Source organism: Salvelinus fontinalis, chromosome 1 (assembly GCF_029448725.1).
Source record: "Salvelinus fontinalis isolate EN_2023a chromosome 1, ASM2944872v1, whole genome shotgun sequence".
Lineage (NCBI taxonomy): Eukaryota > Metazoa > Chordata > Actinopteri > Salmoniformes > Salmonidae > Salvelinus > Salvelinus fontinalis.
The window spans coordinates 66214789-66275936 of NC_074665.1; the positions used below are offsets into that span (position 1 = coordinate 66214789).

Here is a 61148-nt window from a genome sequence, read left to right on the forward strand (position 1 = left end):
GGCCTATTGCCGGCACCAACCATGGTTATTCCTTTCGGGAAAAATAAAGTACGTGCTTTTTCCACTTGGAACAGACATTTTACTGGACCTTATTCGTGGTTTCTTTGAACATAAAGGTAGTGGAATTATTAGGGAATTAAGTCAAGGACAGAATACTGAAAATCTGTAGACACACCTCCAAAACACCTTAATTTAATCGATCTCCACCCCAAACGAATAGCGGGTAATTAGAATGCCATTATCATGCTTAACTTCAAGGTCAGAAAACACAGAGAGAAGAGCATAAAAAGGGAATATTGTTCCAGTTACACGCACTTAACCCCCTTTCTTCAAGTGCAGTCGCAAAAACCATCAAGCGCTATGATGAAACTGGCTCTCATGAGGACCGCCACAGGAAAGGAAGACCAAGAGTTACCTCTGCTGCAGAGGAAAAGTTCATTGGAGTTAACTGCACCTCAGATTGCAGCCCAAATAAATGCTTCACAGAGTTCAAGTAACAGACACATCTCATCATCAACTGTTGAGAGGAGGCTGAATGAATCAGGCCTTCATGGTTGAATTGCTGCAAAGAAACCATTACTAAAGGACACCAATAAGAAGAAGAGACTTGCTTAGGCCAAGAAACATGAAGCAATGGAAAATAGACCGATGGAAATCTGTCCTTTGATCTGATGAGTCCAAATTACAGATTTTTGGTTCCAACCACTGTGTCTTTGTGAGATGCAGAGTAGGTGAATGGATTATCGCCGTATGTGTGGTTCCCACCGTGAAGAATTGCGGAGGAGGTATGATGGTATGGGGGTGCTTTGCTTGTGACACTGTCTGATTTATTTAGAATCCAAGGCACATTTAACCAGCATGGCTACCACAGCATTCTACAGCGATACGCCATCCCATCTGGTTTGCGCTTAGTGGGACTATCATTTGTTTTTCAACAGGACAATGACCCAACACTCCTCCAGGCTGTGTAAGGGCTATTTGACCAAGAAGGAGAGTGATGGAGTGCTGCATCAGATGACCTGGCCTCCACAATCACCCGACCTCAACCGAACTGAGATGGTTTGGGATGAGTTTGACCGCAGAGTGAAGGAAAAACAACCAATAAGTGCTCAGCATATGCGTGAGCTCCTTCAAGACTGTTGGAAAAGCCTTCCAGGTGAAGCTGGTTGAGAGATTGTGCAAAGCTGTCATCAAGACAAAGGGTGGCTACTTTGAAGAATCTCAAATATAAAATATATTTTGATTTGTTTAACACTTTTTTGGTTACTACATGTTATTTCATAGTTGTGATGTATTCACTATTACTCTACAATGTAGAAAATAGTCAAAAGAAAAGAAAAACCCTTGAATTAGTAGGTGTGTCCAAACTATTGACTAGTACTGTACATACACTCAGTTTTGGCCTACAGTTTCTACAAGTAATAAAATGAAAATGGAAAGTGGACTACCAGTGGTTTCTGCTGTTGTGCAGGCGCATGATGTTAGGCCTATAATTTTTTTTCATGTTGCTTAGGCCTACTTACTGTATCTTTCGCTGAACCTGCAAATTAATCAGGGGAAAGTGGACAGCGTGGAGCCGTACCCAGTTGATACAATGTTGCAAGTTTGATATAGTGCTCAAGGCAGATAGAAAGGGAGAAAAAAGTTTTCAACAGAATCGGCTCAATGAATACACACACAAACATAGTTCACGTTGATAGCAATGACATACAAACATCTCCTTGTATATATAATTCCTTCTCGCATCTATCTACGCGCTCTCCTCCTCTCACATTTTCTCTTCCCTTGTGGACTTCAGTGCACAACACATCAGCTGCCTGTGACCAGGCATAAAACATTTCCAAGCCAAACCTTCATATCATGACTGCTAACAGCCACACACAGCCTACATCGTTGTCACGTCATAGTCAACATAGCTACTAGAACTAACACTTTAGTATACCTGCTACAATCATGCAGTACAGTGTAAGGTCAGCAGCAAGCAGTTTAGCAGTTACACCGGTAGGCCCCGGTGGCAATAAATGTATAAAACCAAAAGCTTACTTTGACTTTGAAGAGTTCCAGTGTTGGATAGCCATAGCGAACTAGCTAACGTAGCATCCGTCTCTGTTTTAGCCAGGTGTTTGAGTAGGCTAAACTAGCTAGCTAAGTAAGTGAAATTGAAGAAATATATGGTACAAAATATAGCTAGCTCTCTCTCTTTCTCTCTGGAAGAAATAGATTTTTTCAAAACTGTCTTTCTCTCTATGAGTCAACTACTCACTCGATTTTATGCACTGCAGTTCTAGCTAGCAGTAGATTATGTTTCAGGACTAGATTACTTCTCTGATAAGGGTGGACAACATGCGAGTTCTTGCTGCAAGAACTCTGATAGATTGGAGGACGTCCTCCGGAAGTTGTCATAATTACTGTGTAAGTCTATGGAAGGGGGTGAGAACCATGAGCCTCCTAGATTTTGTATTGACATCAATTTACCCAGAGGAGGACAGAAGCCAGCTGTTTGTTTTAATCAATTATTTGGTGACATGTGAATATGTTTACTATAGTCTTATCTAAAAAGGCAAACTTTTTGAATGTCTCACAATTTAAATCTTTCTGAAATTCTCTTAGGAGGATGGTCCTCCTCTTTCTCCTCTGGAGAGCCGACACTGGTTCTCAGGTACCTCATGCAAGATTCTCCCTAATGAGTCTAAAAAAAACAATATGAGGCCATCTTCACAGATTTCCACCGACATCTCTATGTACCATAACAAGTCATACTACATATTACTGGTAAAATATATATATGTGTGTTACTTTCTCTTGCAAGCCCCATTTAATATAATTTAATAAACGTTGCAGGCCATTTCAAAACTACTCGTGGGCCGCAATTGGCCCACAAACCGTATGAACATCCCTGGCTTAACTGATCCTAGTCCAGTCAGACGTTATACTCTATGGTTGCACATATAGCCATCTAAGAGCCTCAACTACCATACAGTTGCACCAGAAACAGTTACACCAAACATAATTTTATTTTGAAGTTCCTCTGTGGGCTATTTATTGATGAATCTGTCAACATAAGAATGTCTCCCCCTATTCCTACCACCATTACTCCAAAAATACCCACACACAAATAGGTAATTTTCCATCGAACCTGGCAACCCTGATTGACATCGCTTGTAAGGGGTAATGAACGCATTACCCATAATGCTGTGCCGCTGAGCACTACAATTTCAATACCGCTTGAATGTCAAAGACCGTACAGTATGAAGATAGGCAGAAACTGCTTCTCCAATAGAAGTGCCCAGTGTTGCGAACTCCTCAGTAAGGAAAGTAGCTATTGGCTGTCCTAAAAGTTGCTAGAAGTCGCTAAATGATGTCATCGCCTAATTTGCACAATTGGCCATGTGCATGTAATTGTGATGGACGCTGTAGGAGAGAGGAATAACGTCGTGGGGGAGACCAAAAGTGAGTAAAAAACTCCCTAAATATGTTTAGAACTACAAATGAACTTTCTTCTGTCGATTCTTGTTTTTTTTTATGTCACAATTCCAACCCTCCTTCTTTATCCGGGCTTGGGACTGGCAAAAGTGACTCAAAAGAGACACTCTGGCAGAGTTACTTCGTTTTTTCATTTTTTTGTTGTTCTTTTTTTGTTCTTTTTTAGTTTAGTTTTATTAATTTGGTTTGGTTTTTAACCTTATGGTCACAGTAGAACATGAACATTTTAACCATAATTTTTTTTTGTATACAATCTACATTAACAATCTAAATGGACCAAAAACATTTAGATGGCAATATGAGAAAATTATGGTAACTAGTCTGGCCCTAATTCAGGTTAATTGTTTGTTTTTTCCAGACCCCCCTCCACACACACACAGGCTGTGCTGGCTCACAGAAAGAGTGGGTCATCGTCATTTTGGTCAAGGCTCTGTATGGCAGGTTCAGCAACTGAGGGAGCTGACTTAAATGAGTAAGCAGCTTATGTGCCAAAAAGCTGCAAAACGTTATCAGGCAGCTGGTGCTCATAGCAAGCCTCCCCAGACAGCTTCAGTCCATATAGAATGCACAGAATGTACATCCGATTTCTAAGTTTGCTTTTTACCACACTCATCTGGCTGAATACTCTCTCGACTTCAGCATTCGAGTGTGGCAAGGACAACACAGACACAGCAGCCATGGCAAGTTCTTGAAACGGGTTGATATCAGCTGCATCCCTGAAATCTCACTCCAGAAGCCCAGTGTGTTTTTTGTCTCATTCCATTTACTAAGATGGATGACGCCATTGCTGGACAAGCTTGTCTATCTCTGCAGGGGAGTTGCCAAGGAGCTTGACTATTTTTTCTATTTCTCCATGGCTCTTTTTGTGCCTTAGAGTTTCCTCCACATTGAAAACTGACATGTACTGCAATGCTTTGATGTTGTCTGGCAGTCTCACCCTCAACTCATTAGTGAGGGAGATGGTGAAGGCTACACACTGCTTTCAGACATTGTTTTCATCCTCAGGCGCAAGGTGGAGCTCAGCTGCCTTTGACTCAAAAAGGTAACCAAGGTACGGTTTGGGACTGATGTATCCGTCTATTGGCCCTTTGAGTACATCAACATTTGCCAGTGGATTCAGCACCCTGCTACTCACAGACTTGATCAGGCTAACCAAGCTGTCAAGTAGCTTAAGAGGATCTACTTGCTCTCCCTCAAAAGTATTGATGGCCAACTGTACCTCACCCAGCACTGACTTCAAAAAAGTCAGATACAATATGTTTTGAGGATCACTGTACATGGAGTATAAAACCTCAGCCGTGTAGCAGTGTTCACTGGACTTGGTGACTGCAAAATGCAGCCTAAGCTCCTACCACTGGTTCAAAATGCGTGAAACCGCGGGTTCAATGGAGAGCCAACCTGTAGCACACACCTTGAATATCTGTAAAGGTTTCTCCCCACAGTTGATGGTCTCATATATGGCCTTGTAGGCCTCCCTGCGCTTTGGAGACACTGAAAACCATTTATAAGTCTCTCGTACCAAGTACTCCACACTACGGGGGATGATGTCATTGGAAGCATAACTTACAGCAAGCTGCAGAGAGTGGCACACACAGCAAATAAGAACCAGATATTTTAGGCCATACTCCTCCTTCAGCACTTTATGGACCCCATTGTTAATCGCCATCATAACAGAGGTATTGTCAGTCCCTATCCCCAGGAGTTTCTCTTTTTTAAGACAACCCTTCTCGAGGAAAGCCACAACAGCACGGGCTATAGATTTGGCATCTCCTCCCTCCAACTCAACAAGCCTCAGAAATGTTGATACAATTGTCTGCTTGGTGTCACTAAAGTACCTTATCACAACCCCCAGGTACTTAGAAACACTTACATCCGTGGACTCATCGAGGAGGAGGCTGAAATGCTGGTCACCCACATCTGCGACCAACTTTCTCAGAAAGTATGGTGCTAGAACACCATTAATAATTTCTGTGCACTTTGTCCTGTGCATTTTGAAGTGGGTAGCAGCAGTGGAGTCTGAGAAAGCAGCTCTACATGCTTCTCCAATGTGATCACATGCCAGCATGGAACAGTGTTCAGCGACAGCTAATGCCATGGTGGCCTCAGCCTTTTTTGCAGAGTCAAATTTTTTAACCATAAATGGCAGCTTGTTTTGGGTGGAACTGTTATAAGGCTTTGCCTTTTGAGTATGTTTTTGAGTTGTCATGTGTTTTTTTACATCACTAAGTTTGGTGTAGCCTTACAATACAGGCAGTATGCCAGTGTATCATCTCCAATAAACGGCTTCAACCAGCCTTTGAATTCAGGGTTTGATTCCCACTCCTTTCTGTATTTTTGAGTGTACAGTTTAGACTGAGACATGATGAGCTAGCCAGCTAGATGTTTAGCTTATGTCACAGAGAGGCACAAACACGGTGGACAAGGTGAGTAAGTGACTGAGGCTGTGTGAGTCTAATGCAGTGATTTATTTTTGTGCAGTGATTTATTTTAGACAAAGAACATTTTACATTTACATCCCGCCCTGAATGTAAGCCAGGGCGGGATCAGCCAGCGGCAGCTGCCCGCATGCGCGATTCATTTGCAGTCTGGACTCGGAGGGGTGAACATCTCCTGCTCTGACTGCAGCTGGGAGGGACTGCTGTGCGAGGACTGGGCCACCTGTGGGTGCTTTGGTACAGGGGTGGGGCCAATGGCAGCACCCGCTGCTCATTGAGAAGAGTAAGAACTATACATGCTTTCACGTCAGAGTCTCGAAAAGTCTCCAATAACACCAGAAAAAGTGGCTAGATTTGTCGCTAGTTGATTTTTTCGACAAATACACCATGCCAGCGCAATACACAAGGGGTGGAACAGTGGCAAAGGTACCCACAGGACAAACAGAATAATATTTGTCTGATGAGAGATTAAATAGCATTAATACAACAAAAATAATTCTAAACACACCTTTAGTTTACAAAGTTAAACAGATGTATTTTTTCTTCATAATAAGCAGGAGTAATATTCTTAGATCAGAATGACAGCAGACTGTACTTCTATCCATGTCACTAAAGACTAACAGAAACAAAAGACAAATTTAACTAGAATGACTTATCTTTTCACCAACTTACCATCCTGAGACAAGAGCGAGTATAGCCCACAAAGATCTCCGCCACGGCACAACCCAAGGGGGGCTGCCAAACCAGACAAGAAGACCACGTCAGCGACTCAACCCACTCAAGTGACGCACCCCTCCTAGGGACGGCATGGAAGAGCACCAGTATGCCAGTGACTCAGCCCCTGTAATAGGGGGCTTTGAAGGCTTTGAAGGCGTGGAGACATTGGCTTGAGGAGGCTAAACACCCTTTCATCATCTGGACTGACCACCGCAACCTGGAGTACATCCGGGCAGCAAGGAGACTGAATCCTCGTCAGGCAAGGTGGGCCATGTTCTTTACCAGTTTTGTGTTTACCCTGTCCTACAGACCAGGTTTCCAGAATGTGAAGGCAGACGCACTCTCCCGGCTGTATGACACAGAGGAGCGGCCCATGGATCAGACTCCCATTCTCCCGGACTCCTGCCTGGTAGCGCCGGTCGTGTGGGAGCTGGACGCTGACATTGAGCAGGCATTGCGTACAGTGCCCGCTCCACTCCAGTGTCCCATCGGGCGTCAGTACGTTCCGTCTGCTGTCCGTGACCAGTTGATCTATTGGGCCCACACATCACCCTCTTCTGGTCATCCGGGGATCGGTCGGACGGTGCGCTGTCTGACTGGGAAGTATTGGTGGCCCACCTTGGCTCGGCATATGAGGGTTTATGTTTCCTCCTGCTCGGTGTGCACCCAGTGTAAGGCTCCTAGACACCTGCCCAGAGGTAAGCTACATCCCTTACCCGTTCCACAACGGCCTTGGTCACACCTGTCGGTGGATTTTCTAACAGATCTTACTCCCTCACAGGGAAACACCACGATCCTGATCATTGTGGATCATTTCTCTAAGTCCTGTCGTCTCCCTCTGTCCGGTCTCCCTTCGGCCCTACAAACTGCGGAGGCCCTGTTTACACACGTCTTCCGGCACTACGGGGTGCCTGAGGATATAGTGTCTGATCGAGGTCCCCATTTCACCTCGAGAGTCTGGAGGACGTTCATGGAACGTCTGGGGATCTTGATCAGCCTCACCTCAGGTTTCCACCCCGAGAGTAATGGGCAGGTGGAAAGAGTGAACCAGGATGTGTGCAGGTTTCTGCGGTCCTATTGCCAGGATCGGCCGGGGGAGTGGGCGGCGTTCGTGCCCTGGGCAGAGATGGCGCAGAACTCGCTCCGCCACTCCTCCACTAACCTCTCCCCTTTTCAGTGTGTCTTGGGGTACCAGCCGGTTCTGGCACCGTGGCATCAGAGTCAGACCAAGGCTCCTGCGGTGGATGATTGGTTCAGCGCCCATGGTCACCTCCAGCAGGCCACGCTTTGCCAAAAGACCAGCGCGGACCGTCACCACAGTGAGGCCCGGTGTTCGCACCAGGGGACAGGGTCTGGCTCTCGACCCGAAACCTGCCCTTCCGCCTGCCCTGCCGGAAGCTGGGCTCGCAGTTTGTGGGGCCATTTAAAGTCCTGAGGAGAGTGAACGAGGTATGTTACAGGTTACAGCTTCCCCCCGATTACCATATTAACTCCTCATTCCATGTGTCTCTCCTCAGTCAGGTGGTGGCTGGTCCGCTCCAGGAGTCTGAGGTGCGGGAGGTTCCTCCGCCCCCTCTGGACATCGAGGGGGCCCCGGCGTACTCCGTCCGTTCCATCCTGGATTCGAGGCGTCGGGCGAGGGGCCTTCAGTATCTCGTGGAGTGGGAGGGGTACGGTCCGGAGGAGAGGTGCTGGGTTCTGGTAGCGGATGTGTTGGACCCTGAACTGCTGTGGGAAATCCACCGTCGCTGGCCGGATCGCCCTGCGCCTCGCCCTCCGGGTCGTCCCAGAGGCCGGTGTCGGCGCCCTGCTGACGCCGCGCGTCAAGGAGGGGTACTGTCACGACTTCCGCCGAAGTCGGCTCCTCTCCTTGTTCGGGCGGCGTTCGGCGGTCGACGTCACCGGCTTTCTAGCCATCGCCGCTCCATTAATCATTTATCCATTCTTTTTGTCTTGTTCCCTGCACACCTGGTTTTCAGATTGCCACCGACTTCCAGCCATTGTGGATCATGGAGGACAGAGGTTTTAGAAATGATAGCAATTGTCTAAATATAATGTACACAATTCCAAGCAGGAAAACCCTTTCAAATCACCTATTCCACAACTGTACGAGAGCACACAGGCTTCAGTGTGGGAAAGAGTCCAAAAAGCTACTGCAGTTTGCCTTACCACTGACTGCTGGACATCAAGTGTAACCACTTCTTACATGTCGGTTACATGTCACTTAATTGAAGATTTTTCAATGTCTAGCTCTCTTCTGGACTACTTTGAGTTCAGACAGACACACCTCAGTGAACTTGGCAGAGGAACTGTTGAGAGGGGCCAGAGAATGGCAAGTAGATGGAAAAGTAGTCTGTTGTGTTAGCGACAATTGAGCTAACATAACCAAAGCCATGGAAATGTTAAAATGTACCCATCATCCTTGTCTTGCCCACACAATCAACCTGATTGTAAGAGATGCTCTGAAGGTGATGAAGCCCACTGTGGACAAAGTGAAAGCAGCTGTGGAAGTATTAGGTGTTGAAAAACTAAAGTCTACACAATGCCAGATGGGGATGCCTGAGCTGAGGCCTAAACAAGACTGCACTACAAGGTGGAATTCAACATTTTATATGTTAAAGCGGTTTCTTGAGTCAAATGATGCCATCATCTCTACCCTGGCCATTGTCAATGCACCTGTTGATGCTTTGACTCAAGAGGAATGGGAGGTGGTGGAGGAGGTGTTCATAGTCCTGGAACCCTTTGAGCAGGTCACTGTGGAGATCAGTGGAGAGAGGTACAATAAACAGTTATTACTACATCATTATTTAATCCAGTATTATATATGTATATGAGCAGTAGATGAGAATCTAGTATCAGTAGACAAAACATGAACCTGAACTAATAAGTTACTGTTCTCTCTTTTCAGCTATGTGACAGCCTCAAAAATGATACTCCTGTATAAGGGTCTGCAGCAAATCACAGCCAGCCGCCAGAGAGAAGCAAATGTAACCACAGGACATGTGACAGAGTTGATGGAGACCCTATGTTCATCAATGGACAGAAAGTTCCACGGAATGGAATATAATCACGTGCTATCAGAAACCGCTGCACTTGACCCCAGGTTTAAGAAGTTAGCCTTCAGTGATGCCATGGCGATTGATGAGGTTCTTCAAAGAATAACCTCAGCAGCAGGGAGGGACAGCCCCAGCAGTCAGTTGGCTCAGGCACCAGGGCAACAGGAAGAAGAGGGATCAGATGGAGCAGAAGCACCAGCAGTAGTGCCACAAACGTCTGCTGTTTGGATGCTGTTTGACGCGAGACCGACTGGGGATGCAGTACGAAGGAATCACACAGCAGATGCCATAATGGAGGTCCGAACCTATTTGGAGGAGCCCCTCCTCCAAAGATCTGCAGATCCTCTGAGCTGGTGGAAGAACAAGGCCTCGGTTTACCCATGGCTTACTAAAGTCATGACAGGGAGACTCTGCATAGTGGCCACATCCATTCCCTATGAGAGGGTCTTCTCAAAAACGGGACAAAAAATTACTGAGAGAAGAAACCGCATCAGCCCCTCGAAACTGAGACAGCTTGCATTTCTGAATGCAAATCTCTCATAAAAGCAAAATATGGTCAGCATTGCTGTGTGCTGCTGGTTATAATATGGCAATAAAGAAGAGAGAGAAAATAGGGACCAGTTTAATGTTTTAAGTGGGATGCTGCAGTTTTGCACATTGTTATTTATTTTTCTTTGATTAGGTGCAATATTATTTTATTATGTTGTTCAGATTGAATACATTTTGAATTGTTACATTCATATGCACTTTGTTTATATACATTAAAAAAGTTATACTTTAAATGCACATGTGTAATAGCATCTTTCTTTTTTACCTTTATTTCAATTTGTGAGATGCTGCAGTTTTGCAAATTGTTATTCATTTTTCTTTGATATGGTGCAATATTATTTTATGGTGTTCAGTGAGTATTCGTTTTGAATGGTTAGATTTATATGTACTTTGTTTATATACATTAAAAAGTTATACTTTAAATGCAAATGTTTAATAGCATTCTTTTTCATAACAAACCAATGCATTTTTAAATACATTGTGGTTATGATTTAATTTAATAATTTAATAAAAATTGTTTTACCACCAATCATAGTGAAACTATCACAAACTGACTTGAAAAAAAATATATAATAATTTTAAAAAACTGTTTGGCAGTCAAAATAGACGGCTCTTTTTGGTGAGCTGAGCCGAACGAAGAGCCGGAATGGCCTAAATTGTCAATGGGTGCTTGTGCAAGAATCTCTCACCATTGAACGGGTGATACAAGATAGATCAGGCTATACAGATCTCTGCTGGAGCCAGACCCATAGAGATAGATAGAGGACTCATCTTTGTATTTGTGCAATTATAGAGATCAATGGCAATGGCATATTTTTGTAGGCACTAACTCCTGAGTTCTCTGTAGTTTTTTTTTGCATAAACACCCCAAATAAGGTCTGTGGTAAACACAGGTTTAGGAGATCTGATATGTTTTGTTATATGAGATAATCTTCATCAGCTAACATCACTTTATTTTTTATTAAGCATTTACGTAATCAAAAAGCACATAAAGGCTTCATAATTCATCAAGGCCATTTTATCTGACTGATATTATCTCATAGAACAAAACGTATATGATCTCCTAAGCCTGTGTTAAACTCAGACCTTATTTTTTTGCATTTATCCCAAAACCCTATTCTTTCAATATAGGAATAGCTGAACAAACCAGGAGTGACTAATTTCTGGGGTTTAGGACTACAAACTGGTGAGCACTAAGCAGCTGTGACAACATAAAACATTTTTTAACTAGGAAGTCGGTTAAGAACAAATCATTATTTACAATGGCGGCCTACCGGGGAACAGTGGGTTAACTGCCTTGTTCAGTGGAAGAACAACATATTTTTACCATGTCAGCTCAGGGATGTGATCGGGTAACCTTTAGGTCACTGGTCCAATGCTCTAACCACTAGGCTACCTGCCGAGCCATTGAGGCTATCTCCATAAAGTAGTCAATTTTCTTATTCACGATTGGCTGATCCCGCCTGATGACCCGGTTGGACATGACTCCAACGGGGTCAGCCAATGAAGTTGGAAGTCCCACACAGTTGACTACATTAAAATGGTGGAAGCACTCAATCGCGAAAAGGCCTCTATCGTTCTCTATGGGCAGACTCTGCATAGCCTTGTGAGTGATGCAGTGATTTGATTGGTTTCCACTGCCGAGATGTGAATGGGGTGATATCTCGGCACATGATCGGCCAATACCTTGGGGCAGAGGCTATTCGTTTCCGTGTCTTGTTACTTTTTATAAATCCAGGGTTCTATAAAGCCCCCAAGAGTAACATTGTCCTTACTCCTGACATAGGACAATTCCCTGGATTCTGCATTTAAAAAAATGTCGCGCAAATGTCATTGGCAAATAAAGTTACACGTAAAATAGTACGCAAATATTATTAAATAAACACATTGTCTACAAGAGAATAGGTCTTTGGCATGTGTAAATGTGCATTTGAGCATTATATTGGACACGTTTATCTGTGGCACGCCAACATCAGCAGATGGTCAAATCACTTTCTGGCTAATCTCTCGTGGTCAGATTCTCGTCGACAGGTGAAACGGTGAGAATCTGTCGTTGGTAATGTAGAATTATGTGTGATTTTCGTCATTGATTATTTGGAAGAATCAGGATTAGGCGGTGTTTAAACTGGTGCGGTGATTTTCAAAACCATGTGCAGATGATACATGGTTTCAATTAGATTCAACAGCCACAAAATCAAAATTGGCTATATTGTAAAATTCATGAAAACAAAAAATTGCCTTTTGGCCATTATAAACACGGGTGAAATTCGCGGAAGGGAGGGAGGAGTTTGGCGGAGAGTTTCCGTTTGTGAGGGAAGTCTTGACTTCCTTGCATTGCATAGGTAATGGACTCGTTTGAGTAAGGCGAAAGCAACAGACTGCAGACGAAAATCGAGGAGTGAAATCATAGCAGGTGCATCTGCCACAGTCGAAAGTAGGTTTTCCCAAAGCAAGGCGCAGTGCAACATGGCAGCAATGTTCCCTCTAAACTGGCACTGTTCCCCCTGGACTGCGTGCAGAATACATATCAGCCCGTTCAGAGAAGCATAGCTTGAAGTTCACTCAACTTTCTAGTTTTCTCTCTTAGTAAACCCTATCAACGTTTCCCTTTACGGTGGGAATTGTGATCGAATCAACGCAATATTAGCCAATGTTAATGCAACATACCTACACAAAATTAACTATGCAAAACTAACTATGCAAGAGATGTTGTAGGCAGAATGCATCGGAGTAGGATTCTACTGGATTGATACACACGACTCAGCCCATACTCTACACACAGACCGGTGCGGCATAACCAATCAGAGGTGTAGTAGGCCTATATGCAAAAAGGCCATAGGTCGATCTGTGCCATTCAATTTGAACTGTACTGCCTTTACCGCATGTGCGGTAGTGAGTAGATAGCTTGTTTTGAGATCAAAGTGAGAGCTGCATGTAGCCATGTGGGCACATTTGTTCATGTCCTTTGATAGTGAGTTATTAGTCCAGTTATAGATCATTTGTAGTGAGCAATGGGGCAGATATAGCTTCCTACAAGAGCACAAAACATGTACATTTCTAGACATCTTTGAAAGAGTGAAATAGCTTTTTATGTCTTCAAGTGGCAGTGTTGTATTTTGAGACAGGCTTGAATACATTAAGTAGCCAATATGCAGAAGGTAGCATAATTAGACTGATAATGCTCTGGGAATAATAATACATTTTATTTTGTAAAGTTATTTCTTGTATCAAACAACACAACAACATTTTCAGTCACCTCCTTGTCTGGAGGACAAGTGGATAAACAGGTTAATGTCAAGCTCTGCATGTTTTTTTTCAAAGTCTCATGGAATGTAGGCCTACATTGAACACGACACATTGGCTGCTACTGTAGGCTGAATGATAGAACAGCTATTTCCTTGTTAAAATGTTATGGGATGCATTTTCTCCGTAGTTTTTGATGGTAGGCCACTCTGGTAGGCCTACATTATGATCAAATAGCAACAGTAGACTACTAGACCACTGTCTAAAACTAACTGTGCAGGCCACTCAAATTAACTGAACTCGCTGCCGTGTTCCAGGCAATGTTTTTCCGCTCCTCAGTTGTCCAGTGTTGGTGATCATGTGCCCACCGTATCCGCTTCTTCTTGTTTTTAGCTGATAGGAGTGGAACCCGGTGTGGTCGTCTGCTGCAACAGCCCATCCGTGACAAGGATCAACGAGTTGTGCGTTCTGAGATGCCGTTCTGCACACCACTGTTTTACTGCGCCGTTAATCGTCTGTTTATGGCCCGCCTGTTAGCTTCCACGATTCTTGCCATTCTTCTTCGACCTTTCTCATCAACGAGCTGTTTTCGCTTACAGGATTGCCACTGACTGGATGTTTTTTGTTTGTCGCTCCATTCTCGGTAAAGTGAAAATCCCAGAAGGGCGGCCGTTTCTGAGATACTGGATCCGGCGTGCCTATCACCAACAATCATACCACGCTCAAAGTTGTTTAGGTCACTCGTTTTGCCCATTTTAATGTTCAATCGAACAGTAACTGAATGCCTTGATGCTTGTCTGCCCGCTTTATATAGCAAGCCATGGCCATGTCTGTAGGAGCCATACATTTTTGTGAAATTGGTGGTGTAGCTAATAAACTGGCTGGCGAGTGTATGCGTGTACATTGTACTATTAATTTGGTGTGAGAGAGACTGAGAGTCTATCTATTTGTTTTCCCTTTCTTACTTCAATTATTTGCCAGTAATATAACATTTGACATGTCTCTATTCTTTTAACACTTTTGTGAGTGTAATGTTTACTGTTTATTTCAGATTGTTTATTTCCCTTTTGTTTATTATCTATTCCACTTGCTTTGGCATTGTAAACATGTTTCCCATGCCAATAAATCCCTTGGAATTGAATTGAGCGTCAAATGTCACATTCAATTGTACATATCCACTCTATGCATGAATTGCGGCAAAGTTAGTTCCTGTTTCAGTCAAGTCTTTGGTCATGTTTGCATGGGTCAAAAAAGAACACCCTAATGATTGGTTGACAATAGAGCCTCCCACAATGCAGGTGATGACTGCATGATAAAGTGGTGAAGAGCAACTGAGGAAAGGTGCAGTCGACTGAAGTCATAACTTCATGACCTTTGATCACATGGTTTTTGTAAAGTTCATGCAGTCGTCATCTGTAGTCTGAAATCGGAAATTTTTTATTCCCACAATGCAACACAATTCGCAAGGCGTTGACCTGACAAACGTGATCTGCTCGACGCGCCCTGTGTTTCTCCGGCTGTTTCCACTGACTGACGAGGCTACACATTTGTGCTTAGGGACCCGACAGCCAAGGCTACGCATCTTCCAGGGGTACGTTTTATGAGCTGGAATCTGGTTTGAAATAAGATGGTCTTCGTTTTCATTGAGTTGTGGATATGCTAACAACATTTACATAATTTAAACACTTGATAATATAATTTAAGAAGCGGTTTCATAGTTCATGTTTCGCCAACTTGGTCCTCTAGCTAGGCTATGTAAAACAATTGATGATTAGTCGGTGGCCTCCGATGCGAACGATTGCTATTGTTATTTGCGATATGTTTCCGAATTTGGGCAGCTGATTTAGACATAAAATGTTACTTTTTGTTAATGACAACATTTTAATAGTAATATAGGCTTTGGCTACGCGACTACATTTAGACAGTAGTGAGGTTATGGTAAACTACATCCTGATCCAGCACAGCAGACAGGCTAAACAACTTTCCTGCTATAATAAGTTGATGCGCTTTTAGGCTATGATGCTCTCTGTTTTATTTACTTTTTGCTTTGTTTTTATTAGCGAACTTTAAACAAGATGTTTAGGTGCTGTTTAGATAAAATGACAACATTTGGAGACAAGTCAGTAATAACTAAAAGTATCACTTACAATGAAGAGAGCTCATTAACCTCTATTGACCCCTAAATTATCTTACAAGAGTAATTTAAATGTTTGTATCCGTTTGGGACTGCTTGAACAGCTACTTCGGCACCATAATAATTATAAAGGAAATATCCGAATGATGAAAAATATCTAAGAGTGGTCAAGAAGTAACCAGATTCTATAGCCTTTGATGAATTTGACGTTATCTTCTTATGAATGGCAATGCATTACACTTTTGTCACAGTGACTGCCAATTGCATTGGGCCCGTAGTCGGACTATCGCTTAAGTCTTAACCTTATGAAATGGACTTTATAGCTTGCCTAAGCAGAAAGCAGACTGGCATCTTTGCGTGTTCTTTCAGTCCAAAGTGGCTTGTGCCAAATGATCGTACCTCTGGTGCAATGAACCAAGCTTTGATTTCCCTTAAGCTGCTGTGTGTAATTTAAGAGACAAACATATTTTGTCAACACAGTTAAGCTGATTTACTCAGTCACATTCCAGCAGTGCTGCTTGAATATGGTATTTTATTTATACCAAAGTGGTAGTTTACCATACATTTCAGGTCTTTCAGAATGTATAACTATGGATCTGGTGATGAGCTGCAATGTGTGACTTGGTACTCTCTTCTCTTTCATCTGTCTATTTAGGTCAGAAATGGAGACTTTTAATTATAAACTAAACATGTACATAGACTCATGGATGGGTCCCAGAGGTAAGTGTTATTACTGTTTCATTATGTGATTTTAAATTACAGTTTAGGAATTATCATATGAATGCTTAATTATTAACATACAATTAATTATGACACTGTATCTCCTCACGAAATGTTTGCATTGTGTGTTAATACATGCAGTGGAATACACCATGTCTTTTTGCACCTTCATGATTCTAGCACAACCTTTCCTGGAGTTAAACAAACATGCTTTGTAGTCACAGCCAATTCTCACTCAAACTGTATTGTGTCCGTTTACCCTCTTCAACCAATATGCCTGTCCTGCAATGTAACTACCCCTCTCTATGCTCTCTATCTCACTGGATAGGAAATACAGTAAATATGCGAATAACGTGCAGAAAAGAAGGAGCTTCTCACTGTATCAGGTTGTTCTGTAAATGTATTTCAGATGAGCGGGTACAGGGATGGCTGCTTCTGGACAACTACCCTCCAACCTTTGCACTAACAGTAATGTACCTGCTGATCGTATGGATGGGGCCCAAGTACATGAGACACAGACAGCCGGTGTCTTGCCGGGGTCTCCTGTTGGTCTACAATCTGGGCCTCACGATCTTGTCCTTCTATATGTTCTATGAGGTAGGCAGGCTACTCCTGATCTGAACTGATACAGACATCCGAAAGAGGTGTTTGTATCATCGCAATGCAACACTGCAGGCGGATAAGGGGAAGTGAGAGGATCGGGTGACTGGTAGTCGTGGCTAAAGGATTGTTTTATTTGGCTAATTTTGTTGAAGGATTCTGTGAGGATTAGGGAAATTATGATTCTGATTAGACAAAAATGGTGTCTTGCACTGAAACCACCCCAGAAGACAATGCTGTGGGGGAGCGAGTGGGACACAGCTGGTCTCTGACAGGATCATTGTTAACACAAACAAATCTCTCACCCAACATCAACAAAGCCCTCAATTGTTTCTGAAAACCTGCTGCTATTATTAGAAAGTCCTACCATACCCTTGTCTGTACATTATGCCTTGAATCTATTCTACCACGCCCAGAAATATGGTCCTTTTATTCCCTGTCCCCAACGACCAGTTCTTATAGCCTTTAGCCTTATCCTACTCCTCCTCTGTTCCTCAGGTGATGTAGAGGTTAACCCAGGCCCTGTAGCCCCCAGTTCCACTCCTATCCCCCAGGCGCTATCATTTGTTGACATCTGTAACCGTTAAAGCCTTGGTTTCATGCATGTTAACATCAGAAGCCTCCTCCCTAAGTTTGTTTTATTCACTGCTTTAGCACACTCCGCCAACCCTGATGTCCTAGCCGTGTCTGAATCCTGGCTTAGGAAGGCCACCAAAAATTCAGAAATTTCCATCCCCAACTACAACATTTTCCGCCAAGATAGAACTACCAAAGGGGGTGAAGTTAGCCTGCAGAGTTCTGTCATGCTATCCAGGTCTGTGCCCCAAAAAGTTTGAGCTACTACTTTTAAAAATCCACCTTTCCAGAAATAAGTCTCTCACTGTTGCCGCTTGTTATAGACCCCACTCAGCCCCGAGCTGTGCCCTGCACACCATATATGAATTAATTGTCCCCCATTTATCTTCAGAGTTTGTACTGTTAGGTGACCTAAACTGGGATGTGCTTAACACCCTGGCCGCCCTACAATCTAAGCTAGATGCCCTCAATCTCACACAAATTATCATGGAACCTACCAGGTACAACCCTAAATTCGTAAACACGGGCACCCTCATAGATATCATCCTGACCAACCTGCCCTCTAAATACACCTCTGCTGTCTTCAACCAGGATATCAGTGATCACTGCCTCATTGCCTGCGTCTGTAATGGGTCCGCGGTCAAACGACCACCCCTCATCACTGTCAAATGCTCCCTAAAGTACTACAGCGAACAGGCCTTTCTAATTGACCTGGCCCGGGTATCCTGGAAGGATATTGACCTCATTCCGTCAGAGGATGCCTGGTTGCTCTTTAAAAGTGCTTTCCTCACCATCTGTAGAACTAAGAACAGATATAGCCCTTGGTTCACTCCAGACCTGACTGCCCTTGACAGCACAAAAACATCCTGTGGCGTATTGCATTAGAATCGAATAGCCCCAGCGATATGCAACTTTTCAGGGAAGTTAGGAACAAATATACACAGGCAGTTAGGAAAGCAAAGGCTAGCTTTTTCAAGCAGAAATTTGCATCCTGTAGTACAAACTCCAAAAAGTTATGGGACACTGTAATGTCCATGGAGAGCACCTCCTCCCAGCTGCCCACTGCACTGAGGCTAGGAAACACTGTCACCACCGATAAATCTACGATAATCGAATTTCAATAAGCATTTTTCTACGGCTGGCCATGCTTTCCACCTGGCTACCCCTACACTGGTCAACAGCTCTACACCCCCAACAGCAACTTGCCCAAGCCTCCCCCATTTCTCCTTCCTCCCAATCCATCAGATAGCTGATGTTCTGAAAAAGCTGTAAAATCTGGACCCCTATAAATCAGCTGGGCTAGACAATCTGGACCCTCTCTTTATCAAATTATCTGCCGCAATTGTTGCAACCCCTATTACAAGCCTGTTCAACCTCTCTTTCGTATTGTCTGAGATCCCTAAAGATTGGAACGCCTACGCGGTCATACCCCTCTTCAAAGGGGGTGACACTCGAGACCCAAACTGCTACAGAACTATATCTATCCTACCCTGCTTTTCTAAGGTCTTCGAAAGCCAAGTTAACAAATCACCGACCATTTCGAATCCCAATGTACCTTCTCCGCAATGCAAATCTGGTTTCCGAGCTGGTCATGAGTGCACCTCAGCCACGCTCATGGTCCTGAACGATATCATAACCGCCATCGATAAAAGACAGTACTGTGCAGCCGTCTTCATCGACCTGGTCAAGGCTTTCGACTCGGTCAATCACTGCATTCTTATCGGCAGACTCAATAGCCTTGGTTTCTCAAATGACTGCCTCGCCTGGTTCACCAACTACTTCTCAGATAGAGTTCAGTGTGTCAAATCGGAGGGCCTGTTGTCCGGACATTTAGCAGTCTCTATGGGGGTGCCACAGGGTTCAATTCTCGGGCCGACTCTTTTCTTGTATATATCGATGATGTCGCTCTTGCTGCTAGTGATTCTCTGATCCACCTCTACACAGACGACACCATTCTGTATACTTCTGGCCCTTCTTTGGACACTGTGTTAACAAACCTCCAGACGAGCTTCAATGCCATACAACACTCCTTCCGTGGCCTCCAACTGCTCCACCTTAAACGAATAGTGGGTAGAATGCCATCATCATGCTTAACTTCAAGGTCTGAATACACATAAAGAGAGAATAATAGTGAAGACATCAAAACTATGAAATAACACATGGAATCATGTAGTAACCAAAAAAGTGTTAAACAAATCAAAATATATTTGAGATTCTTCAAAGTAGTCACCCTTTGCCTTTATGACAGCTTTGCACACTCTTGGAATTTTCTCAACCAGCTTCATGAGGCAGTTACCTAGACTGTGTTTCAATTAACTGGTGTGCCTTAATAAAAGTTAATTTGTGGAATTCCTTTACTTCCTAATGCGTTTGAGCCAATCAGTTGTGTTGTGACAAGGTAGGAGGCTATACAGAAGATAGCCCTATCTGGTAAAAGGCCAAATCCATATTATGGCAAGAACTGCTCAAATAAGCAAAGAGCAACAACATTACTTTAAGTTTCTTCAAGTGCAGTCGCAAAAACCATCAAGCGCTATGATGAAACTGGCTCTCATGAGGACCGCTATAGGAAAGGATGACGCAGTTACATCTGCTGCAGAGGATAAGTTCATTAGAGTTACCAGCCTCAGAAATTGCAACCCAAATAAATGCTTCCCAGAGTTCAAGTAACAGACACATTTCAACACCAACTGTTCAGAGACTGTGTGAATCAGGCCTTCATGGTAGAATTGCTGCAAAGAAACCATTACTAAAGGACACCAATACTAAGGAGACTTGCTTGGGACAAGAAACACAAGCAATGGACATTAGACCGGTGGAAATCTGTCCTTTTTGTCTGAGTCCAAATTTGAGATTTTTGGTTCCAACCGACTTGTCTTTGTGAGACGCAGAGTAACTGAATGGATGATCTCCGCGTGTGTGGTTCCCACCGTGAAGCATGGAGGAGGTGTGATGGTGTGGGGTGATTTGCTGGTGACACTCTCAGTGATTTATTTAGAATCCAAAGCACACTTATCCAGCATGGCTACCACAGCATTCTGCAGCGATACGCCATACCATCTGGTTTGCACTTAGTCCCACTATCATTTGTTTTTCAACAGGACAATGACCCAACACACCTCCAGTCTGTGTAGGGGCTATTTGACCAAGACTGAGAGTGATGCAGTGCTCCATCAGAGGACCTGGCCTCCACAATCACCTGACCTCAACCGAATTGAGATGGTTTGGGATGAGTTTGACCGCAGAGTGAAGGAAAAGCAGCAAACAAGTGCTCAGCATATGTGGGAACTCCCTCGAGACTGTTAGAAAAGCCTTCCAGGTGAAGCTGGTTGAGAGAATGCCAAGAGTGTGCAAAGCTGTCATCAAGGCAAAGGGTGGCTACTTTGAAGAATTTAACCTTTTATTTAACTAGGCAAGTCAGTTAAGAACAAATTCTTATTTACAATGACGGCCGTCCCCAGCCAAACCCGGATGACACTGGGCCAATTGTGCGCCGCCCTGTGAATCTAAAGTATAAAAATAACATTTTGACACTTTTTTTTGATTACTACATTATTCTATTTGTGTTAGTTCATATTTGTGATGTGTTCACTATTATTCTACAATGTAGAAAATAGTAAAAACAATGAAAAATGCTTGAATGAGCAGGAGTCCAAACTTTTGACTGGTACTGTATATGGACATTTACCCCATATATCCTTCGTTTTGAATAAGAATAAAGAAGATTTAGTATTAGTTTAGTACTGATAAATGTTGTATTATAAGTCAAGGAAAATAGCCTAGTCTGCAGTATATTGTTGTGAATAATTGTTTTGCTAACATAGTAAAAGTGGGCATGCAGCATTACATTTAAAACAACAACAGGCATAACAATGTCATTGTTGACGTGATTAGTGTCTGTGTTGAGACTTTTGTGTATTTGATGTGTCCTCTGCATGTACGAGATTACCCAGTTGAGTAGTGGAGCACAACATTTGCCAATCACCCTGCTTTTTTACCGTTCTGTACTGGGTCCTGTCTCGATTCAAATGCACTAAAATCCTGTGGGAAAGATAAATTTTCTTCAGAAAATGTTCTATTCAGTACAACATAAAAAGGGGGGGTAATTCTGTCCCTGAGTAGTGCTCTGAGTTTGAGCACATAACACAGCTAAAATAATACACTTTAAGCTGAACCTGTATCTGGACATTTACACTCGTTACATTTAACCCTTTGTTTTTGTCAGTTATTCAAGGCAGTGGTGGATAAAGGCAGAGCCATTTCCATCCATCCCAAATGAGATGAAATGTGTGAACAAGGCCTCCATTTAGTAACTGTGGCATCACTGGTCTGCTCAACAACAATAAACAATGCAGTCACAATGTTGCAGTGGCAACAAAAAGGGTACTGATATTCTCTCTGGTAAATGAGACTAAAATGGAGAGGAGGAGACACAAAATTACTCAAGGATATAATATTGCCCACTGTCCACGCCTGCAGCAAGTATGTGAAGCTAGCATCCTAAATTCCAATTTAAATTCTAACAGGTTTACAATCAGATTTTGTATGGGAGAAAGCAAAATTATACATTTTTGGGATCTTATGACACTTGCAATACAAGAATTAAATAAATGTGATATTACAATACAAGGGCAGTGAGGTATTAATGTGATTCAAGCTGTGTGAAGATGCCAAAGACATGACAATCTAGGTTTTTCTAAATCACCTTGTTCTCCGTCCCCAGATTGTGTCTGCTGTGTGGCACGGGGATTATAACTTCTATTGCCAAGACACACACAGTGCAGGAGAAACCGATACCAAGGTAAAGCAGTCTCATTCTATATAACCCCTCTGTTCACGTTATATAGAATTTAATATAAAACAATCTGTTAGATTCAAAATGTGTATAGTATGTGGGGTGAGAAATGCATTGTCACCAGACACCAGCTTGACTTCACCCTTTCGTTCATTCTTTTTGTGATATTTCCATACCCTTTAGCTCACTACCAGAGATGCAAATAATAGCTTGACGACAAACTTCAAAGACAAACTAATTACCAGATCAATATGTACTGAGCTACTTTTATTGATATGTTCTTGTCCTGGTGGCTTCCAATTCTACTGGTACAGTTTACCTCAGCCAGTACCTGCAAATTCTAACAGATAACCAACTGGGCTCAGACATCAGTTCGTCTAGTTTTGATTTACTTTTGGTTCTCAACTAACGTGAATTCAGTGTGAAATCACCAACAAATGTCACCATGTCATTGGATTTAGGTCAGAAGTTGGGTGAAAAAAATATGTAAAGCCCTTAAGTTGATGACTTTTTGCAAATCCAATCAGTTTTCCACATCGATTCAACATCACATCGATTTTTTTGGTTGAAATGACATGGAAACAAAGTTGATTCAACCAGTAGTTTTTGCCCAGTGGGAAGCCAAAGGGTCAGACAGCCAGTCTATTTAATCTGTGCTGCTGTCATCAGTAGTGAAATGTGTGATTGGATTGCAGATCTACAGCAGGGTTTCTTAAACTATGGGTTGGGACCCAAAGTGGGCCCTGAGTTTGTGGGAGGTGGGTCACGATTTATGAGAATACATACACTGCTCAAAAAAATAAAGGGAACACTTAAACAACACAATGTAACTCCAGGTCAATCACACTTCTGTGAAATCAAACTGTCCACTTAGGAAGCAACACTGATTGACAATAAATTTCGCGTGCTGTTGTGCAAATGGAATAGACAAAAGGTGGAAATTATAGGCAATTAGCAAGACACCCCCAATAAATGAGTGATTCTGCAGGTGGTGACCACAGACCACTTCTCAGATCCTATGCTTCCTGGCTGATGTTTTGGTCACTTTTGAATGCTGGCGGTGCTCTCACTCTAGTGGTAGCATGAGACGGAGTCTACAACCCACACAAGTGGCTCAGGTAGTGCAGCTCATCCAGGATGGCACATCAATGCAGCAGGACCGCTACCTCCGCCTTTGTGCAAGGAGGAGCACTACCAGAGCCCTGCAAAATGACCTCCAGCAGGCCACAAATGTGCATGTGTCAGCATATGGTCTCACAAGGGCTCTGAGGATCTCATCTCGGTACCTAATGGCAGTCAGGCTACCTCTGGCGAGCACATGGAGGGCTGTGAGGCCCCACAAAGAAATGCCACCCCACACCATGACTGACCCACCGCCAAACCGGTCATGCGTGCTTACAGCCCAACACCGTGCAGCACGTTTGGCATTTGCCAGAGAACACCAATATTGGCAAATTCGCCTTTGGCGCCCTGTGCTCTTCACAGATGAGAGCAGGTTCACACTGAGCACATGAGCACATGTGACAGAGTCTGGAGACGCCGTGGAGAACGTTCTGCTGCCTGCACCATCCTCCAGCATGACCGGTTTGGCGGTGGGTCAGTCATGGTGTGGGGTGGCATTTCTTTGTGGGGCCTCACAGCCCTCCATGTGCTCGCCAGAGGTAGCCTGACTGCCATTAGGTACCGAGATGAGATCCTCAGAGCCCTTGTGAGACCATATGCTGACACATGCACATTTGTGGCCTGCTGGAGGTCATTTTGCAGGGCTCTGGTAGTGCTCCTCCTTGCACAAAGGCGGAGGTAGCGGTCCTGCTGCATTGATGTGCCATCCTGGATGAGCTGCACTACCTGAGCCACTTGTGTGGGTTGTAGACTCCGTCTCATGCTACCAGTAGAGTGAAAACACCGCCAGCATTCAAAAGTGACCAAAACATCAGCCAGGAAGCATAGGAACTGAGAAGTGGTCTGTGGTCACCACCTGCAGAACCACTCCTTTATTGGGGGGTGTCTTGCTAATTGCCTATAATTTCCACCTTTTGTCTATCCATTTGCACAACAACATGTGAAATTTATTGTCAATCAGTGTTGCTTTCTAAGTGGACAGTTTGATTTCACAGAAGTGTGATTGACTTGGAGTTACATTGTGTTGTTTAAGTGTTCCCTTTATTTTTTTGAGCAGTGTATATAATCACACACTATTTCTTCTTAATTTGGGTTGTTGGAAGACTATTTGGGTCACGGGAGGACAGTCAATTTCTCATTTGGGTCTCGAACTGATAAAGTTTAAGACTCCCTGTTCTACAGTAATTAAAACTTGTAAAAGTGTCTCTGCCGTCACAGCAGTGGATGATCATATTTTTATTTGTGTCCTTAATAGAGATTTCAAGAGCACTTCAGTACAGATGACCATTTTTTGTCCCTCAAGACAACTTTTTGGGTCAAATGATTTTCACTGGCCATTCCTCATAGGGTGAAATACAAATCTGGCAATGTATGAATATTGAGTATGTCCTTGCAGGAAAGTGAACTACTAGAAAAAGTATTGTATTGGCTGAAAGCTTGACTCTTATTCTTCGCTTTTTTTCTCATTTCAGATCATAAATGTGCTGTGGTGGTACTACTTCTCCAAGCTCATAGAGTTTATGGATACCTTCTTCTTCATTCTACGGAAGAACAACCATCAGATCACGTTTCTGCACATCTACCACCATGCTAGCATGCCCAACATCTGGTGGTTCGTCATGAACTGGGTGCCCTGTGGTCACTGTGAGTGTTCTAACACAGTATTTCCCTTCTATCCTCAACACAGTGGATTAAGCAAGTCAGTTTACACAATTAATAATTCAGAACCACTAAAGTCAAATCCACTGAGCTTTAGGTGAACCTTTATACGCAATTCCGGAAATAGGCTTGGACAAGTAGCATATATACAGTGCATCCGGAAGTATTCAGACCCCTTGACTTTTTCCACATTTTGTTACATTACAGGCTTATTCTACAATGGATTTAAAAAAATATATATCCTTATCAATCTACACAAAATACCCCTTAATAAAAAAAGAAAACAACATGTTTTATAGAAATGTTTGCAAATTTACATAAGTATTCAGACCCTTTGCTATGAAATTTGAAATTGAGCTCCGGAGCATCCTGTTTCCATTGATCATCCTTGAGATGTTTCAACAACTTGATTGGAGTCCACCTGTGGTAAATTCAATTGATTGGACATTATTTGGAAAGGCACACACCTGTCTATATAAGGTCCCACAGTTGACAATGCATGTCAGAGTAAAAACCAAGCCATGAGGTTGAAGGAATTGTCCCTAGAGCTCTGAGACAGGATTATATCAAGGCACAGATCTGGGCAAGGGTACAAAAAACATTTCTGCAGCATTGAAGGTCCCCAAGAACATAGTAGCCTCCATCATTCTTAAATGGAAGAAGTTTGGAACCACCAAGACTCTTCCTAGAGCTGTCCGCCTGGCTAAACTGAGCAATCGGGGCAGAAGGGCCTTGGTCAGGGAGGTGACCAAGAACCCGATGGTAACTGACAGAGTTCCTATGTGGAGATGGGAGAACCTTCCAGAAGGACAATCATCTCAGCAGCACTCCACCAATCAGACTTTTATGGTAGGGTGGCCAGACGGAAGCCACTCCTCAGTAAAAGGAACATAACAGCCCGCTTGGAGTTTGCCAAAAGGCACCTAAAAACTCTCAGACCATGAGAAACAAGATTCTCTGGTCTGATGAAACCAAGATGTAACTTTTTGGCCTGAATGCGAAGCGTCACGTCTGGAGGAAACCCGGGCACCATCACTACAGTGAAGCATGGTGGTGGAAGAATCATGCTGTTGTGATGTTTTTCAGCAGCAGGGACTGGGAGACTAGTCAGGATCAAGGGAAAGATGAATGGAGCAAAGCACAGAGAGATCCTTGGTGAAAACCTGCTGCAGAGTGCTCAGGACCTCAGACTGGGGCAAAGGTTCAAATCAAAATCAAATCAAATCAAATGTTATTTGTCACATACACATGGTTAGCAGATGTTAATGCGAGTGTAGCGAAATGCTTGTGCTTCTAGTTCCGACAATGCAGTAATAACCAACAAGTAATCTAATCTAACAATTCCACAACTACTACCTTATACACACAAGTGTAAAGGGATAAAGAATATGTACATAAAGATATATGAAGGAGTGATGGTACAGAACGGCATAGGAAAGATGCAGTAGATGGTATAGTGTACAGTCTATACATATGAGATGAGTAATGTAGGGTATGTAAACATAGTGGCATAGTTTAAAGTGGCTAGTGATACATGTATTACATAAAGACTGTTGGATCGGTAAGCAAATTTTGTTTCCACCTTCTCCACTACTGTCCCGTCGATGTGGATAGGGGGGTGCTCCCTCTGCTGTTTCCTGAAGTCCACAATCATCTCCTTTGTTTTGTTGACGTTGAGTTGGTTCACTTTCCAACAGGACAACGACCCTAAGCACACAGCCAAGACAACGCAAGAGTGGCTTCGGCACATGTCTCTAAATGTCCTTGAGTGGCCCAGCCAGAGCCCGGACTTGGATCTGATTGAACATCTCTGGAGAGACCTGAAAATAGCTGTGCAGCAACGCTCCCCATCCAACCTGACAGGGCTTGAGAGGATCTGCAGAGAATGGGAGAAACTCCCCAAATACAGGTGTGCCAAACTTGTGGCGTAATACTCAAGACTCAAGGTTGTAATCGCTGCCAAAGGTGCTTCAACAAAGTACTGAGTAAAGGGTCTGAATACTTATGTAAATGTGATATTTGTTTTTTTAAATTTTTAATAAACTTGCAAAAATGTTTAAACCTGTTTTTGCTTTTTCATTATGGTGTATTGTGTGCAGATTGAGGGGGGAAAAAACGATTTAATACATTTTAGAATAAGGCTGTAACCTAACAAAATGAGGAAAAAGTCAAGGTGTCTGAATACTTTCTGAATGTGCTGTACATGGTATATTATTATAAGTAGCCATACAGGTGTCTTTGACTACATGTTTTTCTTGATTTGATTCTGTGATTGAGATACCTTCAAGTGAAGTAGATCCGTTGTTAGAATTAAGTGTGAATTTAACCTACTTTTATTTCAGGACTGCACAGCATGTTTTTGCAGTGATATACTGTACCCTCACCTCGTAATAGCTTTACCCTCTCATTGTGGCACACAGTGTCCTAGAATAGTAATGTATTAATCATCTATGCAAAGAAAGTTAGAAAACAGGCATAAAATGGCAATAATTGTAATTAATTGATTTCTAATGTAGATTAATTATCTACCCCATAGTCTCTGACACTGCTAATGTAGATTAATCATCTACCTTATGTCTCTGCCTCAGCCTACTTTGGTGCCTCCCTGAACAGCTTCATCCATGTCCTGATGTACTCTTACTATGGGCTCTCTGCTGTCCCAGCCTTGCGGCCCTATCTATGGTGGAAGAAATACATCACACAAGGACAGCTGGTGAGCCTGCATTTCCATATGTATTGTTTAAAACCCTCAGAGATGGACTTTCACATCCATAGTAATCATCCAGTGTATAGTTCATCCAATCTCGGGGTCTTTGTGAATGTGACAAAGGCCACATGAACCATTGGGCCATTGGTACAGAGTGAAAGTAGCATGTGCATTCTAATCCCTCTTATCTTCTGCACTGTATGCAATGGCAATGTTTTCCGTGGATGGAGCAGTGTTTTAAGTGCACTGAGTTACAGAAATGTGTATTTTGGAGATGTTCCAAAACTCTTTGATTATTTCTGCGTGTGTATTTGATATTCACTTAGTTTACAAACAGGTCATTTGAGTTTTGTCTCATTTACTCTCTAGATTCAGTTCTTTTTGACCATGTCCCAGACGACATGTGCAGTCATTTGGCCATGTGGTTTCCCCAGAGGGTGGCTGTATTTCCAGATATTCTATGTCGTCACACTTATTGTCCTTTTCGCAAACTTCTACATTCAGGTGAGCAAATATAAAACCCTTGCATTAATTAGACATACTGTAATTATTATTGTTATTATTATTAATGAATTATGGTGTTATGAAGTATTTTACATTGCCCTGATGGTGACGGGGTTAAATATAACAGTGCATTGTTGTCAGTCATTTTGGGGGGGGGGGGGTCAGATTTTTAGCACATCCTAATATATTGACTCCTTCCCTCTGTTTTTAGACTTACAAGAAACACCTTGTTTCACAAAAGAAGGAGTATCATCAGAATGGCTCTGTTGCTTCATTGAATGGCCATGTGAATGGGGTGACACCCACGGAAACCATTACACACAGGAAAGTGAGGGGGGACTGAATCTTGAATACTGTTACAATCCTAACTGTAGGACATATCTACTGTATGTAATGTTGCTAGGAGAGATGGGATAATACATTTATTCATGAGGATAACTAATGAAGAAATGTATTAGAAGAGTCTAAGCTAGTTAATTCACAAAAGACAAGACATGTTTATCTGAAAGAGATTCCTAACATTTTGCTCACCGCAACCTGTTATTATTCATATTGAATCAAAGTTCATTAGAGTTTCTAAACAAGCATAGCATAGGGAGTACACCACAGCACAGTAACCCCAGAGACCCACTTCCTTTTAATGCTGCACAAGATGTTCAACTTTGTCTGTCTTCAGTGTGGTGGGGACAAAGCTTTAATCAACCTTGACCCATACAGAAATAATAACTTATTTTCTATGTTTTAATTCACAACTTATGCACTTGTCTACATGCTTGTCCATGAGGGAAAAATATATATTTTGGGGATTCTGTTTTGTAAAAGGTACTATATCTGTTTTTTTTTTCTCTCAATATATTTTATTTGACCACAAGGTCATACAATCATTTATAAGTATGCAAAAGAGTTGCTTCAAAAAAATGCATTAAAATACATAAGCTGTACAATATCAACATAAATAATTAGATACTGATTTGTGTTCCAAAATGGCTTTGCATACAAGAAAGGAAAGAGAAAAAAACAAACAGGATTGTCACTTATGGCTGAGCATTATTACCGAACATACCAGTAATAGATAGTGATCTTTTTCTTTTTTACACCATGTCTCCGTATCATTCCCACCCTCCCTTCCCAATGTTCCTCAAGGATTTTCTTTTCTTTGTATCCTCTTATTGAGGTTCCCGTTATGAGTATATACACACTAGTACAAATCTAAACTCAGGTACATAATCAATCTGACACCGGTTTCGGTTTCAACAAAAGAAAAATTTGCCATGTCTTATAAAATAAAGTTGTGGATCCACTTTGTGTACATTTCATTTTCTCCAAAGGGAGAATTTGCAACATGCTATTAACCCACTGATTGTAAAATGGTGTGTTTGGCTTTTTCCTGGGGGTCAAAAGCAGGTTTCTGGCAATCAGACAGGCATAAACCAAGGCATTTGCTTCCACTTTTGCTATTCCAGAACTACCAACGGTTGTCCCAGATAGATATTAGTGGGTCAGGACTTATAGATACTTGTGTTATATTGGACATTGCATTAGACATAGCATCCCAATAGCCTTTTAGTTTTGGACACTCACGCAACCAGAACATATTTTCATGAGTTGCAGAGGTATGTTGGCATTGTTCACATTTGTGGTCAACTTGGGAGTAGAACTTAGACAGCTTGGCATTTGTGTAGTAACTTGTGTGTAACAACATGAGTGGTACATATAGAAGAGCTTTTAAAAAAATATTTGTTTTTTCCAAACTGTTAATTTGGGGTATCATAGAGGCCTTGTATCTAGGTGTCTTTCCTCATGCTGAACAAATTTGCCTCAAGGACCCATAAGGTCTGTCAGGATAGATTTTCCAAAAGCGGTATGTAGGCCCATGGTACATGTCTGAACTTAGTTTGAGAAAAGCTAAGGGATTGGTTAAGAGAGGAAATCTAATTTTACTTGTCCATTTTAAATCCTTTGTAAACCCTCTTCACAATGGACTATCAACTTGAAACTGTTTAGGGTCATCAAAGATGTTACCATGATGAAGCATGTTAAGTTTGGCGTTGAAATCCTAAAAAATAAGGAAACGATTAACAATTAACTTTTTGGACTATGCAACGCTAATGCTTAAAATAATCATAAAGAAATCTCATGAACTAAAAGTCATATTCACTCCAAATGTGGTTTTTGGACTCATCACAATAGTCCCTAAAGAGTTGGAGAAAATAGTGTTGATGCATTCCAAGATGGCCACACTATAACAGTAGATGCATATTAGCACATATGCTAAGAAATACTTCAGAAATCTTATTCTCATGAACCATATGACCACATTTGGAATGTAGGCTCATGGTGCATGTCTTAACTTAGCTTGAGAAAAGCTATGGGATTAGGGATTAGTCAAAAGATGGCTGAGTTATTGACAAATCAGATTTTACTTGTCCATTTAAACCTTTACACTTGTGGGAATCAGCCTATATGGATAGGACTAGATTGAAATGTTTCTTACAGAGGAAATATGAAAAGTATATGCATAACCATGGTAGAACTTGAAAGGGTACAGTTTTGAGATTGTGGGAAAATTATTTGACCAAAAAGTGACATCACAACAGTTCACCTGACACAAATATGAATCCAGACATTACACTGTCGACTTTGGGCATTTTACATTTACTGTACTTTTTGCCTCATTTGTTGATAACGAAATCTGAAAAAACTCTGGATACGTTCAGGAACATGATAAGAATACTACTGGAAAATGTGGAGTAGGTGCAACATAAGACAAAACATTTTTACAAGGGTTTGAGTGAGAGAACTAACTGGTATCTCCAGGTGGCCACACACCTGTCCAAAATGTGCACAGTTCTTAAGTAATTTCAATGCACTTTTGACTCAAAGAGTCAACAACTATGTGGTGCTTTTTTGAGCTCTCCTAGCTGTGCCTTTGAGGAACTAGGCCAAGCTCACTTGTAGTTGTTTTGTTTGGAACACAGCCATTCAACCCCACCCTCAGACAATTACTGTTTTTGTATACGTAATCCAAAAACGGTCCATTATAAATCACAGTCTGGGTCAGGTGTGCATCATTTGGATTCTGTTCTATTGCCAACATGACTAGCTAAGTTATAAAATATGATATCAGTGTTATGCTTTCACAAAGAAAATTCAGGGAAACATGCATTTTGATGTGCATAGAAAGGAGACGTGTGCATTCAGGTGTGAGTACCGTGGCAAATTTTCTTCAAAATAGACACGGGGTAATTCTGTTCAGAACAACCAAGGGTATGATGCCATGTCATCTTGTAACTGTACATCAAACATAGTGATCATAAACATTGACACTGTATATGACATGAGTTTTATTATACGGAAATATTTCACTTGCTTGTATGACATCAAAGCGGTATTTATTATAATCCTCAATGTCTCAGTCATCTTAATTTACAGCATTTTCCTCACTCAGAATTTATATATTTGCAAAAGTTGCCCAATTAGCTGGAGGGATGGGGGCAACTTCCATCCCTCGTGTGAGGTGCTCAGAATGGCTGTCCGTCAAAACCAATACAGCGCTGTAAAGCACAGAGCTAGAGCTCTGATGTCATGTAAAGCATGTTACTGTACAGCCACTGCATTCCAATTTAGGCATTTATCAGTGCCCAAATCTGTAAATCCACTCCACAGTGGCCTATCAAATTGTCATCGCTATAATGGACGTCCCACACTGAATTTGGTGTTGATATCTCAAAAAACAAGGAAACTTTTAACAACTCATTCTTTACATATGTAATGCTAATGCTGAAAATCATCTTCTAATGAACCATATGTCAGATTCACTCCATATTTTATATTTAGACTCATGATTGCTCGTAAAGATATTGTTCCTACATGATAGAGTGCTTGCTTTGTTATCCAACTAATCTTGTCCTTTCTGTCATCCTGTGAACCCCATTCATTGCTGCTCACAGTTATATTTTTAATTTAAAATCCTAAATCCTGTTCCTAAGTTTATCTCAATGATTGTAGGCATGGAGTGCCAAAAGTTCATAATTTTGAATACACAGTGAATGGGCAAATTTTGGCGTTGTGTTGAATATGTCACCCAAAATGGTGTGAGATGGTACCTGTGGGATATACAGGGGGGAGAAGTATTTAATACACTGCCGATTTTGCAGGTTTTCCTACTTACAAAGCATGTAGAGGTCTGTAATTTTTTATCATAGGTACACTTCAACTGTGAGAGACGGAATTTAAAACAAAAATCTAGAAAGTCACGTATGATTTTTAAGTAATTCTTTTGCATTTTATTGCATGACATAAGTATTTGATACATCAGAAAAGCAGAACTTAATATTTGGTACAGAAACCTTTGTTTGCAATTACAGAGATCATACGTTTCCTGTAGTTCTTGACCAGGTTTGCACACACTGCAGCAGGGATTTTGGCCCACTCCTCCATACAGACCTTCTCCAGGTCCTTGAGGTTTCGGGGCTGTCGCTGGGCAATAGGGACTTTCAGCTCCCTCCAAACATTTTCTATTGGGTTCAGGTCTGGAGACTGGCTAGGCCACTCCAGGGCCTTGAGATGCTTCTTACGGAGCCACTCCTAGTTGCCCTGGCTGTGTGTTTCTGGTCGTTGTCATGCTGGAAGACCCAGCCACGACCCGTCTTCAATGCTCTTACTGAGGGAAGGAGGTTGTTGGCCAAGATCTCGCGATACATGGCCCTATCCATCCTCCCCTCAATACGGTGCAGTCGTCCAGTCCCCTTTGCAGAAAAGCATCCCCAAAGAATGATGTTTCCACCTCCCATGCTTCATGGTTGGGATGGTTTTCTTGGGGTTGTACTCAACCTTCTTCCTCCAAACACGGCGAGTATTTTTGTCTCATCAGACCACATGACCTTCTCCCATTCCTCCTCTGGATCATCCAGATGGTCATTGGCAAACTTCAGACGGGCCTGGACATGCGCTGGCTTGAGCAGGGGGACCTTGCGTGCGCTGCAGGATTTTAATCCATGATGGCGTAGTGTGTTACTAATGATTTTCTTTGAGACTGTGGTCCCAGCTCTCTTCAGGTCATTGACCAGGTCCTGCCGTGTAGTTCTGGGCTGATCCCTCACCTTCCTCATGATCATTGATGCCCCACGAGGTGAGATCTTGCATGGAGCACCAGACCGAGGGTGATTGACCGTCATCTTGAACTTCTTCCATTTTCTAATAATTGCGCCAACAGTTGTTGCCTTCTCAACAAGCTGCTTGACTATTGTCCTGTAGCCCATCCCAGCTTTGTGCAGGTCTACAATTTTATCCCTGATGTCCTTAAACAGCTCTCTGGTCTTGGCCATTGTGGAGAGGTTGGAGTCTGTTTGATTGAGTGTGTGGACAGGTGTCTTTTATACAGGTAACGAGTTCAAACAGGTGCAGTTAATACAGGTAATGAGTGGAGAACAGGAGGGCTTCTTAAAGAAAAACTAACAGGTCTGTGATAGCTGGAATTCTTACTGGTTGGTAGGTGATCAAATACTTATGTCATGCAATAAAATGCAAATTAATTACTTAAAAATCATACAATGTGATTTTCTGGATTTTTGTTTTAGATTCTGTCTCTCACAGTTGAAGTGTACCTATGATACAAAGCATGTAGAGGTCTGTAATTTTTTTAAGTAGGAAAACCTGCAAAATCGGCAGTGTATCAAATACTTGTTCTCCCCACTGTATATACACTGCTCAAAAAAATAAAGGGAACACTTAAACAACACAATGTAACTCCAAGTCAATCACACTTCTGTGAAATCAAACTGTCCACTTAGGAAGCAACACTGATTGACAATAAATTTCACATGCTGTTGTGCAAATGGAATAGACAAAAGGTGGAAATTATAGGCAATTAGCAAGACACCCCCAATAAAGGAGTGGTTCTGCAGTTGGTGACCACAGACCACTTCTCAGTTCCTATGCTTCCTGGCTGATGTTTTGGTCACTTTTGAATGCTGGCGGTGTTTTCACTCTACTGGTAGCATGAGACGGAGTCTACAACCCACACAAGTGGCTCAGGTAGTGCAGTTCATCCAGGATGGCACATCAATGCGAGCTGTGGCAAGAAGGTTTGCTGTGTCTGTCAGCGTAGTGTCCAGAGCATGGAGGCGCTACCAGGAGACAGGCCAGTACATCAGGAGACGTGGAGGAGGCCGAAAACCCAGCAGCAGGACCACTACCTCCGCCTTTGTGCAAGGAGGAGCACTGCCAGAGCCCTGCAAAATGACATTCCAGCAGGCCACAAATGTGCATGTGTCTGCTCAAACGGTCAGAAACGGACTCCATGAGGGTGGTATGAGGGCCCGAGGTCCACAGGTGGGGGTTGTGCTTACAGCCCAACACCGTGCAGGACGTTTGGCATTTGCCAGAGAACACCAAGATTGGCAAATTCGCCACTGGCGCCCTGTGCTCTTCACAGATGAAAGCAGGTTCACACTGAGCACATGTGACAGAGTCTGGAGACGCCGTGGAGAACGTTCTGCTGCCTGCAACATCCTCCAGCATGACCGGTTTGGCGGTGGGTCAGTCATGGTGTGGTGTGGCATTTCTTTGGGGGGCCGCACAGCCCTCCATGTGCTCGCCAGAGGTAGCCTGACTGCCATTAGGTACCGATATGAGATCCTCAGACCCCTTGTGAGACCATATGCTGGTGCGGTTGGCCCTGGGTTCCTCCTAATGCAAGACAATGCTAGACCTCATGTGGCTGGAGTGTCAGCAGTTTCTGCAAGAGGAAGGCATTGATGCTATGGACTGGCCCGCCCGTTCCCCAGACCTGAATCCAATTGAGCACATCTGGGACATCATGTCTCGCTCCATCCACCAACGCCACGTTGCACCACAGACTGTCCAGGAGTTGGCGGATGCTTTAGTCCAGGTCTGGGAGGAGATCCCTCAGGAGACCATCCGCCACCTCATCGGGAGCATGCCCAGGCATTGTAGGGAGGTCATACAGGCACGTGGAGGCCACACACACTACTGAGCCTCATTTTGACTTGTTTTAAGGTCATTACATCAAAGTTGGATCAGCCTGTAGTGTGGTTTTCCACTTTAATTTTGAGTGTGACTCCAAATCCAGACCTCCATGGGTTGATAAATTTGATTTCCATTGATAATTTTTGTGTGATTTTGTTGTCAGCACATTCAACTATGTAAAGAAAAAAGTATTTCATAATAATATTTCATTCATTCAGATCTAGGATGTGTTATTTTAGTGTTCTTTTTATTTTTTGGAGCAGTGTATTTTGGGCCAATCTCAGGCTGGTAAGTATCTAAAGAAATGGGCATTTGGAAAATTGAATGTATTTGAAAGAAATTAAAATAATGCAAAGGTGCTATCTTTATAGAGGTCACTGAGTGATTTCACACCATTTTGTCTCCATATATCAAAAGCTTTGTCTGCAAGGGATGGTGGAAATAGCATACAAACAAAGGGTGAGTAGGCAAGAATATACTAATATCTAGGTTCAGCCTTAGGTTATTCCATATCTTGAGAGTTTGTCTGACCAGGTAATCTTTACTGAAGGTAGCAAATGGAGCTGGTAGGGGAGAGCATACGATAGCTCTTAAAGATGTGGCCATACAGGATTTGGATTGTATAATTGACCCTGGAGTTAAAGTCAAGAGGCTGAATCCAAAACATGAAAGTGAGGGAGCCCCAAACCCCCTAGTTCTTTTAGATTTTGCAGTATGGCTTTGTGGCTTTTATTATTCCATTTAAACTATGAGATCATTGTGTCCAGCACCTTTAAAGTTTTAGGTACTGCAATGAGGTAAACACTGGTATAGACTGTACTTTCACTCTCAAATGATCCCTGGAATGTCACTAGGGTCAGATTCTTCTGCATGTGCGTGATAAGTTGAATTACTCCTATTTAACATGATCTATGTATTCATCGTCTGGAGCCAAGTAACTACCAGGTGCATTGAGAACGCTGTCACAGTGTCAAATTTATCCAGTAAGTAACTTTATCCAGTGAGTATGGAAACTCTCCTTAGAGAGGTTCACCTGCACTGTAAATTCATGACTCAGGAGAGCTATAGCTCAAAACCAGTTGCAATAATAGCTTCGTCTGTTGTCCATCAGTTGATCAGATTTGAAAGTATTTGCATCAAATGGCACTGATCAGAACAATGTATTCTGTGAACGAGAAATATTAGAAATTGTCATTTATATTTTAGGTCTTGCTTTAGATATTGCTGTTGTTGTAGCAATAGTTTATGTACGAGGACATTTTATGAGAGCCCTAATCTCTCATGAACAGATGCAATCACATAATATCTTAGTTATGGGTGTCTGAGATTGAGAGCCCTAGCTACTGCACAAGACCATTCCTCTACAGTAGCAATTTAGTTTCTATTTAATGTTTCCCAGTTTGTATATTTATGACATACTTTATTGCAACATATTACCGGTATGCAGCAAAAATCACACTGATAATGTCATGGATTGTGTTGAAAATATATGAAGTAGATAAAGGTGTCCACTCCACCCTCAGAATCCAGCCTCTGGTATGACATACATTCTCATATTCTCAGTATCTCTTTACCCAAGGTCACCCTAGTATTACTACCTGCATTCTTTGAATTTCAACCTCAACTCCATGGAACGCATAAAATAATTAATACATTTCATGTACAAACTAAACTTACAATTCTGTATCATATTTAATATATGTGCATGGTTCATGCTGTTTTAAACCGACACCTCTCTTACACTCAAGTGTTTGACTCCTTGTTTTCACTCATTAGATTGAACCAGGCTACAAGTTACATCAAGCCATGACGTTTGAATGCGACTCATTTTTCTCCAAAGCATTTCCTTAATAGATGTTGCTACTTATGTTTGTTCCCTTAATTATGGTGTTGTATTGTAGTCCACATATGCCTTAATTATAAAATTCAGGGGCCAAATCACCAACTTATGTTGTAGAGATGTCTCTCTTTGAAATACATTTACAGCCACATAAAAGTGGAAATGCTATGTTAGCTGTTTGAATTGTAATCAAATGATGAAATGTTCTCAGATAAATGACTAGTTGAGAATGAAACAGCATGACAACATTCTCATGTCCTCCCAATCTGTGAATGGACTGCAAGATCAGAAGTGTATCTACAGTAGTCTGTAAAAATGTTCTCAGCTTTCTAACAATGCAAGTAAAGCCATGTCCTAGATTGGAAATAATAAAATCATTAATGTTTTGTCTATCTCCTGTGATGTATTTCAGGCATCGTTCTAGAGCACTTTGATCAAGTCAAAGCCAGTACTGCTTCCTCAATAACCAGGGTAGGCCGTCATTGTAAATAAGAACTTGTTCTCAACTGACTTGCCTAGTTAAATAAAGGTTAAATAAATAAATAGCACTAGGATCTTATCACCCCCCCATTAGTGCACATTGCAATTATCACTTACAATGATATTCCCTATACACATCTTTCACACCTTCCTATTGTAATCTGATACAAATATATAGTAAATCAAATTGGTTTTAATCTAAATCCATTTCAGCCCTGGGTTCCTAGAATATGCAATTAGTGGATTGATTATGTGTGCCCTGGTAAAAAAAAAAGTGATTTAGAATGAAATAATTTAAATGTGTGTTCAACGAGGAAGAGTGTTGTATTACGATTGGGGTTGTGGTAAGAGGAACTCCATCAGTGTTCTGCTTTTGTTGTGCGCCTTATAGTGATAAAAAACAACTACACAGTTCCCACTTGTTTATTCCAGTTAATTTACCATATGGGAGAAAATATATTACTAGAGAATTAACAAAAACAACGTCAAAATATTCATTATTGGAAATGGGTGAAAAATCTATTATTGACATTTTATGTCATCATACTGGACAACTACCCAGTCTTCAAAAGAATCAGTAGAATAATTGTTGTTTTCTGTGACAGCCATAGACATAATGGCTATGTGGCACACACTAAGTTTAGAATCAGATGCAGGTTGATACATTCATTAAAAATCATAGTTCAGCCCAAAGCCAACAGGCAGAGAAATATGCATTTAGTCTAAGTGTTGTGTGAACTTTTGGGTGGTGACGTTTATCTCTTCTCTCTAGGCTTCCCTACAGTGGGCGTTCAGAAAATGCTGTGTAGCTTTTCACACGTGCAAAGAAGAAAGATGCATACATCTGGTCCAAGTCGAAGGCAGTGACAACCGTTTCTCCGGTGGATCTAAAAAATAAAAAAAATAAACATTTATGCTGCTTTAGGAGATGGATACACCTGAGAACTCAATGAAAAGTTACATTTCCAATCACTTTTCTCTCTTGCAATGACATTCATTGAATGAGTGGTGTCAAATCAAAACCCTAACTTCCCAGTGTATTACCTGTAGTTGATGTGGCAGGAATGGTGAATCCAATTCAGCTTGTTGAAGCTCTGGCGCCCGCCAGACGACAGCTGCAGTCCCACGTGAAAGCTGTGCTCCGTCTCGGGCGCCGCTGGGTTCCGCCGGCAAAACCGAGAGTTTCTCTGGTACTCTGCCACCTTCTGTCAAGAGAGAACACGCACACAGGGATCCGGACAGTCAGAACTGGACAGCCAAAGCACTCTTCAATCATCTGTGAACAATGACATGAGTCCAAAAAGTATTTTATCCTATCCTGTGTCCTGCACTGCACCAGTTAATAGGTAAAGAAATAGACTATCTTGTTGGGTTTAAGGTATAACAGGAAAACAAACGGGCCTCCCAAGTGGCCTAAGGCACTGCATCGCTAGCTGTGCCACTAGAGATCCTGGTTCGAGTCCAGGCTCTGTCGCAGCCGGCCGCGACCGGAAGACCCATGGAGCGGTGTACAATTGGCTCAGCGTCGTCCGGGTTAGAGGAGGGTTTGGCCCGCAGGGATGTTCTTGTCCCATTGCGACTCCTGTGGCAGGCCTGGCGCAATAGACGCTGACACGGTTACCAGGTGTACAGTGTTTCCTGTAACACATTGGTGCTGCTGGCTTCCTGGTTAAGCTGGGTTGTGTTTCGGAGGACACACGGTTCTCAACTGTCGCCTCTCCCGAGTCCGTATGGGAGTTGCAGCGATGGGACAAGACTAACTACCAATTGGATACCACGAAATTGGGGAGAAAAAGGGGTAAACAAATAACAGGAAAACAAAATATGCAAATACCTTCCCACATCAATGAATCCCTGTCCAATGCTGTAACTTCTCTCACTCACCTCTTCTTTTCTCTTGGAGACAACAACAAAGACTTTGGTTTGATTGTCTGTGTCCTGCGACAGACGGTAATGACCACACATAATGGACTCCACCCTGTGTAGAGGGAAAAGGAAAGACATGAATGTTACAAATCCAACTGTTGTGATCATCTAAAAACACATTATTACCCCCAAATGTGTTACTCCAGACTTGGATGCCAGTGTATGTTGCATTTTAAATACCTGGTGTTCCTGCTACGCAGACGAGGAACGGTGACCAGTGGGTCCTCAGGCGTGGTCAGCATCATGACTTGGCCATCAGGGAAGAAACGCAGATATCTGGGGACACAAACAGTATAGCTAGTCTTGTCCGACTGTACAGTCATTAGCATGTCATAACAAGGACACTAGTGACTGACTGAAGCACTGACCTGTAATACTCCACCTGGTGCCAAGCCCTGTAGAATCCATCAAGGGACTCCTCTCCCTGACGGATGTATGCCGTTTTGCTGATGTAAACACCTGCAAAATCAACATTGAATTGACCAAACAAAACAAGCATCTGATAAAATGGGACCAATCTAGTTTTAGCTATGCAACCTTTGCTAGACATGCCAATTGTGCATTGGTATTGAGAAAATGGAGAAGTATATGAAACAAATCCACATATGTTAGAAGGGTTTTTCTTTCTCTAAGGATGATAAATAAGTAATATTCCTTAGTGTTTACCATCAAAGCGCACACGTGGCCTCTCAAGAAACATGTCCCTCCAGGAGTTGAAGGGTACCAGTTTGGTACAGCTCCGGCCCCACACTCTTAGACAGGCCGAACGCCAAATTTCTGGGTCCCTGAGGAGAAATCAACACCAAGGGCATAACAATCTGTTTCATTAAAAAAAAAACAATACATCATTCAGGAGCCTGTTTTGATACAGTGTATGGACAGTGTTTCACAGCACTTGAAAGTTTAGCATGAATTAAAATGAATCAAAACCATGTTTGTGGCAAGTACATTTAAAATGTGTTGGATTTGTAATGACTGGTCTGACCTAGCACAAATGTAGAAGCCTCTACAGACTAGGGAGAGCTGCTCCAGGGCACGCAGGTCCAGATCACTAGACACAACCCAACGGAATATGTATATCAAGACCTCTGGAGGCAGTGCTGTGGACAGAAACCCAAAGGAACAGACTGACAGTGAGAGAGATTATGTAATGTATAGAAGTCAATCAAAGTTTGTGTAAAGGTAAACCAGACAGAAAATCCAGTATACTAATTGAGTACTGCAAATCCAATATTCTCCCAGACAGTGGTTCATTGAGTGGTTTATTGAGAGGTTCCAATCCTGACCAAGATCCCAGTGGGATTGAAACATTGTATGCGGGAGCATCTTAATAAACCACTGTGGTAGCATGAGAGTTGCTAACATAACTTTTTTAATGTTATTTGATGTGGGGATTTTTCCTTTCTAACTATTGCAGAAACTCTACCTGAAATGTGCATCTGAGTCATCTCCACCTCAGGAACACATATCTTCAGAGAGTTGTCTTGCAGAGTGAGCTGTTGATGGAAGTAGGCCAGTAGATCCTCTATTTCACCATCCATGTCATTCTCATTGCTAGGAAACAGATATGCAGTATCATTCACATGGTAGAACTTGTATGGAAAAGAGGCATGACACTTTCAGTATGTAGTCGTCATTGTAGTGTTACTGTATACCAACATATTAAGACTTACCCACCATCTGGATCAGGAGAACGACTGTAGTTGATTTTAAACTCAATGTCAGGCACAATCTGCATTGCCCTGCGATAGTACTTAATTGCTGCAAATTAGAGAGGGGAAAAAGTTTAGCTTTAATTTTGTGTAAAACTATTATTCCCAATCCCAACTATAGCCACACAATAATCCCATTCAAATCATGGTACCAATATTAACATTTGAAATCGTAATTACTTTTAAAATCATACTTTAAGATGATTTAAACATGATGTTCAAAAAAATCTAAATGGTACCATGACTTTAATGAGATATGCTCCAAATGCTAAAATATTAGCATTTGGAAACAGTTGCTGTGAAATAAAACCAAAGCATGGATTGCGGTCATACCTTGTCCGTGGACTGCTCACTGATTAAGGAAACCAATGTGTCATTTTGTAATTTGGGTGAACGATACATTTAAAGGTCAATAATTTTGACCATAAAATACAAATTTAATTTTGTGAAGCATATCTTGTCTCAAAGACATACCTTCATAAACAGCTCCATTTTCTTCTTCCTCAACAGCTTTTAGGAACAACTCTCTGGCCTAAGACAAAGAATCAAACGTTGAGAACGATAGTGAAGATGATGCTGTTAGCAGGCAGTAAAATCTGGTGTAAAACTAATATTCTATATGACAGTAAAAATATAAAACTCAACATGCAACAATTTCAAAGATTTTACTGCGTTACAGATCATAAGGAAATCAGTCAATTTAAATAAATTAATTAGGCCCTAATCTATGGATTTCACAAGACTGGGAATACAGATATGAATCTGTTGGTCACATAACTTTAAAAAAAAGTAGGTAGGGGTGTGGATCAGAAAACCAGTCAGTATCTGGTGTGACTATCATTTGCCTCATGCATTGCGATATCTCCTTTGCATAGAGTTGATCAGGCTGTTGATTGTGGCCTTTGGAATGTTGTCCCACTCCTTTTCAAAGGCTGTGCGAAGTTGCTGGATATTGGTGGGAACTGGAACACGCTGTCGTACACGTCGATCCAGAGCATCCCAAACACGCTTAATGTGTGATATGTATGGTGGGTATGCAGGCCATGGAAGAATTGGTACATTTTCAGCTTCTAGGAATTGTGTACAGATCCTTGGGACATTGGGCCGTGATTTATCATGCTGAAACATGAGGTGATGGCGACGGATGAATGGCATGACAATGGGCCTCAGGACCTCATCACGGTATCTCTGTGCATTCAAATTGCCATTGATAAAATGTATCGGGATTCATCTGTAAAGAGCACACTTCTTCAGTGTGCCAGTGGCCATTGAAGCTGAGCATTTGCCCATTGAAGTCAGTGACAACGGCACACTTCAGTCAGGTCAAGACCCTGGTGAGGACTACGAGCACGCATATGAGCTTCCCTGAGACGGTTTCTGACAGTTTGTGCAGAAATTCTTCAGTTGTGCAAACCCACAGTTTCATCAGCTGTCTGGGTGGCTGATCTCAAATGATCCTGAAGGTGAAGAAGCCGGATATGGAGGTCCTGGGCTGGCGTGGTTACACGTGGTCTGCGGTTGTGAGGCCAGTTGGACGTACTGCCAAATTCTCTAAAACTACGCTGGAGGCGGCTTATGGTCAAGAAATTAACATAAAATTATCCGGGAACAGCTCTGGTGGACATTCTTGCAATCAGCATGCTAATTACACGCTCCCTCAAAACTTGAGACATTAGTGGCATTGTGTTGTGTGACAAAGCTGCACATTTTAGAGTGGCCTTTTATTGTCCCCAGCACCTGTGTAAAGATCATGCTGTTTACTCAGCTTTTTGATATGACACACCTGTCAGGTGGATGAATTATCTTGGCAAAGGAGAAATGCTCACGAACAGGGATGTAAACAAATTTATGCACAAAATTTTAGAGAAATACAGTTGGTGCATATGAAACATTTCTGGGATCTTTTATTTCAGCTCATGATTGGACCAACACTTTACATGTTGCGTTTATATTTTTGTTCAGTGTAAATGGCTCTAACAAAACAGCTTACTTTTTCCTCCCGGGCCAGTTCTTGTTTTCTTCTCAAGTCTGCAGCTCTTGACGACAGTCCTCTGTTCCCCCCATTGGACCCAGAGTTGGGCTTCAGTTCAGACATCCATTGGGCCCTGAACACATTGAGCTCCACCTAGTCACATGAACAATGGTGTATAAGTGATTGACATTAAGGGTTTCCCTAAGTGAACTGAGCAGTCTTACAAGATTAGCTTGCTCTGAGGTTGCCCCATTGGGCAGGTGATAAAAAAAAAATATAGAATACTGCAAAGAATTCCAGTAGCATAAAACTGATATTTCTGGTTCCTCCCCATTGTTTAAGTGGAAGACAGACTATTTATGGCAGTCTGGCAAGTTGAGCCTGCTCTGAGAATGTTTTTACTGATCACTAAATAAAAAATAATTCCAGTACTGATCTTTCTGATTCCTCCCCTATTTGCAGGTGAAAGGCAGGCAATATAATATGGCAATTCTGTGTGTAAATAGCTAATTGATCATAATCTTCAGGCAACCAAAAAAAAATAATACTCCTGACAAGTGCATTTCAGACTTTCATGTCAATCCCCGTGTACACACATAAAATGCAAAAATCCTCAATCTTGTAAACTTTGTTCATAACTGTGTGTATAGGTACGCTATCATGACAAAAAAAACTGCCAATATGGATTTCTATTAAACTCTTCATTATCACTCAGAGTGGTCCTGAGACAATTGTTTAGACCTTTGTATAGGCCATCTTACTTGGAGGTTTGAGTCATCAGTATCTTCATTATCTCCCTCATGATCTTCTACAATGCCACGAGAATTGATAATGCTTTCAGCCTGCAGAACAAAAAAATAAACGTATTGTAAAAAAAATAAAAAATAAAATAGGCCTAAACATGGCAGAGAATCACAAACGTGGAGTGTCTGGCTGTCTTAACAAATAGGGCTTAGATCATCAATATCAATATTGATACCCATTCTCCCAAATATAAGCTGTGTTTATGGAAGTGAAGCAGTTAGACAACAGACAAACCACACCCAACCAATATTCAAGGTAGGGAAAAAGTGATCAGTGTTTAAGTTACTTTGAGGTGTGAGCATGCAACAAAAAAAGTGCACAAGTTAGCTACAACACTATTATTCAAACAAATTTGCCACCACAATAGCTAGCTAGCAAACAAGCACCCTTTCTTGGCTTCACCTATTCCCAACATGGCACTAGCTAGTTGACGTTACCTAAACAATTGCCAACTAAACTCAACGATTTATGATGGATTTGAGCAGCGACTTGTGCGGCGGACTGGAGTTTCTACGTCGCATAAAAGTGATCAAAAACGATGTATATCCGCACGAAATAGAATTCATTTACACAGAGGACAATGTCATGTGTAAATGCAGGCTATTATTCGGGTGCTGAAATCCGTCGTTTAAAAAAATAAATATTAAAAAGTATCTGACGTCGGAGCTCCAGTCCGCCCAGACTAGTTGCCCTCAACTCCATCGTAAATCGTTCAGTTGGCTACTTAAAGAAGCAATCAGGGTTTAGCATGCCATTGCCATGTTTTATTTGTCAAACAGTTAGCTAGTTTGTATATTAATCTGTTGACACCTGGCCATTTTCATTTATCAATACATTAACTGTCGGTAGCTGACTAGCGAGTTAGTTCGTATCCTTCGTGCTTACGAGATAGGTCATGCAACCACCAGCAAAGCAGTAGGCGTTAGTGACCATACTTGCTGGCTAGCTACGTTAGCCTAGCTAGCTAGATAACAACTGCCTATGTGCAAGGCTTAGCCATAGCAAACGACATTGAGCTACCATTGTGGTCTTCTGTTGTCCGTAAACGTATTCAGATGAGGGTCTACAGATCACGGTCAGAAAAACGGACAACACATCGGGGAAATTTGAGAGATCGCAGAAATGCAGCCATTTCGACGACTTCCCTCGAACAGCTGAGTACTTATATCACGTTCAAAACGACTGGGAACTCGGAAATCTCCGACTTCACTGCGTTAAATACAACTGGGAACTCTGGGGAAAAACGAACTCCGACTGGGAAAAATCGTTTTGAACGGTCACGCAACTCGGAATTTTAAGTCGGAAACTCGGGCATCTTTGTTTTACTCAAAGCTGAAGATCACTGACGTCATGATTTGACATCGTTCTTTTCCGATTTCCCAGTTGTCTTGAAAGCACCAAGTGTAGAGCATTAAGAGGGGGGGCTCCGGAGCAGCCCCTCCGGAGCAGCATCTGGCAGAACACCCAGAATATGTTATTTAAATTAAGATAGAGACGGAGCTAGTCACATGTGGGATCCAATCCAATTATTAATTATTAATGTGTATGTAGGTTTAGATAGCAGTGTATAAGGCTCTATGTAAGGAACGCCCTTTTTAGACCTCACTTCAGACCGGTACTTATGCATCTAAGTTTGACTGGCCTATCCAGCTTGCTGACAATAAAGAGTGATTCAGTTAATATTGACTTTGAGTGTGCCGTGAAAGAATTTCCACAACAATTGGCATCTTCCAGGCTGTATCACAACCGGCCGTGATTGGGAGTCCCATAGGGCGGCGCCGGGTTAGGGTTTGGCCGGGGTAGGCCGTCATTGTAAATAAGAATTAGTTCTTAAACTGACTTGCCTAGTTAAATAAAAAAATGTGATGATGGGCACCAATCAGAGAATGTTAGAGAACTATTCTTTGTAACTGACACATTGACTGTACCGGTACCCCCTGTATATAGCCCCGCTATTGTCATTTACTGCTGCTCTTTAATTATTTGTTTTTATTAACTCTTAATTTGGGGGGGATTTTCTTCAAACTGAATTGTTGGTTAAGGGCTTGTAAGTAAACATTTCACTGTAAGGTCTACACCTGTTGTATTTGGCGCATGTGATTTTTTTTTTTGTTGATTTGATTTAGTGTGCTGTCCGTAGCAGGCACCTTTGAAAGGAGTGATTACTGGGGTTGAGGTGGAGCAACTGAAATGGAAGATTCGCTGTGTCTGTGTGACCGTTTGGTGTGACGCAGAACCTGTGGCGAACCTGGTAAAACTGAGAAGACACTGTCTGTCGTTATGAAGTAGAGTCTTTACCTGACAAAGTCATGTTAGGATATGTCAGTTATTCTGTGACAGCTTTTGTGCCGAACCCACTAAGGTGTTTTAGATGTCAAGCTCATGGTCAGGTTGCAGCAGTCTGTAGGAGGGAGATTCTGAGATGTGAGACGTGTGCAGGAGGGCATGGGACAAAGGAATTTGTAGTATCGGTGGATGTGTGTCAATTGTGGGGGTGCCCATGTTGCTGGGGATCAGAAGTGCCCGGTGTGAGACAGGTTGAGGTTGGCAGGGTGAGAGTAGAACAGACGGTGTCTGATGCTGAGGCAGTGAAGAGAGTAGAGGATGATAGGTCAAGAGTGAGTAGTAGCTCTAGGCCAATACAGAATGATACGAATTTGTGCTTCAGTAAGGTTGGCTTCTTAGCATTCATTGTCATGGTTATCAACTGTACTGCAGAAATGTTACATAAATCACAGAAGAGTTACAAGGTGTGTTGAACGAAAGACTCCCGTCCTCCCAGGCCATCGGCCTGGTGTAGGATAATTTGATGAAATAGTGGTATATACAGTAGGCGTAGGGTTAGTTGGTGGTGCATTTTTCCCTTTCCCGCTTTTTATTTTTGTGTCACAAAATGTAATGTCATCGACCACACACTACCGCACAGTAGGTGGTGGCATGCACAAACAAAATGTTTGAATGCCATGATACCAAAGAAGAAGAAGATCCTTCCTTAATAACCCATAGGAAGTCCCACCTACTACTTCAAAATGTTGAACGGCCTCAATGGCTCTGCCCATGCTAAATCAAGCTTTTGGACACTAGAGTCCTTTATCATTATCTATGGCTCCAACCAGGTGTTGGTGTCAGAATACAGTCAATGGTCAGAACAGAACAAAAAAGATATTAGACTCCAGAGTGGCGCAGCGATCTAAGGCACTGCATCTCAGTGCAAGAGGTGTCCCTGGTTCAAATCCAGGCTGCATCACATAGGGTGGTGCTCAATTGACCCAGCGTTGTTTGGGGTAGGCCGTCATTGTAAATAAAAAATCAGTTCTTATCTAATTATTTAAATTTAAAAAAAATAGACAGGCTTCGTCATAAGTGTGAAAAACATCAAGAGGGGAAAGTCCAGTAGGTGGCGGTAATATAACATTGGTTGCCAAACACCACTGAAGAAGAATAGGCTACACCCTTGCCTTGGTAGTCGCGCAGCTGTGATTTGTTGTGATGTGAGGGTGGTTGACTATTGTAGTTCAGCGATGCTTTGTTATTCGAGTTGAAACAGAGTGGGTGAGCGTCTTTTACTCTTAATTTTTGTCATTATCAGCAGCAATCAAAGATTGATCGTGTGGCTAACTAGCTAACCAACGCGTTAACGTTAGCTCGCTGCAGCATTGTTTTGTTTCTTGTTGCAGCAGTAAGTTATCTAGCAGTACTGTTAACTATGTAAACATGACATTATGGTCAGAAATCTTACGAGTTTTTTTTTTTTCACTTAATCTTATGCATGTCTTTTGGTAACGTTAGGTCACTAGCTAGTCTCAAAGTATGTACTCTTAATTAGTAGTGTCCTACCGACAGTTGCAGCCCACAGTAGTTTTCAGTTGCAACTGGTTTCTGGCGGCCTTCTTCGCATAAACAGGTGTTCGGAACATGGTAGATAACTAATTACTGTAACACAGGTGGTCTGCCTCCGGTCTGTTAGTGTGGTAACACTAACCCTAGTAATTTAACCTTTCGTTTTTTATTTCTCGCTGATATGGAAGATATTCCTTATGTTTCCAAACCGTACCGCAAGCGATGCGTGTTCACGTTTAGAAAACCGATGCCTTCACCAATAGGCGCTAGAGATGTTAATTAACCTTTAACGAAAATACATTTGACCTGTCATGCTTAACAGTCCAAGTTAATTTGCATAATTTTGTGGAATGACATTGGTGCGTTTCGTTAGTGGTCATGTATCTTATTTACCACACGCGCCAGCATATAGAGCCGATTTAGGCATTGCCTAAAAAATAACAATTCTAAATGCAATCGCGTGTTTAACTGTTGTGATGGCCACTATTAGAACTAGTATTTTTTATTTATCCATCTCAACTCGTAATTAAAGCGCGCCTCCCATTTGCCATTCGAGTGCATATGCTATAGTCAACGGTAAGGCAGGCTGTCACCCACCACTATGCAATGTGAGTGTAACAGTATAACTTTAGCCCGTCCCCTCGACACACATCAACAACGGTTACCCATCGCTCCGCAAAAGCCGCGGCCCTTGCAGAGCAAGGGGCAACATCACTTCTAGGTTTCAGAGCAAGTGACGTAACTGATTGAAACGCTATTAGCGCGTACCCGCTAACTGGCTAGCCATTTCACATCCGTTACATGAGCTTGAGGCTTTTTAATACTTTACTTCAAATAATGTTTTATCCTGATTCAAAGTAGCCTTGCCAAAACCCATCCACAGAAACGTGGAGGCAATTATTTTAGACTTCCTCATGCCTTTAACCAGCATTTCTCTCCTGTTTTATTGGTTTTCATGTCAACTTTCTTTCGTTGTCCAGAAGCTAAACGCACAATCCTAGGTCGTATTAGCAATTAACGTTAATCCTAGTCATATTAGCAACTAATCATAGTTGTTGCTATTAGATGCCCCCTCCTTCAAAATGTATAACAGATGTTCATCTCTGACACCTGGAACCGCTCACATTAGGTGCGCTGTTTAGAACGGTGTTTTCCCGCGAATTGCCTTTTGGCAAACGTTTGAAAATGACGTTTTATTAGCTTCTATTAGCTTGCATGCTCAACAGTAGGCTATATCCTATTGACTCTAAGATGATAGACTTGCTATTGTTGCATGTTTCCATTAAGCTCTTAAATTAAATTGGCCGTTCCTTGTATGCATGCAGTCTTTTCTGGGTAAAAAAATATTTGTTGACGGTTAAGGTTACTGAGTCAGTTAGTCGGCAGCAAAATTGACCGAAATTTGCATCCCTAAATTAGGTGCTAAAGGTAGTTAGCATCTACCAAGTGTATATTTTCCCTCAGTGATTTTATTGCTGGTTTTATGGCTTCCTCTAATGACATCCCATCCCTTCTCCTCAGGAAGAGGCAAGAAGCCCATGACAACATGAGTCCTGCAGCTGTGCCTGTGGTCCACTGCTGTTGTCACAGGAAAATCTGGTTACACTCAACAGATGCAGGGGGCTTCAAGCCTGCCACCTCTGTGTTCCTCCTGCCCATAGTGATCTGATCTTCCCCTAGGCAATGGCGAGGAGAGGGCAGCGCCATGAATAGATACACCACTCTCAGGCAGCTCGGGGATGGCACCTACGGCTCAGTCATCCTCGGCCGCAGCCTGGAATCAGGGGAACTAGTCGCCATTAAGAAGTGAGTGTAGGGCACATTGTCATTGAAAATATGTCTGATCTCTGTTTGCCTATCCAGTACATCCTTGCAGGGTTGATAGCTAGTGTAGGCTACATATTATCCTCTGGTAGCTAAATTGAAGGGCTTTAGCCTACAAGTGGTTGTAGCTGCTAAGCCGTGTAGAAAATGAGCTGCCAGTGCCTGTGGGATTTGCTAGGAATGGCATTAGCAGGTGGCCACTCCCACAGTACGTGTGGTTAACCTGACAGCTGGCTAGACAGATGTGTAGACAAATAAAAGTGCACGGATGACTGACAGGCCCACCCATTTAGCTGATAAAAAAAGCATCTTGGTGGGTACGGTACCTTTGGGCGGCACCATAAAAGCCTCTGGATTCTATTTATAGCTTTGACAGGAAGTGTGTGGGTCAGCCGCAGACGAGCAGCATAAATCCAAGCTAATAAATCAATGGCTAGTATGACATTACTATCTGTTCCAGCTGGCGGATAGCTGTTGATATGTAGGTAGTGTTAAGGGTAAACAGCAAATTTTTGACCATGGAGCAAAACATTTATTTAATTTAACAGCATTTTCTAAATTCCAACGAACCACCTGCAACTAGCTATGGAAGTTTAGAAGACAGCGGTGGCTTCCAAGTCGGGAATTGAGAAAGTAGCCTATTGCCAAATAAAGGTTGGTTGTAAAGCAACGCTACTGTACCTGTAGACTTTGTCATTGCGCTAACGCTAGTTAGGATTGGCTCGTGAAACTACCACTAACTTCCTTCATACCCATACATGCAGGGATATAAAAATGTTATCCACTAGTTCGTCTGACTCTGGGCAGGTAGAACTTGCCAGAATCATGCAGTATCCCTCACTACCAACGTATCAGCGGCTATCTGCCAGCTGGAACAGATAGTAATGTCGGACTAGCCATTATTAGCTGCGTAAATCCATGATGTTGGTGGTTTCTCTGTCTTGAGATTGAAATGGAGAAGGCCTACATGTTATGAACATGTTTGGTGTTTTCAATCATATATTTTACGCACTACGTATTCATCTCTTATGACTCAAACTTCTTATATCAATTAAGAGTCCCAGTATGTTTTATAATAAAAAGGATCTATGATGTCTGTCCTTTTTATTAAAAGGATAATAAAGCCCTTTGACAATGAAGCCCTTTATCTACTTCCCTGGAGTAAGATGAACTTGTTTATACCAGTTTTATTTCCCAAGGAAGTTATTAAGTAGCATTAGCGCTATTGCTGGTAGATACCTCAGACTTCCAGTCATTGCTCTAATGCTAGTTAGCATTGGCTTCCAAAACTTCCTTCATACTGGATGCAGAGACATGAAAATGGTATCCATTAGTTCTTCTGACTCTGGGAAAGTAGATAAAGGGCTTCATTGCCAAAAATCCCTTTAAGTTAAGCTAATCGTGAATGATTGCAAATTTGTTTCAGAATGAAGAGAAAGTTCTACTCATGGGAAGAATGCATGAATCTTCGTGAGGTCATAGTAAGTGCTCCTTTCCAGATATGATGCTTGTGGGTAAAATGCTCCACCTATTGATTCCAAAACATGGAAACATAATAAATACAACCTACCACAGCTGTTAACTGTTTCACTTGTTACAGTTTTTGTATGACTATTTAAATTCCACCTCAGCTCAGAACCACAGAAACCAGCACAAGTAATTTAGAAGGGGATTCTTCTGCGTACTGCCCTTGGATTTGAACTCTAGATCCTGTGCCAGACATTAATTCCTTACTTCAGAGCTTGGTACCAAAGAAGCATATTAGAATAATCCAGCCCCTGAGGGATCTTAGTTGGAATGTCAACTGTAAATAGCATGTGCCACCACCAAGACCCATAATGACTTTCCCTTCTAAGAAAATATGGCATGCTGAAAGTTGCCTCCATTACTGTCCAGTGCATGGGAAAACTGAGTCCTGCTTCACCTGTTTACTGTGGCTTGTATTTATTATGGATCCCCATTAGCTTCTGCCAAGGCAGCAGCTACTCTTCCTGGGGTCCAGCAAAATTAAGGCAGTTTATACAATTTTAAAAACATTACAATACATTCATTCACAACCCACTGTGTGTCTTCAGGCCCCTACGCTACCACATATCTACAGTACTAAATCCACGTGTGTGTTATTGTTTGTGTTATGTTATTGTTGCTTCACAGTCCCTACTATTCCATAAGGTGTTTTTTATTATTTTTTTATCTGTTTTTAAATCTAATTTTACTGCTTGCATCAGTTACTTGATGTGGAATAGAGTTCCATGTAGTCATGGCTCTATGTAGTACTGTGCGCCTCTCATAGTCTGTTCTGGACTGTGAAGAGACCTCTTGTGGGGTATGCATGGGTGTCCGAGCTGTGTGCCAGTAGTTCAGTCAGACAGCTCAGTGCATTCAACATGTCAATACCTCTCATGAATACAAGTAGTGATGAAGTCGATCTCTCCTCCACTTTGAGCCAGGAGAGATTGACATGCATATTATTAATATTAGCTCCCAGTTTACATCCAAGGGCCAGCCGTGCTGCCCTGTTCTGAGCCAATTGCAATTTTTTAAAGTCGTTTTTCGTGGCTCCTGACCACATGACTGAACAGTAGTCAAGGTGTGACAACTAGGGCCTGTAGGACCTGCCTTGTTGTTAAGAAGGCAGAGCAGCACTTTTTATTATGGACATACCTCTCCCCATCTTAGCTACTGTTGTATCAATATGTTTTGACCATGACAGTTTACAATCCAGGGTTACTCCAAGCAGTTTAGTCATCTCAATTTACACATTATTAATTACAAGATTTAGTTTAGGGTTTAGTAAATGATTTGTCCAAAATAAAATGCTTTTCGGTTTAGAAATATTTAGGGCTAACTTATTCCTTGCCACCCACTCTGAAACTAACTGCAGTTCTTTGTTAAGTGTTGCCGTCATTCCAGTTGCTGTAGTAACTGACGTGTATAGTGTTGTCATCCGCATACATAGACACTGGCTTTACCAAAGTCAGTGGCATGTAATTAGTAAAGATTGAAAAAAGCAAGGTGCCTAAACAGGTACCCTGGGGATTTCCTGATTCTACCTGGATTGTGTTTGAGAGACTTCCATTAAAGAACACCCTCTGTGTTCTGTTAGACAAGTAACTGTTTATCCACATTATAGCTGGGGGTGTAAAGCCATAACAAGTTTTTCCAGCAGTAGACTATGATCGATAACATCAAAAGCTCCACTGAAGTCTAACAAGACAGCCCACACAATCTTTTTTCATCAATTTCTCTCAGCCAATGAGTGTTGTAACTTTAATGGGTTACAGAGTTAATGTTTAAGTTAATTAATCGAGCTCTATCTAAAGATATTTGTAATTGTTTTAGAATTTGTGTGTTGGAGATTGAGAGAACTACATACATATTTTGTACTGGTTAGTATTGAATTAGGCTTTTGACTGCAAGTTCCAGAATGCCTTGCGACAGGAAGTAGAGCGAACGCGCTAGTTAAGTACAATTGACAGGTGATTATCCTGACTCCTTTGCGCTAGCAACTCATTATTCATTGTTCTGTAGAATCTAAAGTTTGTAAATGTAACGTGCACAAGTATTATTACTAAAAGAAGCTTTCATATCAAACCCAACATCCCGAGTCGTTACTTTGAAAATAGTTATTCTATAATCAGTCATTTGTGTAAGTGCTGTGCTTGTTGAGTGTCCTTCCCTATAAGCTTGCTGAAAGTCTGTTGTCAATTTTTTTACTGTGAAATAGCATTGTATCTGGTCAAACAACACCATTTTCCCCCCCAGAAGTTTACTAAGGGTTGTCAACAGGCTGCTTGGTCGGCTATTTGAGCCAGTAAAGGGGGCTTTACTATTCTTGGGTAGTGGAATGACTTTAGCTTCCCTCCAGGTCTGAGGGCACACACTCTCTAGTAGGCTTAAATTAAAGATGTGGCAATATCGTGTGCTATTATCCCCAGTCATTTTCCATCCAGATTGTCAGACCCCGGTGGCTTGTCATTGTTGAGCTGCCCTGGTTTGCTTAAAACATTAAGAAGCTTAAACAATCACTAATGGCTGCACTTTTAGAAATACCAGTTGTCTCCCACACTGTACCCAAGATGATATACAGGTTATTATATATCTTTTTAATTTGACCTTTTATTTATCCAGGTGAGTCGATTAAGAACAAATTCTTTTTTACAATGACATCCTGGCCAGTGACCAAAGGGAAGTGCTTTGATTGTCAAACCATGTTTTGATTTTGAACAAAAATGTTTTGTATGGCAGGTTTAAGGGGGAGGCCTTGAATGTGTTAACATTTTATGTATCGAAGTCTTACATGGAGTGTTGCAGAGCTGTTTTTGATGATATACAGATTGAGGTGATTTCTTTATGCCTGTTCTTGATTGCTGAGGTACCATCTAATTTGTTCCTTCTTTCAGTCCTTGAAGAAACTCAACCATGCGAATGTGGTCAAACTCAAGGAGGTTATAAGGGAAAATGACCACTTGTACTTTGTGTTTGAATACATGAAGGAGAACTTGTATCAACTAATGAAAGACAGGTAAATACATTTTTTTTTTTTATCATACAGCCTAAATATAGGATATTTGAAATGGGTTCAATGCTTTGGGGATACATTTTCTCAGTATGTCAGCAGGTCAAAATCATGGCTCATGTATTGTTATTTGTATCATGTTACAGGTCTCGGATGTTCCCTGAATCTGCTGTGCGAAATATTATGTTCCAGATACTGCAGGGATTAGCATTTATTCATAAGCATGGTATGATCCACTGTATACTAGCATGGAGATGTTTTTTAGTTGCACATTTTCTATAAATGAGGTACACTTGTTACTTAGTATGCTCGCTGTATGATTTTCCCCTCAGGATTCTTTCACAGGGATATGAAACCTGAGAACCTTCTGTGCATGGGACCAGAGCTGGTGAAAATAGCTGACTTTGGGCTTGCCCGTGAGATAAGATCTCGGCCCCCGTACACAGACTATGTTTCAACAAGATGGTTAGTTTTGTAACCTCCATATCTGTGACACCATTTTGTGATTGATCAAGTTCTGGCTTACTGATCAATCTGAATTTATTGGTCTCCTTTTCTGTCAGCTTGTGACAACATGATTCCTCTTGTATTTTCTCTCACGTGAAGCATCAACCAGCCTATAAAGCCTTTCTCCCTTCCTTGTGTTGAGACCTTAGACTGCTGCTCTATGTACAGTCATTGAACACTGTTCACTTTAATGTTTACGTAATGTCTATTGTTCCAAAATCGTTTCTGTAGTTAGACAAAGATACGATTAGCATTCCTACAATATTATACTGTTTGAATTTGATTTAAACCAATTGATTACTCACTTTATGTACAGTGCATTCGGAAAGTATTCAGACCCCTTGACATTTTTCACATTTTGTTACGGTACAGCCTTATTCTAAAATGTATTAAATATTTTTTTCCCTCCATTAACCTACACACAATACCCACCAATAACATGGTGGCCTCCATCATTCTTAAATGGAAGAAGTTTAGACCCGACCAAGACTCTTCCTAGAGCTGAGTAATAGAGTTTGTCTGTGGAGATGGGAGAACCTTCCAGAAGGACAACCATCTCTGCAGCCCTCCATCAATCAGGCCTTTATGGCAGTGGCCAGATGGAAGCCACTCCTCAAACAAGATTCTCTGGTCTGATGAAACCAAGATTGAACGCTTTGGGCCGAGGCCAAGTGTCACGTCTGGTGGAAACTCGGCACTATCCCTTCGGTGAAACATAGTGGTAGCAGCATGCTGTGGGGATGTTTGTCAGCGGTAGTGACTGGGAGACTAGTCAGGATCGAGGGAAAGATGAACGGAGCAAAGTACAGAAATCCTTGACGAAAACCTGCTCCAGAGTTCTCAGGACCTCAGACTGGGGCGAAAGTTCACTTCCAACAGGATAACGACCCTAAGCACACAGCCAAGACAACGCCGGAGTGGCCTCGGGACAAGTTTCTGAATGTCCTTGAGTGGCCCAGCCAGAGTCCGAATTTGAAACCAATTGAACATCTCTGGAGAGAACTGTCAGAGCTTGAGAAGAATGGGAGAAACTCCCCAAATACAGGTGTGCCAAGCTTGTAGCGTCATACCCAAGAAGACCTGAGGCTGTAATCACTGCCAAAGGTGCTTCAACAAAGTACTGAGGAAAGAGTCTGAATACTTATGTAAATGTATTATTTAAAAAAATAAAAATGAAATGAATTTGCGACAATTTCTAATGACCTGTCTTTGCTTTGTCCTTGTGGGGTATTGTGTGTAGATTGATGAGGGGGGAAAAAACATTTAATCAATTTTAAAACAAGGCTGTAACGTAACAAAATGTGGGAAAAGTCAAGGTGTCTGAATAATTTCCGAATGCACTGTACTTACAGTATTCTCGACATGGATCATCCTATATAACTACTGCTATACATAACTTTTTCCCTATTTGTCTATACATCCCAAGTATATCCCGGACTCTGACATTGCTAGTTCTGATATTTGTTTCTTCTTTTTTAGGGGGAGGGGGGGATTATTTGTGTATTACTATGGTTCTGTTAGACATTTACTGCATTGCTGGAGTTAGGAACAAAGGCATTTGCCTTTTACCTGCTTTAACATCTGCTAATCTGTGTATGCGACAAACTTTTTGATTTGATATCCAGGTACAGAGCTCCAGAGGTGCTGCTGAGGTCCACCACCTACAGCTCTCCGATAGACCAGTGGGCCGTTGGCTGCATTATGGCAGAGCTCTACACCCTCAGGCCTCTGTTCCCAGGCTCCAGTGAAGTGGACACCATCTTCAAAATTTGCCAAGTCTTGGGAACTCCAAAGAAGGTAGCCTTGTTTTCTGGGGCTGTTAGATCCAGTATATCAACCTGATTATAAGCTATACTGTCCTCACATCTTCATGTAGAATGTATCATGGTGTTGTTAAATGCATAATTCAAACCTCACTGAAGATGTGATTGGTCTTGTGTAACATGCTTTTGAAATTAAACTTTCTCAGATTATTTGTTAAATTTTCTGTTTTATTTCTGTATGGTGAAATTTAAGCAGTTCAATAATATATTTTTTTATCCACTTCCTCTAGAATGACTGGCCAGAGGGCTTCCAGTTGTCGGTAGTCATGAATTTCCGCTGGCCTCAATGTGTCCCCAGTAATCTGAGGAGTCTGATCCCTAACGCCAGTACTGAGGCCATCCACCTCATGAGAGACCTACTCCAGTGGGACCCTAAGAAGAGGCCAGCCTCTGCACAGGTAGCTAACCCTGGCTGGGGCATATCTCTGTCATAAACTGTACTAAAAGAAATGTTGAATGGATCCAAATGAACATGCATGCATCCGTAGAATAGTTATTTTAACATCCACCAATAGAGTGGTGAATACTGAATTAATTAATAGATCTACAGCTATGTTAGCTTGTGCATAGCTAAACAATTTGAGATATTCTAACATTTAATGGCATGTTGGCTGATTAATATGTCCTGCTTAGGGCTCAATGGAAACCAATCAATCATTTTATTCTCCATTTGCAGGCCCTCAGGTACTCGTACTTCTACGTGGGTCAGGCGTTGGGTACTCCTCAGCAGATCCTGGAGCAGGGCAGGCCTCAGCCTGGTCCTCTACCGCCACAATCATCACAGCAGCATCAACCACTGCTGCTCAAACCAGTGCCCCCTCCCCAGTCAGTGCCCCCAAATCCACATTTCACCTCGTCCAGGCCCCTGCAACAGATCGAACGAGCCCCTACCCTGGTTCCATTATACCAGAGGCACACAGAGCTGCTGCGAGAGCAGCCCAACCGCATTGTGAAGCAGGAGGAGACTGCAAGAGTCCCAAAGACCCGTTTACCTTACATTGTTGATAAGAGCTTGCCGAGCCAGGTGAGTTTGCGGTCATCAACCAGGGCTAGCTGAGCACGAATGCTTGTCATCAGTGTAATCATGTCATTAGATGTTAGAATACCTTGTTAAATTCATCCAAAATTCAATGGCTAGGCATGCAAAGTTGATGAAATGTAATTGAACATTTTGCTTCTTTGTTAATACACTATTTCCTTTTTCCAGTTGACCCAGGAGGCTGAAAATGCCAACTTAAGCTATCAGGTGAAACCTAAGGATGAAGGACGCCGGCGATGGGGCCACGGCTCAGGCCTTTTAAAGGGTGACGGCTGGGATGACTTTGAGGACACAGAGTTGACCTCTCTAAATGCTCTGTGCAAAACAAACGTTCCTACTGAAAAACGAAGAGAGGAGACGTTGAGCAGGTGAGACTGTCCCCATGTGTTATCAGTTTGATATTTTCAGATAAAGGCTTTATGTATTTCTTCTTTGTCTTTCAGGTACGGAAATGTTTTGGATTTCAGCAACCCCAAAGTTAAGGGGCAGGTGTCGACAGGTGACAATGCACCTTTGAATCTGAACATGGCCATGTCCTACCAGGAGCCTTTGAGGACAGCCTCTGCCAAACAGCATTACTTGAAGCAGTCAAGATATCTACCAGGTAGAAAATACAAAAACATTACCTTCTTTACAAATTCATATTTTCAGTAAGGAACATCTAGTTACTGTTATGTATATCATAAAATGGGGTCACTCGGCATTGAGCCTTTTTTATCAGTAAACTTTGAACTCGCTTTATTTGCCATTTGTCTACCAAATCAGAGACATATGCATGTACATGCTCTGATATAGAATGCCAAATGATTTTTTTAAATCTGGGTGAAACTACATTATTTTCATCACTTGATTTACCAATCTAAGGATTGGTTAATGTTGCTGAGTCATGATGATTTAGTCTTGTTGAGCCACAAGGGGCAGCTTGTTGTGAATTAAGTTACATTGCAAACTTTCTCAACTCCTACTTCCTAATCTCTCCTATCTCACCCGCAGGTTTAAGTACCAAAAATAATATGGCAATAAATTCCAACAAAGACTACAGTGAAAGCAACCTCTGGGGCAGCAGCAGTATTCCTGTAGGAGGGACGTTTCCTAGCAGAAACACTCATGGTAACAGTTTGGGTTGGGACCAATGTCCTGGCACCTGTCACCTTACTAAACAGAGGGCTGTGGTGTCTGTCTGTGTGTTTACAGTAAAAATGTAACTTGAATGTCCTTTTATATTTGATGGCCCGAATGCAGGTTCAAATACACTTCCAAGTGGATATGTACCATCCTATTTCAAAAAAGAGGTTGACTCTGCCGGCCAAAGAGTGCAACTTGGACCTATAGGGGACTCAACAGCATCAAGTGAGTGTTCTTTGTAGTCTCAATGCACAGTTGTCAATCCAGGCTTAGTGCTGTGTAATAATGTGGCTTGTCCCTGCTGTCATAGATTATGCAACCTGGAGGTCGTCAAGCAGAAGTCAGATGGGTGCCTCATCCTATGTGCCGTCACCCACCAAGACTACACCTGGCCTACGGTCTCGCCCCCCAGTACAGGCCATCCATGGGCGCACAGACTGGTCTGCCAAATATGGACACCGCTAGTGGCCTCTTTGGGGCACTTGTGTTATGGCCTGGTACAGATGTCTGTATTCCTGATTTCTCTTTTCCCTATAAAAGGAAAACATCAGTTTTTCATATCAAAGTATGTATGTGTTATACAGCAATAACCTTGGTTTTCTATTATTCTGTGTATAAATTGTTCAATGTATGTGTATTATATGGCTAAATGCACTCAGCAAAAAGTTGATGTTATCACATTAAATAGATTTCTTTTTTTATTTTGTTCGTGACAAATTCCCTACCAGGTTTGTTTATTGCATAGCTTTCTCACCCCATTTGTTGCCTTTTGTAGAATGTTTGTTCCATAGATTTTGTAAAACATCTCCATGATGTTTAAATTACCTATCCAGTATTTATGCATTTTATATTGCAAATATCACTGTGATATTTTGGCTGAGCCCTGTTTTTATGTTGCCGATTTGTCTTGTTTTTTTGTTCGAATAATATATTTTTCTTGGTGCTTTCTTTCATGAGACATTCTGTAATGCAATACAAGAAAACACTTGTATTTGATGCATTCTTTAAGATTTTATTCAATGTTAAAAACATATATTTAAAACAACTCTGTGCTTATTTCAAGCAGAATTGCTAACACTAGCATTAATATGATCTTTGTATTGAATTACATGGCTCTTTTTTTATTGAGAGATAGGCCCTACTGTTGACTTGGTTTATCTGCTGGGCCAAATTCTACAAACATATATAACTGCCAGTTACCAAATCCCATTGCAAAATGTTTATGTGGTATTGTAATGACACATTATTTTCTTGATAACTGTTTTTGGACAAGCTGTAAGGTCATGTTTTTGACATCAATTCTGTTTTGGTTTTATATTCAATAAACTCATTGGTGGATAGACTCTAATTGCTTTAATTTGATAATGCATCATACAGAAACATCTCTTTCCCATAAAATGTTTGAATTTTCAAACTTGGAAGGCAGAAAGTTTTTTTTTTTTCACACATAAAAAAATACTTTTGCATTTAAAACAGAACCCTACTCATTACTCCATGTGCATAATCTAGCCTAGGCTCACTTGTTCACACATTCAATAAGATTTAGTTAGCCCATCGCTTTAAATATTGAGAAAGAAACATACGAATTGTAGTTACGTTTTGAAATGTTAATATTTAAAAATGGCTTGTTATGACATCTCTTGAGGAAATGTAGACGCGAAATCGTCAAAAAAAATGTGATTTGTCTTGTAATGTTTATTCACAATATATGTGTTATTTTACCCATGATGCTACGCTGACATGCACATCTCCAGTCCTCCCATTGGGTTACCACAGCCACAGTAATAAACCCCGGCTATTTCTACAATTGTTCTTCTTAAAGCACATTGCCAAGCTTGACCAAAAAAACATTTTTAAATGTTTACGATATTTTGACATCTAAACACAAATATTTATCCTTAGTTAACTTTCTCAATCTAACGGCACAACCTAGATTCGAGTCAACGTCTTAAGTACTTGAACATGTTATTACTCCGACCTTGTGAAAGTGAAAAACTGACAAGTTTTCATTTTCGTCAAAAACAACTACACGGAAGGAGTGTCTTTGAGTTTTTCAGCGTGCACGGCCTTCAGTCTTTCGGCATGCACATGCGCAGTTCGGCGCGAGATGACAGACCCAATTAATTGTTTCTACGAATGAGTTTAGCTAGCCAACAACACCATGACATCGGACTTGTTGAGTGGTATGGTTGAAGCAACCGACTGAAGAGGAAAGTTAAGGAGTAAGGTCGGGAGGTGCCAAGTTTTTCTTTATGTCGAAATAAATTATCCAACCCCCATATCACCCATAAAATTATGAATTAATTCAAGGTTTACGCAAATATGTTAATTCAATAGAGAATTCGGTCAGAAAAACATAGTTCAAACCCCATGTATCTACCATATATGGTTAAAAAGTTACTCTTGAGAATTTAGCTTGTTTAGCGTGAATGGAATATCACTGCTCC

The 61148-nt window shown here is 41.8% G+C and overlaps 3 protein-coding genes across 4 annotated transcripts; 2 read left to right on the forward strand and 1 right to left on the reverse strand.

Annotated features, from left to right (window-relative positions):
- Positions 1-14810: 14810 nt before the first annotated feature.
- LOC129860110 (elongation of very long chain fatty acids protein 5-like) lies at positions 14811-37516 on the forward strand. The gene is made up of 8 exons (XM_055930433.1): positions 14811-15074; positions 16273-16337; positions 16747-16934; positions 22237-22314; positions 24903-25074; positions 27678-27802; positions 28166-28300; positions 28512-37516. The coding sequence occupies exons 1-8, from the start codon at positions 14932-14934 to the stop codon at positions 28641-28643; spliced, it is 1038 nt and encodes a 345-aa protein (XP_055786408.1). The 5' UTR covers positions 14811-14931; the 3' UTR covers positions 28644-37516.
- A 501-nt stretch (positions 37517-38017) lies between these two features.
- Positions 38018-45208, reverse strand: LOC129860087 (F-box only protein 9-like). Its single transcript, XM_055930418.1, has 13 exons — positions 45045-45208; positions 43982-44062; positions 43239-43373; positions 41723-41780; positions 41210-41297; positions 40963-41090; positions 40522-40636; positions 40203-40321; positions 39905-39995; positions 39717-39812; positions 39495-39588; positions 38655-38815; positions 38018-38497 (listed from the first exon to the last, which is right to left on the reverse strand). Exons 1-13 carry the CDS (start codon positions 45045-45047, stop codon positions 38389-38391), a joined length of 1278 nt encoding a protein of 425 aa, XP_055786393.1. The 5' UTR covers positions 45048-45208; the 3' UTR covers positions 38018-38388.
- A 340-nt stretch (positions 45209-45548) lies between these two features.
- LOC129860043 (serine/threonine-protein kinase ICK-like) lies at positions 45549-59835 on the forward strand. Of its 2 annotated transcripts, XM_055930388.1 has the most exons (14): positions 46291-47576; positions 49386-49670; positions 51115-51169; positions 54092-54213; positions 54354-54433; positions 54540-54672; positions 56340-56511; positions 56768-56935; positions 57214-57561; positions 57745-57944; positions 58020-58180; positions 58570-58686; positions 58819-58926; positions 59012-59835. In XM_055930388.1, the coding sequence occupies exons 2-14, from the start codon at positions 49570-49572 to the stop codon at positions 59164-59166; spliced, it is 1920 nt and encodes a 639-aa protein (XP_055786363.1). In that variant the 5' UTR covers positions 46291-47576; positions 49386-49569; the 3' UTR covers positions 59167-59835. The 2 variants fall into 2 exon arrangements, with proteins under 2 accessions (XP_055786369.1, XP_055786363.1); XM_055930394.1 differs by lacking the exons at positions 46291-47576; positions 49386-49670 and adding an exon at positions 45549-46275.
- Positions 59836-61148: the final 1313 nt, after the last annotated feature.

What these genes read in the sequence shown, in the direction of transcription:
- LOC129860043 (XM_055930388.1), top strand. Translation starts at nt 49,570, where the DNA reads ATGAATAGATACACCACTCTCAGGCAGCTCGGGGATGGCACCTACGGC. An exon ending in GACTATGTTTCAACAAGATG is followed by an intron (nt 54,673 to 56,339) that starts GTTAGTTTTGTA and finishes TTTGATATCCAG; the next exon opens with GTACAGAGCTCCAGAGGTGC. An exon ending in ATAAGAGCTTGCCGAGCCAG is followed by an intron (nt 57,562 to 57,744) that starts GTGAGTTTGCGG and finishes TCCTTTTTCCAG; the next exon opens with TTGACCCAGGAGGCTGAAAA.
- LOC129860087 (XM_055930418.1), bottom strand. An exon ending in CTGATGACTCAAACCTCCAA is followed by an intron (nt 43,374 to 43,981) that starts GTAAGATGGCCT and finishes TCATGTGACTAG; the next exon opens with GTGGAGCTCAATGTGTTCAG. An exon ending in GCCACGTGTGCGCTTTGATG is followed by an intron (nt 39,996 to 40,202) that starts GTAAACACTAAG and finishes TTGATTTTGCAG; the next exon opens with GTGTTTACATCAGCAAAACG.
- LOC129860110 (XM_055930433.1), top strand. Translation starts at nt 14,932, where the DNA reads ATGCAACACAATTCGCAAGGCGTTGACCTGACAAACGTGATCTGCTCG. An exon ending in CTCATGGATGGGTCCCAGAG is followed by an intron (nt 16,338 to 16,746) that starts GTAAGTGTTATT and finishes AATGTATTTCAG; the next exon opens with ATGAGCGGGTACAGGGATGG. An exon ending in CTGGGTGCCCTGTGGTCACT is followed by an intron (nt 25,075 to 27,677) that starts GTGAGTGTTCTA and finishes TCTCTGCCTCAG; the next exon opens with CCTACTTTGGTGCCTCCCTG.